The sequence below is a fragment of the Ursus arctos genome, unplaced genomic scaffold (assembly GCF_023065955.2).
Source record: "Ursus arctos isolate Adak ecotype North America unplaced genomic scaffold, UrsArc2.0 scaffold_24, whole genome shotgun sequence".
Classification (NCBI taxonomy): Eukaryota; Metazoa; Chordata; class Mammalia; order Carnivora; family Ursidae; genus Ursus; species Ursus arctos.
This window is the reverse complement of record NW_026622919.1, coordinates 27,039-98,312: the sequence shown is the minus strand read 5'-3', so window position 1 is coordinate 98,312 and position 71,274 is coordinate 27,039. Positions and strand designations below refer to the sequence as shown.

The 71,274-nt window shown below is 49.3% G+C and overlaps 1 pseudogene; it reads left to right on the top strand.

The window, feature by feature from the left end:
* The first annotated feature begins 46,099 nt into the window (after positions 1-46,099).
* On the top strand, positions 46,100-47,030 carry LOC113250199 (histo-blood group ABO system transferase 2-like; annotated as a pseudogene).
* Positions 47,031-71,274: the final 24,244 nt, after the last annotated feature.

Below are 71,274 nucleotides of genomic sequence, written 5' to 3'. Positions count from 1 at the left end.
GCAGTTCTGGCAAGGGAAGGAGCAGGAGCTGGGTCTGGGGCAGGAACCAGAGCACAGGCAGGGACAGGGAAAGGGGCAGCAGTTCTGTCAGGGGAAGGGGCAGGAGCTGGGGAAGGAGTAGGGTCTGGGGCAGGAACAGGAGCACAGGCAGGGACAGGGGAAGGGTCAGTGGCTCTGGCAGGGGCAGGGTAAGGGGCAGCAGTTCTGGCAGGGGAAGGGGCAGGAGCTGGGGCAGGAGCTGGGTCTGGGGCAGGAGCTGGGTCCTGGGCAGGAGCCAGAGTACAGGCAGGGGCAGGGAAAGGGGCAGCAGTTCTGGCAGGGTAAGGGGCAGGAGCTGGGGCAGGAGCTGGGTCTGGGGCAGGATCAGGAGCACAGGCAGGGGCAGGGAAAGGGGCAGCAGTTCTGGCAGGGGAAGGGGCAGGAGTTGGGGCAGGAGCAGGGTCTGGGGCAGGATCAGGAGCACAGGCAGGGGCAGGGAAAGGGGCAGCAGTTCTGGCAGGGGAAGGAGCAGGAGCTGGGGCAGGAGCAGGGTCTGGGGCAGGAACCTGAGCACAGGCAGGGGAAGGGGCAGGAGCTGGGTCTGGGGCAGGAGCTGGGTCCGGGGCAGGAACCTGAGCACAGGCAGGGGCAGGGGAAGGGTCAGCGGCTCTGGCAGGGGCAGGGGAAGGGGCAGCAGTTCTGGCAGGGGAAGGGGCAGGAGGTGGGGCAGGATCTGGGTCCAAGGCAGGAACAGCAGCACAGGCAGGGGCAGGGGAAGGGTCAGGGTCTCTGGCAGGGGCAGGGGAAGGGGCAGCAGTTCTGGCAGGGGAGGGGGCAAGAGTTGGGGCATGAGCTTGTTCTGGGGCAGTAATGGCAGCACAGGCAGGGGCAGGGGAAGGGGCAGCTGCTCTGGCAGGGGTAGAGGAAGGGGCAGGAGCAGGGGCAAGAGCTGGAGGGTAGGAACAGGAGCACAGGCAGGGGCAAGGGCAGTGGCTCTGGCAGGGGCACGGGCAGGGGCAAGAACAGGAGCACAGAGAGGGGCAGGTGTGGGGGCAGGAGCAGTGCCGGGCTCAGGGGCAGGCTCTCCGTCAGCAGGGTCTCCAGCAGGCTCTTCCTGCACAGCTTCAGGCTCTCCGTGGGCAGGTGCCAGGTCACCCGCTGGCTCCTGGTCTCCTGCTGAAGTTGCTGCAGGCACCACCCCTCCCTCTGGAGCTTCCCATAAACTTGGAGCTGGCTCTAGTTCCTCAGATGGTGGAGCAGCTGTGAGAGGAGAAAAGCTCACCCATGTGCCTGCCTCTCGTGGCCTTTGCAGAGACAGAACCCAGCCCAGGGGCGCCCAGAGAAGCTGCAGCCAGGAAGGAACCCTGACCAGGACGTGTCCCCGACTGCAGTCCACCCACTGGGTGCTCTGAGCCCGGTCCTTGCTCCTGGACCCACACCAGCCTCTGGGGGCTCCTCCCCATGGGGCCAGCACTGACCCATCCCCACACACCACACACACCCAGCCCCAGCCTTCTCACCCTCGGGCTCGGCCTCCGTGGGCTCTGGCTCCTGGATCACACTCACTGAGTGAACGACTACTGGGGACAGTGGCCTGGGCGGAGTCAGAACCCTTCCCAGGTGATCCCCTGTCCCTGCTCCTGGAGAGGAGGGCGTGTCCACCAGCTTCCTCTCAGTGTCATCCGTGGCCTTCTGCAAAGACAGGGACCGGTAGCCGGCCCAGAGGCATCACAGCCCTGCCCGGCTGTCTTCACTGTCCTCCTGCCCAGGCCCCCTGGTGCTCCCAGATCAGACACAGACCTGTGCGTGCACAGCCCTGCACCTGGGATGCAGTGACCCATCCCTGCAGGGCTCGGGATAAACCTTGGGCAGAAGGGCGTAGCCCCCACACACCCTGTCCCACCCAGCCAGGCTTGACCTGGGGTGTGAACATGACCTGCCCACTGGACATTGACCCCTCATCAGCCTGCTCCTGCTCGGAGTGGCCCCACCCTACAAGACCCCTCTTACACACACACACACACACACACACACACACACACACACACACACACACAGGGAGGGGACCTGGGGCTGCACAGTCGGATCAGAGTGTGTGGGGCTGGGCTGGCCGGCTCTGGGCCTCATGGTGTCACCTTTCGGTCCTTCCTGCCAAATGGCCAGAGGCGTCGGGGAGCCCTGACGCGACATCCCCAGCGAGGGGAAGTGTTTGCAGGGCGCGCTTTCCTCAGCCTGCAGCCTCCAGACTTGGGGATGCAACACGCAAACATGTTCTTCGTTCGAGGATCTCCAACGAAATGAGCTGGGCAGGGGGCTGGCTCTGGAATGTGGGTGCCTGGTTACCCGGGTTCCAAATTCTGTTGGGGTCCGTTGTCAGGGAAGTGAGGTCACCACTGCCTGGGGCTCCCTTGCCCGACTTCCTTCTCCTACAAGAGCCCCCAAGGGCCCCCCTCCCCCAGCTGCTCTATGCTCACCCTCCCCCCCATGGCCCATCCATACAGTGACACCCACACAGCCCACCCACAGCCCCCAGGGGGCCTGGGTGCAGCCAGTGTCCCTGCTGTGACGACACAGAGCTGGTTTCAGACCGGGCTTCTGCTCGTGACCAGGGCCGTGACCCTGGACAGACCCTGTGCCTCTCAGGGCCTCCCCAGGCTCCCCATCTGCACAGTGGGGTGTTCTGGCTTCTACTTCTAGGGACACCATCAGGGGTAGGACCTCTACATACATTCCGTATCTGCTATCACAGGAGGCTGGGGCACACACTTGGCAATGCAAGGATGAGCCAGGGGCTGGGTGGGGCATGGAACACAGCTCAGAGGGGCTGGGTCTGCTCTGGGGTCCAGGCAAAGCCACCCCTTTGTCCCAGGCCCCGTGGGAAGGTTGCAATGAATGGGTTCTGACCTTGTCCTCTCACGACACAGACTTCCAGGGGCTCCCATTAGATTTAGGCTCAGGTCCCTGGGCCTTGTCTGTGCCCATGTGCGGGGCAGTCTCCACAGTGGTTCCCAGGCATTCCCGAATCCTGGTCACACATCCCTGGGGAGTCCCCTCCCCTCCAGGGTGGATGGCCTCTGTGACTGCGCTCTAAGGAACAGAATGGAGCAAAATGATGGGATCCCATTTCCAAGCTGATGGAGGAAAGTCTGTGACTTCTCCTGGTTCCCTCTCTCCTGTGTTCAGTCTCTGTCTCTGTCTCTGAGTGTCTCACAGGAGCAGGATCTGCGGGCTCCGGGGACGATGTGAGAAACCTCAGAAGTCTCCCTTGTCCCTGTTTCCCTTTCCTGTCCTGGTGCTCAGTTCCTTCCTCAGGCCTCCTCACCATGCCCAGAGCACTGAGTCTGGAACCTCTTCCAAATGGGAACCCTGAGGCTGCACCTAGGAGGGTCCTGACCTTGGTCCCCCGACCAGTGGTCAGTGCTCTGCCACATTCTGCATACCCAGGTCCTCAGCCCCCCAAGCCCCCAGGCTGCCCTCTGCTCAGAAGAACCTCGAGGGAGTACAAAGCATTTTCCCAGGACTGGGAGCACAGTGGGTCAGGGACGGAGATCCAAGGCCAGCAGGCTCTTCTACAAGCCTGTGGGATCCTGGGGACAGCCTGTCTCTACAGCCCAATTGACCATAGAGTAAGCTGAGCCCCCTCTGCACTAGGGGGGGTGTCTCTTCCTACTTTCAGGTGCCCAGGGAGGTGATGGACACTGGACCCTGACCCTGTCCTCTCCCAGTGCCCTGGCAACCCCCCTGGGCCCCTTGGGGACCCCCTGACCATCAGCCTCGTGTGTCTCCCCTCCCCATGCTATGGATCTGGGGTATTGCCAGGAGTCCTGATGCCCCTGCCCCCATGGCCCAGCTCTCTCTGACCTCTTTCTTCTTTTTGTCACCACCTCGCTCCCAGGGTGTCCTCCCCTTCTGACCCCCAGCTGGGCAGTCAGAGTGTGTGTGTGTGTGTGTGTGTGTGTGTGTGTGTGTGTGTGCACATGCCTCTACCTGCCTGGGGATGCCCAAGGTCATGTCCCTGCATGGGATGGGGTGGGGAGCTATCCCCGAGGATCTGAGGGGCTCTCACCCCCAAAGCAAACCTCATGGGAGGGTTAAGGCTGGCCTAGGACTGAAGAGAAGCCCTGCTCCTTGGACTCTGCACCCCTCATTTGTCCTGGGCCAGTCCCTGACTCTCTGGACCCCAGGTTCCCAACTGTCCCTGAGGGTTGGACATGGAAATGCTTGAATGTGGCCGCTCCTCTGGGGTAGGTGGAGGACAGGTGTACCAGGCACACAGGCCTCTCCACTGAGAGGGTCAGGTGTGCACAGGGGACCTGCACACAGCACGTGTATCATGACCCCGCCCTGTGACGGACGTGCACGAGACCCATGGCTCCACACCTGACTGGTCCCCCATGTTCCCTCACCACTGCCGAGTGCCCTGTGGCCCCAGAGTCCGCTGAGCCCCAGAACCATGCCCACCCTGGGCAGCAAGCTTCAGGGTGCAAGGCCAGGTGGGTTGGACATCTGGGGACACAAAGGTCACTGAATAGCCCCCCACCCAGCTGGCCTGGAATGCAGACTCCCTCCCAGGGTCTAGCTAAGTGCATGGCTGGGCCAGGGGACCTGAAGGCAGCAATGGAGGCTGACTCAGGGCAGGGAAAAGATCAGTCCGCCCCTTCTCCTCTCCTCATTTTGCCTAGTCTCCCTGGCAGGACCTAGAACGAGGTCTAGCCTGCCCCTGGTGGCAGCCCTGGCTAGAGTCAGAGGGGTGGTAAGGAGGCCAGGTAGGAGGGGCCCACCACCAGGATGCCTGAGCGTGAGGGTGTTGTTACTATAATGAGGGACCCCGTGGGCATTCAGGGATTTCAGCCCTTTTTAGACATGAGCAGCATCCCCAGAACTGAGCCCCTGCCCCATCCTGTCCCCCCACGAGGCCCTGCATCCTCCCCAGCCCAGTCCTTGACTGCAGCCAGTCCTCCCTCCAGCTCCAGGAAATCCAGCTGCTCAGGGGCTGCAAAATTAAGCTGGATACTGAGCAGCCCTATGGGGACTGGTTCCGGGTCTCAGAGCCCCACAGTGAGGAGAGGTGAGGCCAGGCAGGTGTGGGGAGAGGACAGAGTGGACTCTCCCTGGGAACCATGGCTCCCTGGTCAGCAGAGACTCTGTTGCATGCTGGCCCCTAGGGCACCCAGATTCCAGCTCCCGGGCAGGCTCTGGGAGGGAGACCAGAGTGTGGCTCCTGCTAGCTCAGACGTGTCACTCTGTCCTGTAGCTACCGCCTGTCCCGCCAGCTGGACTCCCCCTCCTAGTCGACCAGCAACACCTTCAGAGCCAAGAAGAACAGGCCGTCATCAAACTCAGGGACCAGTGAGTGGCTGGGCAGGCAGGGGAGGGCTCACTCTGGGTTCAGGGAGTCTCTGGGTGGGCTAGCGGGGGCTTGGGAGGGCTGGCCTCCAGCTTCTCTGCTGAGCAGCCCTGTGACTGGAGCCATTTGCCTCCCCTTTCTGGGCCTCGCTCTCCTCCTGTGTGCAATGGGGTGATGCTGAATGATCATTCCCATGGCAGGAGCATGTGGGGTGCTGGTGATTGACCTACGCTGGGCACAGAGCCTGGATTGCAGACCACTGTGGGGGATGGTGAGCAGGGTCACCAGTGAGCACCCCTCCCTCCAAAAGCAATCTAGCCCCTCCATGCAGCCGCCAGGCCCCTGGCTGGGAGCCCAGGAGCAGTGGCAGACCACACTTCTGACACGAGGTCCATGGGTGGCTGTTCTTTAGGAGTGGGGACGCAGTGGGGAGCCCTGGGAGCACGAGGACAGCCCCTCCCTCTGAGGGAAGGAGAGCAAGGAAGACTTTCCCTGGGGTCCCCCAAGGCCACGTAGGAGGGGAGGAGGCTGTCCCCATGCCCAGACAGCCCTTCCCCAGCACCCACTTACCTAGTGGGGAGGGGAAGGCGTCCTTGCTGCACACAGTAAATCTGGACTTGAAGAGTACATGGAAATTCTGCTTCGGTTAGAACCTGAGCGTTGGGGTTTGGTTCTTTCACTTGCTGGGCTGACGAGACACATACGCTCTCCAGGACTCCTCGAATGAAGAGCTCTTGCAGGATCCCGGGCGTCCTGGACCTGGGGAGGGGAGAGGGACATGTTTTCCCAAAGACAGGATGGTTTCGGGTCGTGATCCTGGGCCAGGGCCAGAGACAGCCCCTCACTGCTCCCGACTCTAAGGCTGAGGGGACCTTTCTCAGGCACAACGATGCCCACTGAACGCGGGGACTTCAGAAAGGACAACACACCTGGACCAGGTCCTGCCCAAGTACAGTGGCTGCCTCCCCCAGCTCTGGAGGAAAAGGGACATCCTCTGCTTCTGTGGGCGGGGGTCCTCTGTCCCACTAGCAGGCACTGGACGGTTTCTAGTCTGCCTCTGAAAATGCACCAGCACTGAGTGGGCCAATCACTGTCCACACACGAACATGGACAATGTGCTAAGGAAATGCCGGAGGTGATCCTGTGTGTATGGCCTGTGGGCTGGAGGCTTCAGTGCCCTCCAGGGGCTGCGGGCCTCCTTTCCTTGGATGGGAATCCTCCTGGAGTCTTGTCTCTGCCCTCAGGACTCCCTTCCTGCTGGTTTCAGGACCAAGGGAGAGACTGTGGTGTGGCTGAGAAGGCTCCCCCCCGCCCCCCGGCCTCCTTCCTTCCACACACATCACTGCTCCCCAAGAAGCAGGGGCTGCTGCTCCCGCCTGCCCCACACACGGCTGGTGTAAGGCACACATTCCCTCCAAGGTCCAGCCGCTCTGGCTCCATCACATACAGGGTGCCCACGGCTGCCTGGCTGGGCCAGGAGTCCAGGAGAGCTCTCCTTTCCTGGGATCAGGGTTCCTATTCCTGGCCAGAGAAAGACGCCCCATCTGTCCTCTGCTGGGGAAGGTGAATTCCTGGGCCGGGTGGCCCTCAGGTTCCTGAGGACATGGCGGTCCCCACAGGTCCCCTGGAGAGAAGGGTTTTGGGCACCCCTGTCTGGGAGAACAGTGAGCAGTACCCATCCCAGGCCGCAGGTGCACCCATCACCTAGCATGCTTGTCCTCGGACTCACCCCCAGGAACTCTGGCTTGGTTTTTCAGTTGTATTTTCAGGAGTGTTCAGCACAGCAGTGGTGGAGATAGCAGGGAACGGAACAACACTAATGCCCAAGGAGATGGATGGTGGCTCAGTCGGTTAAGCCACTGACTCTTGATTTTGACTCTGGATGTGGTGTCATGGTCCTGGGATTGAGCCCCACATAGGGTCTGTGTTCAGTGCAGCGTGGGCTCAGGATTCTCCTTCCACCGCCTGCCTGTCCTGTCATTCTCGTGTCATGCGCTCTCTCTCTCTAAAATAAATAAACAAAATCTTTATAAAAACCGAGGAGGGCACGTGCTGTGATGAACACTGGGTATTATACATAACTAACGAATCATTGAACACTACATCAAAAACTATGTGCTATACACTAGCTAACTGCACATAATAAAATATAAAAATAGAATCATACAGAATGTACTTTTAAAAAATTGTAAGAAATCGTAACATTAATTTTGCCATTTTAAACATTTTCAGTATAAAGTTCAGTAATGTTAAGTATATTTACACTGCTGTGAACATACCTCCAGAACGTTCCATCTTGCAAATCTGAAATCCTGTACTCATTCTTATTTTTTTATATTTTATTTAAATTCAATTAGCCGACATCATTAGTTTTTGATGTAGTGCTCAATGACTCATTAGTTGTGTGCTCATCGGATCAGCATCTTTATTTTTCTAATTAAATTTTAGTTAACATACAGTGCAATATTGGTTTCTGGAGTACAATTCTGTGATTCATCACTGAATACAACACCCAGGGCTTATCACAGTAAGTGCCCTCCTTAATCCCCATCACCCATCTAGCCCCTCCCCCACCCCCTCTCTCCAGGGACCCTCAGTTTGTCCTCTATCATGAAGATTCTCTTATGGTTTGTTTCCTTCTCTGCTTTTTTTCTTCTCCCTATTCCCACATGTTCATCTATTTTCTTTCTTAAATTCCACATATGAGTGGGATCATATGGTATTTGTCTTTTTCTGACGGGCCTTTGTCTGCACCCATTAAATCACAGCTTCCCCCTTTTCCCCCTTCCCTGAATCTCCTGGTTACTACCGGTCTAGCTTCTATTTCTGGAAATATGGCTACTTTGGAGACTCCCAGCTGTGGATTCCTACAGTATTTGTCTTTTTGTGAGGGCTTATTTCACGGAGTATCGTGTCCTCAAGGTTCATGCATGTTGTAGCAGGTGTCAGGATTTCCTTCCTCGGTAAGACTCAATGATATTTCATTGATGGATAGACCACATTTGGTTTATCCATTTATCCATTGGTGGACATTTGAGTTGCTTCTACCATTTGGCCGTTTGTCTATTGTGAAGAGTGCTGCTGTGACATGGGTGTGCAAATATCTCTTCCAGAACCTGCTTTCTGATTCTTTTGAATATATACCCAGAGGTGGGATTGCTGGATCATACTGTACCTGCATTTTTAGTTTTTGAGATGCTTCGATACTGTTTTCCATAGTGGTACACCATTTTACAATCACACCAGCGGTGCACAAAAGTTCCACTTTCTCCACATCTTTGCCAACATTTGGAGTTTTCTGTTTCTGGTTGTCTTTTTTTTTCCAGTAGCCGTCAGAATGAATGTAGATGATATCTCTGTGGTTTGGTTTAGTCTTCTCTGCTTATTAATCATATTGAGCATATTTTCTTATGCTTGTCAATTAGATATGTCAATTCAAGTCCTTTGCCCATTTTTAAATCAAGTCATTTGATTGTTTTGTTATTATGCTGTACAAGTTCTTTATTCTGGATATTAACTCATCATCAGATATATGATTTGCAAATATTTTTTCCCATTCTGTAGGTTGTCTTTTCACCTGTTGTGTCCTGTGATTCACAATAGTTTTTTTACTTTGATGTAGTCCTATTTGCCTTTTATTGTTGTTGTTGCTGTGTTTTTGGTGTCCTAAGAAATCATTGTCCTATACAGTCTCATGAAGCTTTTCCCCTATGTTTTCTTATGGGAGATGGACAGTTTTAGGACATTCATTGAGGTCTTTGATCCATTTTTTAGTCATTTCTGTAAGAGGTGAAATGGAAGGGTCCATCTTTGTTCTTTTACATGGGGATATCCAGTTTCCCAACACAGTTTTTTTACATTTAAATTTATTTAAATCCATCTACTTAACATAAATAATGTATTATTATTTTCAGAGGTAGAGTTCAGTGATTCATCAGATGTGTATAACACCCAGTGCTCATTACATCACGTGCCCTCCTTAATGCCCATCACCCATTACTTCATCTACCTCCCTTCAGCAACTTTCAGTTTGTTTCCTATGATTAAGAGTCTCTTATGGTTTGTCTCCATCTCTGATTTTGTCTTGTTTTCTTTTTCCCTCCCTTCCTCAATGATCCTCTGTTTTGTTTCTTAAATTCCATATATGAGTGAAATCATATGATAATTGTCTTCCTCTGATTGACTTATTTCACTTGGCATAATCCCCTCCAGTTCTAACCATGTCGATGCAAATGGTAGTATTCATCCTTTCTTATGGCTGAGTAATATTCCATTGTATAGATGAACCACATCTTCTTTATCCATTCATCTGTTGAAGGACATCTCGGCCCCTTCTACAGTTTGGCTATTGTGGACTTTGCTGCTATGAACACTGGGGTGCATGTGCCCCTTCTTTTCACTACATCTGTATCTTTGGGATAAATACCTGATAGTGCAATTGCTGGGTCATAGGGTAGCTCTATTTTTAACTTCTCGAGTAACCTCCGCACTGTTTTCCAGAGTGGCTATACCAGCTTGCATTCCTACCTTGCGTACCAGTGTAGGAGGAGGGTTCCTGTTTCTCCACATCCTCTCCAACATTTGCTCTTCCCTGTCTTGTTTATTTTGGCCATTCTAACTGGTGCAAGGTGGTATCTCATGTGGTTGTGATTTGTATTTCCCTGACGGCTAGTGATGTTGAACATTTTTTAATGTGTCTGTTAGCCATTTGTATGTCTTCTTTGGAGAAGTGTCTGTGTGTGTCTTCTGTCCAATTTTTTTTTTCTTTACAGATTTATTTATTTGAGAGAGAGAGAGAGAGAGAAGGGGCAGAGGGAGGGGAGAGAATCCTCAAGAAGACTCCTCGCTTGATTGTGGAGGCTGTCACAGGGTGGGGGTCAATCTCAGGAACCTGAGATCATGACCTCAGTGGAAATCAAGAGTTGGGCACCTGACCGACTGAGCCACCCAGGCACCCCACGAATAGATTTTTAAGTAATCTCTACACCCACATGGGGCTGGAAAACCTTGGGATTAAGAGTCACAGGCTCTACTGACTGAGCCAGCTGAGCGCTCTTAGGAAGCATGAATTAAGATGGATAGATCGGGCATGGAGCTCTGCTATGAGTTTGTCACTGGCACGATATAAGACACCTTTAGTATTTTATTGCTTTGTGCTCAAGGGTTTCTCTCTCAGGACTTAGGCATTCTGGGACAACTTGGGGCATGCGGAAATTAATACTGCCATCCTGCTGTCCTGCACTATGCTGTAACTGAATCCAGAACATCCCAGCATGGGCCATGGTATCTTCCTTCTAATTTTGTAGTGTGCCTGTAACAAAAATATATACACGACAGAGAAGACATGAAGACCTATCATAGGTTTGTGTTGATTTGATTACAAGAGGATTCACCCAAACCCCTATTTTGGTGTCTTTTTTGTTTGAGGCCACCAAGCTTTTCCACTCTAAGCATTATATCTTAATAAAAGTCAGGAGGGATGAGAGGCTGAGGCTGGCCTGTTTGACAATGGCATGGATTATTTTTTAACACCTTTCTCCTCTTTTAGACAAAATTATTTTCCACAGTAATTGTGAAATGAAACGATTCCATTTCATGCCTACTCTTACTAAACAAAAATAGTACCACTTGGAATCTGCCCTCCTTTTCACTGTTTTAAATTTTAAACACAAATAAATAGTCCAAGTAGACAGAGGTAAAATAACTCAATTTACATCTTTTGTCTTTACATCCTCAGTGCTGTCATTGCTTTCTTTGAATCTCCTGTTTAGATGCAGAGATAAGTAGTTTGCCCATGAAGGGGACTTATAATTGGAAAGGGGCACACTTGGCTGAGTCAGGAGTTGAGGGGCCTGCTGTATTACTGGAATTTCCAGAATTGAAATTATCTGTAGAATATGATGTTTCTTAAAAACAAGTTATAAAAAATGCTAATTTGCTAATATCTATGTTGAAAGCCAATGGTAACCATAGCATTTGTTTAGATTTAGAACTTAGACCAACAAAATATTTTTTCTGGAAAGGAATATTTTATCACTGATGTTTAGAGTTGCTGGTTGAGTGATTAATAAAGAGAAGTTGGCTTTTGGTTGATCACTTTTTAATTTAATTTAATTTAATAATTTAATTTAATTTAATTATTTGTTTTTGATGTAGTGTTCAATGGTTCATTAGTTGAGTATAACACCCAGTGCTCATCTCAAGATGTGCCCTCCTTAATACCCATCACCCCCATCTCCCCACCCCCTCCCTTCTGTAATCCTCAGTTTGTTTCCCAGAATCCAGAGTCTCTCATGGTTTGTATCCTTCTTCTGTCCCTTTCTTGACTGGATTATTTGTTCTTTGGGTGTTGAGTTTGATAAGTTCTTTATAGATCTTGGATACTAGCCCTTTGTCTGTTTTGTCATTTGCAAATATCTTCTCCCATTCCATGGGTTCCCTCTTAGTTTTGTTGACTGTTTCCTTTACCAAGCAGAAGCTTTTTATCTTGATGAAGTCCCAAGAGTTCATTTTTGCTTTTGTATCCCTTGCCTTAAGAGACGTGTGTTGCAAGAAGTTGCTGCAACTGATGTCGAAGAGGTTACTGCCTGTGCTCTCTAGGATTTTGATGGATTCCTGTCTCACATTTAGATCTTTCGTCCATTTTGAGTTTATCTTTGCATATGGTGTAAGAGAATGGTCCAGTTTCATTCTTCTGCATGTGGCTGCCCAATTTTCCCAGCACCATTTATTGAAGAGACTGTCTTTCTTCCTTTGGATATTCTTTCCTGCTTTGTCAAAGATTAGTTTGACCATAGAGTTAAGGGTCCATTTCTGGCTTCTTTATTCTGTTCCATTGATCTATGTGTCTGTTTTTGTGCTAGTACCGTACTGTCTTGATACTCACAGCTTTGTAATGTAGCTTGAAGTCAGGCATTGTGATGCCTCCAGCTTTGGTTTTCTTTTTCAACATTCCCCTGTAGATTCAGGGTCTTTTCTGATTCCATACAAATCTTAGGATTGGTTGTTCCAGCTCTGTGAAAAATGGTGATGGAATTTTGATAGGGATTGCACTGAATGTGTAGATTGCTCTGGGCAGCATAGACATTTTAACTATGTTTATTCTTCCAATCTATGAGCGTGGAGTGTTTTTCCATCTCTTTGTGTCTTCCTCAACTTCTTTCATAAGTGTTCTGTAGTTTCTAGAGTACAGATCCTTTACCTCTTTGGCTAGGTTTATTCCTAGTTATCTTATGATTTTTGTTGTTATTGTAAACAGAATTGATTCCCTAATTACTCTTTCTTCAGTCTCATTGTTAGTGTATAGAAATGCAACTGATTTCTGTGCATTGATTTTGTATCCCGCCACATTACTGAATTCCTGTATGAGTTCTAGCAATTTTGGGGTGGAGTCCTTTGGGTTTTCTGCATAAAGTATCATGTCATCTGTGAAGAGAGAGACTTTGACTTCTTCTTTGCCAATTCGAATGCCTTTTATTTCTTCTTGTTGTCTGATTGCTGAGGCTAGGACTTTTAGTACAATGTTGAACAATAGTCGTGAGAGTGGGCACCCCTGTCATGTTCCTGACCTTATGGGAAAAGCTCTCAGTTTTTCCCCATTGAGAATGACATTTGCTGTGGGCTTTTCAGAGATGGATTTTATGATGTTGAGTGTGTTCTCTCTAACCCTATACTTTGAAGAGTTTTAATCAAGAAAGGATGCTGCATTTTGTCAAATGCTTTTCTGCATTAATTGAGAGGATCATATGGTTCTTTTCTTTTATTAATGTGCTCTATCACATTGACTGATTTGTGAATGTTTGAATCACCCTTGCACCCCAGGAATAAATCCCACCTGGTCATAGTGAATAATTCTTTTAATGTATTATTGGATCCTATTGGCTAGGATCTTGTTGAGAATTTTGGCATCCATTTCATCAAGGATATTGGTCTGTAATTTTTCTTTTTGATGGGATCTTTGCCTGGTTTTGGGATAAAGGTAATGCTGCCTCATAGACCAAGTTTGGAAGTTTTCCTTCTGTTTCTATTTTTTGAAACAGCTTCAGGAGAATAGGTATTAATTCTTCTGTAAATGTTTGGTAGAATTCCCCTGGGAAGCTATCTGTGCCTGGACTCTTTTTGGGGCGGGGGGAGGTTTTTGGTTACTGCTTCAAATTTCCTTGCTGGTTATTGGTCTGTTAAGATTTTCTTTCTTTCTTTTTTTTTTTTTTTAAGATTTTGTTTTTTTATTCGACAGAGATAGAGATAGCCAGCGAGAGAGGGAACACAAGCAGGGGGAGTGGGAGAGGAAGAAGCAGGCTCATAGCGGAGGATCCTGATGTGGGACTTGATCCCATAACGCCGGGATCATGCCCTGAGCCGAAGGCAGACGCTTAACCGCTGTGCCACCCAGGCGCCCCTGGTCTGTTAAGATTTTCTATCTCTTCCTGTTTCAGTCTTGTTAGTTTTTAAGTTTCCAGGAATGCACCCGTTTCTTCCAGATTGCCTAATTTGTTGGCATATAGTTGCTAATAATATATATATATTTTAAAGATTTTATTTATTTGGCAGAGAGAGAGACAGCCAGCGAGAGAGGGAACACAAGCAGGGGGAGTGGGAGAGGAAGAAGCAGGCTTCCAGTGGAGGAGCCCGATGTGGGGCTCGATCCCAGAATGCTGGGATCACGCCCTGAACCGAAGGCAGATGCTGAAGGACTGAGCCACCCAGGCGCCCCGCTAATAATATATTCTAACAATTGTCTGTATTTCCTTGGTATTGTTTGTGATCGCTCCCCTTTCATTCATGATTTTATTAATTTGGGTCCTTTCCCTTTCTTTTGGATAAGTCAGGCCAGAGGTTTATCGATCATATTAATTCTTTCAAAGAACCAGCTTCTAGTTTTGTTGATCTGTTCCACTGTTCTGGTTTATATTTCATTGATTTCTATTCTAATCTTTATTATTTCTCTTCTCCTGCTGGGTTTAGGCTGTATTTGCTGTTCTTTCTCCAGGTCCTTTAGGTATATGGTTAGCTTGTGTATTTGGGATTTTTCTAATTTTTTGAGAAAGGCTTGTATTGCTATATACTTCCCTCTTAGGACCGCCTTTGCTGTATCCCATAGGTTTTGAACTGATGTGTTTTCATCCTCTTTAGTTTGCATGAATTGTTTAAGTTCTTCTTTAATTTCCTGGTTGCCCCATTCATTCTTTAGCAGGATGCTCTTTAACTTCCAAGTGCTTGAGTTTCTTCCAAATTTCTTCTTGTATTTGAGTTCCAGTTTCAAAGCATTGTGGTCTGAAATTATGCAGAGAATAATCTCAATCTTTTGGTGATGGTTGAGACCTGATTTGTGACCCAGTATCTGATCTATTCTGGAGAAAGTTCCATGTGCATTCGAGAAGAATGAGTATTCTGTTGATTTAGGATGGAATGTTCTGTATATATCTGTGAAGTCCATCTGGTCCAGTGCGTCAAAGCCCTTGTTTCTTTGTTGATCTTCTGTGTAGATGATCTGTTCAGCTGTGAGAGGGGTGTTGAAGTCTCCTACTACCAGTGTATGGTTATCAATATGTTTCCTTACTTTGGTATTAATTGGTTTATACAATTGGCTGCTCCCACATCCAGGGCATAGATATTTACCGCTTTGTTAGATCATCTTGTTGGATAGACCCTTTATGTATGATATAGTGTCCATCTTCATTCCTTACTACAGTCTTTGGTTTAAAATCTAATTTGTCTGATACGAGGATTATTACTCCAGCTTTCTTTTGAGGTCCATTAGCATGATAAATTGTTCTTCACCCCCTCACTTTCAATTAGAAGTGTCTTTAGGTCTAAAATGAGTCTGTTGTACACAGCATATGTATGGGTCTTGCTTTTTTATCCAATCTGATACCCTGTGTCTTTTGGTTTAAGCATTTAGCCCATTTACATTCAGAGTAACTATCAAAAGATATTAATTTAGTGCCATTGTATTGCCTGTAAAGTCCTTGTTTCTGTAGATTGTCTCTGTTACTTTCTGGTTTATATTGCTCTCAGGGTCTCTCTTCACTTACAGAATCCCCTTTAAGATTCCTTACAGGTCTTGCTTGGTGGTCACATAATCTTTCAGTTTCTGTTTGTCCTGGAGGCTCTTTATCTCTCCTTCCATTCTGAATGACAGCCTTGCTGGATACACTATTCTTGGCTGCATGTTCTTCTCATTTAGTACCCTGAATATACCTTGCCAGCCCTCTCTTGCCTGCTGGGTTTCTGTGGATAGGTCTGATGTTATTCTGATGTTCCTCCCTCCACACATAAGGATCCTCCTCTCCCTAGCTGCTCTCAGGACAGCTTCTTTGGCTGTAAGATTTGCAAGCTTCACTATTATATGTTGGGGTGTTGATCTATTGTTATTGATTTTGGGAGGGGTCCTCTGTGGCTCTTTGACTTGAATGCTTGTTTCCTTCCCCAGATCAGGGAAATTCTCAGCTATGATTTGCTCAAATATACCTTCTAGTTCTCTTTCTCTCCACCCTCTCTCGGATCCCAGCAATTCTGACATTGGTTTGTTTCAAGGGATCATTAAATTCTTGTAGCCTTTTTTCATGGGGTATGAGTTGCCGTTCTCTCTTTTCCTCAACTTCCTTCCTTTCCATCAGTCTGTCCTCTAGATCACTTACTCTCTCTTTTGCCTCATTGACACTAGCTCGTAGAGCATCCAATTTAGAATGCATCTCATTCATAGCATTTTTAAGTTCAGCCTGATTAGATCTCATTTCCACCCTTAAAGATTCTGTATTGTCATTTATGCTCTTTTCAAGCTTAGCTATTAACTTTATAATTGCTATCCTGAATGCTTTCTCTGACATCTTATATCCATATCCATTAGCTCTGTGGCAGAGAACATTGCCTCTGGCTCTTTCCTTTGTTGTGAATTCTTCCTTTTTGTCATTCTGCCCAGGGAAGTATAGGTGAGCAAAAGAACAGAGTCCAAAATATCATCCACAACCCAAGCAGAATGTACCCTAGAAAAAATCTGAATTGGTCGGAAGCCACCATAGAAAAGCAAACAGCCAAAGTGAAAGAAAACTATAAAAAAAAGGTGGAGGAGGAGAGACTATAATCTCACTGGGTGGACAAAGCAGGGTGATCCACTTGTTCCTGATTGAATTTTGGTCTCTGTGTTAGAAGACACTACATCCCAAAATTGCAAAGAAAGCAAGATACATAGAGTGAAAAAAGAACTAGAATGAAGCATATATCTATAAAATGTAGATGCGATATAATAAAAGTTAAAAATGGACTTAAAAACATAAGTTGGCAAAATAAGAATATAGTTGAAATGGGGAAAAGGTAAAAAAGAAGAAGAAGAAATGGAAAATTTTAGACTGAAGGATAAATGAGTTTTGAGGAAGCACCTGGAGCTCAGTATAATATTTTCCCCTGGTGCTGGAGTTTTACAGTGTGGTGGAATCCATAAGCTCGTCTTTCACCTGTTCATCCAGTCCACCTTCTGGGGGAGGGGCCTGCTGTGCTGCTTTTCAGGTGTCTTTGCCTGGGCAGAGTTGCCCCACCCTTGTCAGGGGGATGGGCTCAAGGTGAGCTGGTCGTCTTTGTGGCTTTTGTTCCCTGGAAGATTTCCACCATTTTCTGAGGGTCAGAGCAAAAATGGCTGTGCCCGATCTCTGGCCCAGAGCCACAAGATCATGATCCCCCTCTTCAATAAACCCTCCAGGTGAAAGGGTCTCCACTTCTATGTGCACCAAAGTTTGCAGACTCCCGTGGTTTGTGTCCACTGCAATCTTCCCCGGGGGAGTCCCAGAGACCATCACTGCACTTTGTGTCTTTGGGACTGTGAGCAGTTGTGGGCTCTTGTGTGCACCCAGCTCCACAGCCTTTTTGCCCCTCCCAGAGGACGGTAAACAGCCCACAAGTTCCAGTCCTTTACAGGGTGGTCAGGCAGAGAGTGGTTGCCATACTAGCCCATCTCCTGGTTTATGGTGACCAGAGCTGAGAGTCCCTTCTGGGCTCACTGACCACAACCAGCTTCTTTGCTCCACTTCTTGGGCACTGTATTGGTTCAGGCATCCCTATTCTTTCTGTATCTCCTGGGATCCTGAGACCACAATGACCCACATAGAATTCTGCCCTTTTCATCCCCTGAGCCCCTTTCAGAAAGGGATATTTCTCACCAGAGAAGATTTCTAAGAGTTCTGATTTGCGCTCTGTTGTTATATCATTTAATGGTAGCCAGCTTATGGAGACTCCCTCCCGCTTCTGTTTATCTTCCAATATCTCCCCACAGATTCATGCCTCTGCACATCCTACCTTGCAAAAAAACCCAGTTGTTTTTCTGGTTGTAGAGATCCAGACATATTTTCTTATATCTCAGGGTGATTTTGTGGGTATTCAGTATGATTTGATAGATATCAAGCTAAATTCAAGTGACCAGATGAAACGAGGTCCCCTACTCTTCTGCCATCTTGCCTCCTTCTCTACTGTTATGTTTAGAGTCCCTTTTACCATGTGAGGTCACAGTCACTGAATTTGGGTGTTAGGATGTGCACACTTTGGGAGACCATTATTCTGCTTCCGCATGTCTAATTTTATTTATTTATACCTTCTCTCACAGCTGTGCCCTGAGAGACATGCAGAAAGAGAAGAGGTCATCTATTTGGGCTACCAGGTTCTGAGAATCCAAACGAGAGACCACCTGACCTGTGTTGCTGGTATAAGAGCCCCACTATTAGTCATCTCCCTTCTATTCCTTTCCAGACCTTGTATTCTAAATGCCCTTATCTGATTTGTCTTTTCTTGTTTAAAGTCCGTCAGGCTACAGATGGTCCTGTCTGTGCAGCCACAAATGGAGACAGCCCCTACCGACTTCTACCGAGGACTTTTGGACAGATCTCTGGGGATGAAACCCTGACTATGATTCTTCAACAACGCCCCCGACCAGCAGGAGCAGTTAGACTAGTCATGGCCCCCTTTCCCTACCAGCAGTTAGGGTCACTTCTTCAGAGGGGGGAAAGTTAGGAGTTAGTTGGACAGTTAGGTAGTCAGGGTCAGGGTCCCCAACAAGAAAATATGGAGTCAGGACAGTTAAAATAAAATAGCACTGATATCCTGTTCTGCAGCTTAGACAGGACAACACGGACATTCTGCTCTGCAGCCTTTGCAGGAATGACTTCTGCAAAACGTCCTAAAATAAGACAATTAACCACAAAAGCATTTGTCAATATCATGGACAAGGGGCAGTTAAGATCTAAGCCCCCAGATGTTAGGGGAAAAAAAAAAGACCATCAGCAAGTGGACATGAACCTACTAGGGAGACAGATATGTGACCAAAGCCCTGATTGGCACAACTCAGCACACCCTGCTTAAGAAAGTTCCACAAAAAGAGCTTATAAAAACCCCTAAACGTAGAAACTCCGGGTGCAACCCACTTGGGTCCCCTCCCTCTCTGGGAGCTTTGTATTCTTGCTCAATAAACTTTGCTTTGATGCCTACCACCCTTCGTCTGGTCTACCTCTTCATTCTTGGAAGCAGCATGACCAAGAACCCTGGCACTGAGGGGACACAAATCCTGTAACACGACGATGGAGAACATTCAACACCATGAAGGGATCTGTAGACTTATCAGAGATTGCAGGTTTAAATATGGACTAGACAATCATTTGGCAGTGCTGTTATTTCACTCAACAAGCTTTCACTGAGGACCTGAGCTGGACTGTCTTCTAAGACTATGTAAAACCAATGTACTGGGTTTTTTCTAGTCATAGACACATAAATGACAGTGACGTGATGTATAATACGATATTCATTAGACATATTCATAACTGTGTGCGACCAAGAGAATCTAAATAAATGTATTTCTTGAGAAAAAATAACAGAATAATAAAAAAGTGAAGGGTCAATATATTGACACCCTTGTTAAGGAACCTGGATAGAACCTCAGATGGCCTCTATCCAACTCCATATCTTTCTCTTCCCTTCAATGGTGACTTTGTTATAATCTGTGTTTTGATATCATTTTTAGTTGTGACTGTAATTTTTGACTGTAACTCTAGCCTTATCACCCATATGTGAGTTCATAAACAATTGTTTGTTTGACCTGTGTTTGAGCTTATGTAGGTAGATCTAGTCCTTTGTAACTTGCATCATTTCATCAGCACTTCTGTGTGAGAAATATTGTTTCAGTGTAAGGCGGCAGCAGGGCGCGTGGCATGGATGCAAAGTGTTAATAGCAGCTCATTCCCTCTCTCTTCGGGACACCCAGAGTCCAGTGTCTTTGCCAGTTCTCCCTGTAACTCTCAGGATGGAATCTAACTGGTATGGGAATAACTGAGAAAATTCAAATGGAAGAAGGTGTGTAGCAGGAAGTAGGTGATCTCTTCAGGCTAAATATGATAAATGAAGCCGGAACTTACCAATCTATGAGAAACGGCTAGAACCACCCAACGACTTCCTTCCATTTTTCGGTAGTGATGATTTTAACTATCCTGGTAAGGACAAAACCATTTGGAGCTTAAATGCAAAGGCTAGTTGACTTTAAGTAAACCATGTATGTTTTATTAAAAAGAGATAATTTTTGAAATTGTTTGAGCATATCATTAAAACCTATGGATATAACCTGAGGAGTGTTTTAGAGGATTTGAGATTTTTGTCACCACATTAGAAGTTCGGTAGAATTTGGTCGTCCTCCTCTATATTCATGCTAAAGATGAGAATGTGCCTAATTATTAGCTCTGTGATCCCATAGCAGTTGGTTATGAATGAAATTAAATTAAGAATTCATTAGGTCAACTGGGTGGTGTAGTTGGTTAAGTATCCCACTCCTGGTTTCACCTCAGGTCATGATCTCAGGGTCATGAGATGGAGCCCTGCTTAGGTCTGGGTGCTCAGTGCAGAGTCAGCTTGAGACTCTCCCTCCCTCTTCCTGCCCCTCCTGCTTGTGCTCTCTCTCTTCTCTCTAAAATAAATAAATCTTTTTTAGAAATAAGAATTTATTCACATATTTACATTTAAAATTAAGGAACTGATTGCACTCTTATCTATATGTAAATATTTGGGCACTTGTGAGGACAAAATCTTAAGTGTTTTTAAAACCTCTGGGTCGTTCACAGAAGAGACTAAGGTAGCTGGGGACTTGTAGGCAGCTAGTTGTCCACTGTCCACAATATGAAAAGATAAAAGAGACAGATGAGGTCTCCTCTGGCATTGTCCTTGATCCTCATCCTCCCTGAGGATGGCCATCTCTGGACAGCTCAGTGGCAGGGACTCATTCACAGTGCGGGGCATCTGTTCCCCAGAGATGTCAGCCAGGGAAATGGATTTGGTTTTCTGTGCCAGCCCAGCCACAGCTGAGTGTCGCAGCACCCTCTCGTGGGCTCATAAGGGGCTCACTGTCACCAGGCAGGTCATTGTGGGAAACCACTGTGAGAGTTTGCAATTGCCTTCATCTCCAACCTCCTAGAGGCAAAGTGCAGATCTCTGGAACCATGTGAAGTCATGTGAAGTCATCCGAGAAAGTGTCCTTTTGCTTAAGAAAAACATGGGCGGGGCTCCTGGTTGGCTCAGCCAGTAAGCGTCTGCCTTCGGCTCAGGTCATGATCCCAGGGTTCTGGGATCAAGCCCGGGCTCCCTGCTCAGCAGGAAAGGAGGTAAGGAAATAGCTTAGAACCCACAGAGAATGTGAATAAAGGGGAGTGAAATGGAACTCGGTCTGTGTGTTGCTTTAGGAATTGGGAAGTTAGTTTCTTCTCAATTGTGATTGTTCTTGAAACAGAAAAGCTGTATTGGTTTTTTTTAACCTTTATTTTTTATTTTTTTTCTAATAATAGTTTTTTATTATGTTATGTTAGTCACCATACAGTATATCCTTAGTTTTTGATGTAGTGTTCCGTGATTCATTATTTGCATATAACACCCAGTGCTCCGTGCAATATGTGCCCTCCTTAATACCCATCACTGGCCCATCCCAATCCCCCACACCCCTCCCCTCTGAACCCCCAGTTTGTTTCCCAGAGTCCATAGTCTCTCGTGGTTCATTCCCCCTTTTGTTTAGGGTCCATTGTCTAAAGGGACAGACAGTGGAAGTTCACCAAATATAGAACGAAATTTAATTGTTCATTATAGATGCCGCCAAGTAGTTCCCAGACATTTCATTCTACTGTAGTAATTCATTATACCTGTGCAGGTGCACGTGGAAGACAATTGATGCATGCATAGTGGTAATAAAACACGCCCCTCAGTAGTAGAATAATAGAGGATGCATATGTGTAAAATTATTCGACTACAGCTTCCATGCTTTCCCTTTCGTTCCTTATTATATATGAAATTGGACAATTTTTGTTCTCTAGGCTTAAAACTCCTTGTCAGTATTTAGAGTTTTTCAATGCTGATTTTCTCCTATATGAGTTACCAAAAACCTAAAATATGTATGAACTTTAAAAAACGATATATTGAAAATTACAACAGGGAAGTTCCATTTTGTGAATATTGTGTCAATGGATCTCTATTTTGACATTAGTGTTCATTAGAAATGATGACATTTCATGTGAGTATAAATATCAATGTAAAAAAGAAAAGGTAGGAAGATCCTTGAATGTTTAAGTAATTGGTGAAATGACGGGTGTGTGTGTGTATGTGTGTGTGTGTGTGTGTGTGTGTGTGTGTGTAATTGATTTTCAGTGAATGGTTCACGTTCTTGTAGGGCCTCCGAGAAAGCCCAGGTGAACCTTTCAATGAGTTGGTATCTGTTTTCAGAACATGGGAATCTGTTAGTCCAATAGTCAATCAGGCAAGCTTTGAGGTCTTGAAGATTTTCAGTCCTCAGCGATGGTGTTGCAGACCCTTGTGAGCAAACCCTACGGTATGCTCAGAGCCCTCATTAGCAGGTACCAACGTGTGACGATTTCAGACAGCATTTCCCAAAGAAGTACCTCTTGAGTCTCTGTCCTTGTCAGTTCCCTACACTTCCTTACACTAGTTATGTGATCAGTGTGTTTCAGGATAATCCCCACATGTGATTTTTGCTATTTCCTACTAGTCCTGTTTCTCATCTTCTTCTTTTATGGTAGGGGTTGGGAAGCAACCTGTGTGGTGTAGGAAGGGGTGTGGCAGTTGTCTGCCTTCAGAGGACCGAATGATGCCTAGAAATTGTATTGTAGTTTGAGGTCAATTGTCCATCCTCTGAGTGTCAGGAATTCCATCACTTTACTTTGATGCTAGTCTGTTCTTCAAGCTGTCCTCAGAAATAAGGACGTCATCCATCTAGGGAATACTGGTTTGTGTGTATGTTTTCATTTTAGGAAAGGCCTTGCTGTGCCTGAAAATAATACTGTAGAGCACCCTTTCCTGTTCTTATTGGCCATCAGTCAATCTTTTGTGAAGTATTCGTTTATAAATAGAGTGCGTTTTATGGTTGATGAGTAGGAATTCTTTATTGACAAGTCTTTGTCAGTGTGTGTTGCAAATCTTTACTTCCCAGTCTGCAGTTCACCTTTTCATTTTCTTAGTGGTCATAAGATAAGGAGAAATGTCCCATTTTTATGAAGTCCCACTGAATTCTTTTACATGGTCAGTGCACCCTGTGTCCTACCCCAAGATTGAAATGGTCTACATTTTCTTCCAGAAACTGTCTAATGTGAAGCTATAATCCATCTCAAATTTCTAAATTCCATTTTAATTCTAATAGGGTATTTATAGACTATTTTGGATTTTCTATGTACACCATCCTATTATCTGTGAATAGTCACAATCATCCCCTCAATTCTTATACTTTCTGTTTCTTTTGCCTTATAACACTGGGTAGATTTTCCAATGCAATGTTGAATAGAGCAGCATTGTTTGAAGATTTTAATATACCTTTCTCAATATCTGACAGAAAAAGCAGACAAAACATTGGTAACAAATGTGACCTAATTGACCTATATGGAACACTACCTAGTAAGTGCAGAATACAGTATTTTCAAGTGGTCATAGCATATTTACCCAAATGATGATATGTTGGGCCATGAATAAAGTCTACAAATTTTAAACACTGACATTAACTAGATTCTATTCTTAGAGCACAGGGGAATTGAGCCACAGTCATAATGAAAAGAAAACCAGGAAGTCCCTCCATGTTTAAAATTTAAATGTAACTTTGCTACATATCCTAAAGGTCAGAGAGGGAATCTCAATGGAAATTCTCAACCTTTTCTACATCAGGACTCATGGACAATGCCACTTTATTTGTGAAGAGCATTATAATAACCTAGACAGGAGTTGAGCTTTAAGTCAGAGTTCTGCCTGCCCCAGCCACACCTGGCAGCCATGGCCTGTGGTCCCCCTCAGCTGTCCTTTCTGGTGGCCCTGAGCTAAGGGGGTCAACATGGCTATATGGAAATGGGAAGCTCCCCACTCCTAGTGATGATGGTGCTCCCTCCCCAGCTGCCCTTTCTGGTGGCTCTGAGCTAAGGGGGTCAACATGGCCATATGGAAATTAGAAGCTCCCCACTCTTAGTGATGACGTTGCTATCGTATCGTCCTCACCAGTCCAACAACATGATTTCTGAGTGAAATATGACACAAGAGCGACTTCTTGGCCTTCCTTCAGGTTTGAAAATCATCTGGTGAGTCATCTATTAGAAATATGGATTCAACATGTGTTCTTTCTTCTGGAAAAGTAATAGACCCAATAGCAATTATGGCTTCCTGAGCACCTGTTCTTGAGAGACATCATACTGGCTCTTTGTAGCATTCTCCCTCTTCTCAACTAGGATGTAGATATTAGAGGCACATTTTCAGATGGTTAGACAGGGACTCAGGCAATACGAGTCACAGAGGATTTTAGTGTCAGAAACCTAAGTGGGATCCCCAAATTGACTCCAAATCCCTTGTTCTTCCATACAGGGTACTATTTCCCTCTGGTCTTCTCGATCTGGAAACCTATCAAGTATCAGGATTTTCTTGTCGTGTGGCCAACTGGAATGAATTCAGCTTGCCTTTTAACCTCTGCCCATCATGATCATGAAGAGAATTATCTCAGTGGAGGACCTCTAGGAATAGAGACCCCTAGGAATAGAGACAGTGTAATATTTTTCTGGTATTAAAGTTACTGAAACGAACTATCTTTTTTTAGTTGATTCAGGCTCTGGTATGTTCAGAGTGTGCTCTAAGACAGGTCTGAAATAGTTTTAAAAACACTCAGCTCAGCCTCTTCTACAAAGTGAGCCAATGCTTATAAACATGGCTAAAATATTCCCTTACCTACGATGACTTCCCAGCCATCGTAGTGTTTATATGGTATGACTGTGACTTACATTAGTCAACATTTGCAGAGAAAGAACTTAGTGCATCCAGGGGGCACTTCATGTTGAAATTAGTTTGTGACAACGAGCTACTGTGTTTTATTCTGCAGTCCAAGGGAATCGTGCCAGACATCTCTAAGGTGTCTAGCAGTTCTACAATTCTGATTTTAAGTGGTCTGTGTGCTTCAGAGATTTGGGCAGGAGAAGGGCAGGAGTCCAGAGACTGTGAACACTTCTGTTACCTGTGCTGACCATGGAGCAGGCAGCCTTCTGTGGGCATCATTTTGATTTCTTGGTACTCTTGTGAAAGGTGCTTTTGTCTCAAATTCCTCCATTTAGGAGTAATTATAATGATAAAAGTAATTTTTATCTTATATCATCTGTGGGCCCTGATCCTGGGCTCCCAGGGAAGCTATCCTTTAACATTTTACCCAGTTCAAAATGACTGGACAAAACCTCAAAGGATGGACCCTATTTCTGCCCCAAGCTCATGTTGTACATCTGCTTCGAGAAGAAAACAATAACGAAAAATGCCAACATAAAGATGAGAAAAAATAAAGAACCTCTGTGGCTCCCATAAGATTAAAGTCATACTGACTTGCACATTCTGAAAACATAAGAACAAGTCTGTAACTTTCTGGAATCTTCTTCCTCATCGTGGTGTGTAACTCTGTACGTAAAATAAAGCAGAACAAATATGTAACCCTGCCCCAAATGTTCCTTCCCCGGAGCAATCCCTTTGTGAAGATTGTGTCTCCCAGGCAGCTGTCCTGACTTGGGTTTGAATAAAACTCTCTTCCTTTCGCTCTAAACTGTTTATTTAGTTCATTTAGTGTCGACAATAACAATACGCTTTCTTTTTAAGTGAAAAATATATGTTCCTGGTTCACAACAGCAACAGCACAGAAGGGCGGCTGTTCTCCATCCTGGATGCTTTCCTGCAGAAGCAAGCATGTGTATATAGATTCCAGCACAAATGGGCTCATCCTAGAAGGATGTGTTGAAGGTCTGAGAAGCACTGTCCACTCCATGGGTGAGACCAGAAGGTGAAGCTCTTCCCAGTTAGAGCATTACTTTTTAGGTCTTAAAGTTGCCTTGGAAATGCATGAAATCATTGCATTTCCTAAAGCCCAAGCCTTGGAGGTTCTGAGAGCAGCTGACCTTGCCTGGAACCAGGCACACGCCAGCAGGGAGGGCTGGTGCAGAAAGGGAAGGGGCAGGGCTCTGAGGGTGGTCTGCAGCTAGAGGGGTCCCCGGAAGGGGCCAGGTGTGTGTGTGGGGCCCGGCCCACGACCCCACCCATGCCGGGTGTTGGGGCAGGGAGGCGCCTCCTGGACCCCCTGCACTCGCAGGGTTGTGGGGCGGGAGGGCGGGTTGCCCAGCATCCAAGGGGCTCAGGGCACCACCTTCCCCAACCAGTCACTGCGTGGGGGTGGAGCTACGTCTCTGTGGGCGGTCCCAGAGTTGCAGCGGGTTGCAGACCTGGGGCAGAAGAAGGAACGCTGGGAGAGAGTTGTCCTGCGGAGTTCCTGGCTGGGTGAGTGCGGGATGTGTGCCGCGGTGGGGGTCCGGGGGGAGGGTGAGCCCCGGGTGGGAGGCGGGGTTCTGGAAGGGCGCGTGGAGAGGGTTCATCGCGGGTGAGTTTTCTTTTTCCCTTTGAAGTCTCCTCTGCCTGATGTCTGTCAACTGGCCGTATTCCCCAGACCCGTGAACTCCAGGGCGCCCGCTCACCTGAGCTTTTGTGGGATGGGTTGCAGAATTTCAGGGTTTCCCGTGTTCCCCAGGAAGAGTGAAGGTAAGGACCGCACACAGTCCCCATCTTCAGTGGAGTGTCCCCTGGTTCCCTGACACAGTGCAGGTGATGGACCTTGAGCAGTACCCCGAGTTCAGCAGGGTGTTCCCTGTTCCCCCAGGCACGGGTGTGGTAGTAACAAGCCCCAGAGCAGTCCCCCAACTTCAGCATTGTGCCCCGTGTCCCCTGGGGTTGGTGCTAATGGGGTGTCCGGATCCTGCAGGAGGGTCCTCCAGGTTCCTGCTGCCCCAGGCACAGGTGTGGTGATAATAAGCCCCAGAACGGTCCCCCAGCTTCAGCATTGTCCCCAGGGGTTGGGGGTAATGAGCTGTCAGTATTGTGCAGGAGGGTCCTCCAGGTTCCTGCTGCCCCAGGCACAGGTGTGGCGGTAACAAGCCCCAGCTCCATCCCCCAGCCTCAACATCCCCCAGCCTCAACCCCGTGCCCCGGAGTTGGTGGTATTTGGCTGTTAGAATCATGCTGGAAGGTCCTCCAGGTGGGGGCCTGGAGGCGGGCGTAAAGCAGACCCCCCTCTGGTTGTATTTGGAACAGATGAGTTGAGGGTTTGGAAGAGTAATTCTGCTTTCCAGAAAAGGCAAGGTCATTGGTCTATTTAGAATGAAGATAATTACTAGTAAAAAACAAATATGTGTTGCCCCTTCGCCCAGAAACCGAAGCAGGTGTGCAGGCTATAGGTTAGAGGTGTCTTCTTCTCCCCAGCTGACAGCAGTTCTCTACTCTGGCTCCACGAGACCCGAGGTTTTGAACGTCAGCATCTGAGTCAGTGAGGCAGCTTGTCACAGGACGCCAGTGTTCAGAGAAAGCACAGGTACGTTTGGCGAAATGTCCTATCTATGTCAGACTGGAGGTAAAACCTCTCATTTTCCCAAAACCTCCTGGGCTTTTCTCTTTTCTCTAGCTGAGCCACGAAGTAAAACTTAAGTAGCTGTCAGCATTCTGGATTTGGTGCAAGAGTTACTTAGTTTCCCTGCAGGTAGAACTTTGCAGGGATCACAATTTCTCTGTCCATTTATTGCTTACAAATGTATTTTGACCATCTGTTTGCTAGGAAATCCTCTTTTATTAGAAAGGGAAGTTGAGATTCACTCTGTAATGTCTGATTTGTTCCTTCATCTAACAGTGTTATTCACTTGGGCCTAGGATATAGATGCGTGGCCAGCATCTAGAGTTAGGTGGCTTTTTGTCATCAGATACAGACTTGGATGATGTCTTGTCATTTGTCAAAGGTGATGTTTCATCATTGGTTAGTCTTTTCATCAAAAGAGTTACAATTAGGGTCGAGGGAAAATTCTAAATTATTCAAGGCAGCCTTTTACTGTTTAAAAGTTGAGCTTGACTTTCTAGTTTTACTGAATGTATCATCTAGATATTTTGAGGAGCTGTTTTCTCTGTAGTTTCTTTGGTGGTGGAGTCAGAAGGAGAGTCTGGGAATTCTTTTGGATAGAGGCATGCTGGTGGCTTCAAGGGGCTTGGTGTCAGGAGCCCTGGGGTGAATTCTGCAACTGCTTGCCTGACCCTGGGTGCATCTCACAGAGGTTTTGTTTCCTCTTATGAAATTGCTCGCAGATAATGTTCTGCTTAAAGGGGAACCCTCCCATCCTGTTGGTGGGAATGCAAACTGGTGCAGCCACTCTGGAAAACAGTTTGGGGTTCCTCAAAAAGTTAGACGTTGAACAACCATATGATCCAGCAATTGCTCTCCTAGGTATTTACCCAAAGGATACAAAAATGCAGATTCGAAGGGGGTACATGCACCGTGATGTTTATAGCAGCAACGTCCACAATAGTCAAACTATGGAGAGAATCCCAAAGTCCATGCACTGATGAATGGATAAAGCAGATGTGGGATACATATATATATATATATGTATATAATGGAATATGACCCAGCTTCCAAAAGAATGAAATCTTACCATTTGCAAGGATGTGGATGGATCTAGAGTGTATTGAGCTAAGCAAAATCAGTGAGGAAAGACAAATATCCTATGCTCTCACTCATGTGGAATTTCAGAACGAAAACAGATGAGCAGAGTTGAGGGGTGTTGAGAGAGGCAAACAAGGAAACAGACTCAACCTTAGAGAACAAACCAAGGGTTGCTGCAGGGCAGGGGCGTGGGGGGAAGGGTTAAATGGGTGAGGGGTATTAAGGAGGGCACTTGTGATGAGCACCGGGTACTGTATGCAGGTGAGGAATCACTAAATCCTACCCCTGAAGCGAATATTCCATGGCATGTGAACTAACTGGAATTTAAGTAAAAGAAGAGAAAGTGTTCTGCTTCATGAAGAGTGAGGTAAAAATGTAGTGATTTTGGCTGTACTATTCTGTAGATGATAGTTGTAAAACACCCTGTTGTAGGATACGCTCGTTTCTTATCGCAGAAGGAGTCCTCGGAAAGCTGCGATGAAAGATCCAGATCTCAGCGCACGTTCATGCTCCACTGATATGCACCAGTTTGCACAGGTAGGAAGGAAGGTGGAGAGAAAGGCAACAGAAGGGGAAAGTAGGTGTGAACCTTTCATTAGTTAGCTTTGTAGCTTTCGCATGAAAGCCTTGAGCCAGTGTGATTTTAGAAGAAGAGGGGGAATCCGGGAGCTTTGCAGGAGCCGGGGGAGTTCCAGGTCTGGGTAAAGCTGACAGGGGTCCCGGAGGAGAGCTGAATGCATTCTGCAGCACAGTGTGGGCAGGCAGGGCTCCAGGGGTGGCTGTGGGTCTCCTGTGTGAGAGCTGTGACAGGTGAGGGCTGTGTGCAAGTTCCTGGCTGAGGACAAGTGAGGCACAGGTGGAGAGCTGGCAGAGCACCTTCTTCTGGGCCACCAGCCTCACCCAACACACACAGCCTCATCTTCTGTCCCTGTCACTCCAATTCAGACTTCTCAGAAGGTGAGTGAGAACACATTAAGAGCATTCTAAACAGAAGGGAAAGCATGTGCAAAGGCTCTGGAGCAGGAGAATTCCAGGTATGTCCAGGAGCAGCAAGAAGGCCCTGTGGCCACAGGAGACAGCTTAGGACATGACCTCAGGGAGGTGACAGAGGGTGACAGAAAGCCATTCCAGGGCTGTAACCCCATGAGACCCTGTTTCACTGGGCCATCCTGGCTACAGCATTGAGAACAGATGACAGAGGGTTGAGGATGGCAAGGCAGGTCAATGATGAAGCTTTTCCAGGAACTCAGCCAAGAGATGGGCTCCAGTGTGGACCAGACAGGTGGCCTTGGATGGAGTGGTTAGACCTATTCTGGGTACATTTTGAAGATGGAGCTCACAGGATTTGCCAGTGGGTTAGATATTGGGAATGGGAGAAAGGAGGAATTGGGGTGACTCCCAGCTGTTATGCGTTGTCCTGAGCGAAGGGAAGAAGGTTTCTGGGGGTAGGAGGTAGTCCGTGTTCCCCATGCTGAAGAAGGGGCCTTTCCTGGTGGATCTGCTGAGGTTTGTGTCTGGGAGAACCTTTCACATCTCCTCCCTCAGCAATGCTCAAGTACAAGTATCCCCCACTTTTTAAACGTTCACAGTAAGACACTTGGCTTTCTTGAAAGATCTACGTTATTACCCGGCTTCAGTAAGAGGAAGAGACCTGAAGAGGATTTCCCTCTTATGAAAAAAGTCGAACAGTGAGAATCGTGTTCAGCATCTGTTTTGGGGAGAAGCACGACAGAGGCAGCGTGCACCTCAACCAGCTCCTTCCGCTGGGAACCGCTCTCCGCATCCAGCCACCAGCACTTTGAATTGTGTCTGTGAGCCTCTGCTGTGCTTTATCTCCATTTATTTTCGTCATCTGTTAGGAAGTTGTATCCCGAGGCCCTAAGAAAAGCCAAAGAGAAGGAAATTTGGAGTCTGAGCACGCTCTCTAATTTTTCTGTGTAAATTAATGGTAGTTCCTTCTTTACACCATTTCTGCTGTGGAAGGTTTCCCAGGAGCACTGTACTTTCAAAGAGCAGGGAAACCTATACCTCATCCTGCGGGGTTAGTTTTAGTCTCCATGCTGGACAGAACATTTCATGACTGTCGGATTTTATCACTCAAACATTGAGACTTTGACCACCTTCACCTGTTTCTACCACCCCATCCCCGAATCTGGCACCCACCCATCTGTTCTCAGTATCTATGCGTTCAGTATTTGTTTATTCCACGTGGAATGTACATGAGAGCATCTGGTATTTGTCTTTCTGTGTCTGAGTTACTTGGCATAAGGCCCCCAAGGTCTGTGTTTGTATGTCTGGTTATTGTGAATAATGCTGCAGTGAACGTGGGAGTGCATCTGTCTTTTTGAGGCAGTGTTTTTGTGTTCTCCAAATACTCAGTAGAGCCATTCCTGGGTTATGTGGTAGTTGCATTTATTTTTTCAGGAACCTCCATACCGTTTGTCACAGTGGCTGCACCAATTTCCATTCCCACCAACAGTGCACAGGGTCCCGTCGTCTGCCTCTGGGACGATTGCCGTTGCAACAGTTGTGAGGTGATGGCTGATTGTGGTTTTGACTTATGTCTCCCTGACGATGATTAGTGATGTTGAACAACTTTTTCTGTCTGTTGGCACCTGTGTGCCATCTTTGGAAAGTATCTATTCACATATTCTCCCCATTTTTTATACAGTTTTTTTTTGTTTTGATTTGTATGAGTGTTGTGTGTATCTTGGATATTAGCCTCTTCTCACACATATGATTCGCAGATATATTTTTCTTATTGGGTCAGTGGCCTTTTAAGTTTTTGATGGTTTCTTTTGCCGTGTGGAAGATTTCAGTTTGATGTTGTTCCACTTGTTTATTTTTGCTTTTGTTGCTTTGCATTTGGTGTCCGATCTGAAGACTCTTTGCCCAAACCAATGTCGAGAAAGTTAGTACCCGTGTTTTCTTGGAGGTTTATGGATTCAGGTCTTATGTTCAAATCATTCATCCATTAAAAATTTTGTGTGTGGTGTAAGAAAGTGGCCCAGTTATATTCTTCTGCATTTAGTGTCCAGTTTGCCTGTTACCGCTCACTGAAGAGACAGTCCTTTCCCCATGGCATATCTTCTGCTGCTGTGTCGTAAGTTAGGATCATCTATGTGTGGGTAAGTTCCTGAGCTTTCTGTTCTGTTCCACTGACCTGGTGCCTGTGTTTCTGCCAGTACCATCCTGTTTTGATGACAACAGCTTTGTAATCTAGCTTGAAATCCAGGAGTGTGTTGACTGCAGCTTTCTTTCTCCAGGTTGCTTTGGGTATTTGGGGTCTTTTGTGATTCCATATGAGTTTTAGGACTGTCTTCTATTTCCTCGAATAATGCCACTGGAATTCAAATAGGGATTTCATCACATCTGTCGATTGTTTTGGGTACGATGGACATGTTCACATAATTAACTCTTCCAGTTAAGGAGCATGGCGTATGCTTCCATTTGTTTGTGTTGCCTTCCAAATCTTTGACCCATACATCCTGCCCCCCTCGACACACATATTTTTCATTTCTTTTCTGCCATGTGTTGAGTGTACTATGTCTTTCTCCTTCTTGGTTACTTTTATTCCTAGATTTTTTTTGGATGCAATTGTAAATGGCATTGCTTTTTAAATTTCTCTTTGCGAAAGTGTGTCATCAGTATACAGAAATGCAAGAAGTTGGGTCATCTGGGTGGCTCCGTCGGTGAAGCGTCTGCCTTCAGCTCAGGTCATGATCCCAGAGTCCTGGGATCCCTGCTTAGTGAGGGTCTGTTTCTCCCTCTGTTTGACACTCCCCCTGCTCATGCTTTTTCTTTCCCTGTCAAATAAATAAATAAAATCTGAAAAAATAAATGCAACAGGTCTCTGTATGTTGACTTTATATCCTCCAGCTTTACTGAATGTGTTTATTCTAACAGTTTTTTGTGGAATCTTTAGGGATTTCATGTCATTTGCAAATTTTGACAGTTTTCCTGTATGGATTTCATATCTTCCTCTTTTTTTAAAATTATGTTAGTCACCCTACAGTACTTCATTAGTTTTTGATGTAGTGTTCCATGATTCATTGCTTGCATATAACACCTAGTGCTCATTATGACATGTGCCCTCCTTAATACCCATCACCAAGATAACCCATTCCCCTACCCCCTCCCTTTCTGCAACCTTCAGTTTGTTTCCCGGCGTCAATAGTCTCTCATGGTTCATCTCCCCATCTCATTCCCCTCCTTCACTTTTCCCTTCCTTCTCCTAATGTCCTCCATGCTATTCCTTCCGTTCCACATAGGAGTGAAACGATATGATAATTGTCTTTCTCTGCTTCACTTAATTTCACTTAGCATAATCCCCTCCTTGTCCATCCATGTTGGTGCAAATGGTGGGTATTCATCCTTTCTGATGGCTGAGTAATATTCCATTGTATAGATGAACCACATCTTCTTTGTCCATTCATCTGCTGAAGGACATCTTGGCTCCTTCCACAGTTTGGCTATTATGGACATTGCTGCTATGAACAGTGGGATACAGGAGCCCCTTCTTTTCATTACTCTGTGTCTATGGGGTAAATACCCAGTAGTGCAATTGGTAGGTCGTAGGGTAGCTCTGTGTTTAACGTCTTGAGGAACCTCCATACTGTTTTCAAAAGTGGCTGTACCAGCTTGCATTCTCACCAATAGTGTAAGAGGGTTCCCCTTTCTCCACATCCTCTCCAACATTTTTTATTTCCTGTCTTGTTAATTTTAACCATTCTAACTGGTGTAAGGTGGTATCTCATTGTAGTTTTGATTTGTATTTTCCTGATGGCAAGTGATGTGGAGCATTTTTTCATGTGTCTGTTGGCCATTTGTATGTCTTCTCTGGAGAAGTATCTCTTTGTGTCTTCTGCCCATTTCTTGGGTGTCGAGTTTGAGAAGTTCTTTATAGATCTTGGATACCAGCCCTTTTTATCTGTAATATCATTTGCAAATATCTTCTTCAATTCCATAGGTTGCCTTTTAGTTTTGTTGATTGTTTGATTTGCCGTGCAGAAGCTTTTTATCTTGATGAAGTGTCAATAGTTCATTTTTGCTTTTATTTCCTTTGCCTTTAGAGACGTGTCTTGCAAGAAGTTGTTGTGTCCAAGGTCGAAGAGTTTGCTGCTTGTGTTCTTTTGATTTTGATGTGAGACGGGAATCCATTATCTTTCTTTCCTGATTTTGAGTCCTCTGTCTTTCTTGGTGAGTCTAGCTAAGTTTGTCAGTTTTGTTTTTCTTTCCAAAAAAGGCAGCTCTTATTTTCATTGATTTTTTGGTCTTCTTTGTCCCCATTGGATTTATTTATGCATTCCTTTTTGTTATTTCCTTATTTCTACTAATTTGGGGCTTTGCTTGTTGTTGTTTTTTTTTTTTTTCTACTTCTTTACTACATAAAATCAGGTTGTTTATTGGAGAGCATTCTCATGGATTGACGAAGACCTGAATTTCTATGAACGTCCCCCTTAGAGCTACTTTTGCTGCATCCCATAAGTTTTTGTAGGTTCTCTTTTTTGTTTGTGTCAAGGTACTTCTAAAATTTCTTTTGATTTCTTCTTTGACTGTTGGTTGTTCAGTAGCATGTTGTTAAATGTCCACATATTTTTTTAAAGATTTTATTTATTTATTTGACAGAGAGTGAGACAGCGAGAGAGGGAACGCAAGCAGGGGGGTGGGAGAGGGAGAAGCAGGGTCCCCACTGAGCAAGGAGCCTGATGCAGAGCTCGATCCCAGGGCCCTGGGATCACGACCTGAGCTGAAGGCAGATGCTTAATGACTGAGCCACCCAGGCGCCCCAATCTCCACATACTTTTGACTGTCCCATTTTCTTCTTATTTTTTTAATGTTTTTTTTTTTATGTTAGTCACCATACAGTAAATCCCTGGTTTTTGACGTAAAGTTCGACGATTCATTAGTTGCGTATAACACCCAGTGCACCATGCAATACGTGCCCTCCTTACTACCCATCATGTCCCATTTTCTTCTTGAGACTGTTTTCTTGTTTCATATCATTGTGGTTGGACAAGATTTGAACCAGAAGGTGAAGGGAGCATTCAGATTAAAGGTTTGTTTCCTGGGGGTTTTTCTGAGGGCAGACCGTGAGTTCTGTGGGGACAGAGGAAGGTTTTGTGAGATGGGAGGGGGGGGTCAGCCCTTGTTAGAATTACTGACTACTACCATGCAGACTGTGTGCTACCGTTCACACCGTAGTCCTGATGGACTTTACTTCATTAGAAATATTTTCTACGAGGTGCAGGGGTAGCCTTCTCTAAAAGAAAGGTGCCATGTGGGTTCGTGGCATGACCACACATCAGCAACCAGGATGGATGGTATTGTGGGGGTCAGAACCAGGCTTTCTGTGGGAAGTGACAGAAATAGGGCATGGTGAGCTTCATGACCATAGGTGAGGTCCCGAGTGACCCACTGGGTGTTGGGGTCTGTGGATCTGTCTCATCAGGTGCTGTGGAATTCAGGGACACCCTCCTGTCTGCGGAGTTGTGTGGAGACAGGTAGACATCAGTCTCTGGCCAGGCACGAGGGTCGCACTGGACCGCCACCAGAGGGGCAGCGTGCAGGGGAGCCACTGCTTGGTTTCCACGAAAGCTGACCAGGGTCTGTGACCATGATTCCTAGCAGCTGCAAGGGGATAGGAGGCCGGGGTGGTGCACACTTCCTAAGGTTGTGGTCAGGACTGGTCTGGAGCCCACTGAAGTCAGCCACACCTGGCTCAGAAGGCACCGTCAGTGTAGCTGTGGGCACTGCTCCCATGGCACTTTCGGGCCGGCTCCATGCTGCCACCTCCTGCTTTTCATCATCATCTTCAAGGTCATGTGCCTCTGCTCTTGCCCCATGGCCTCCGGGATATTGCCCGTCCTCCATTGGGCCCTCGTCCCTGGTGCCCTGTGCAGTCTGATGCCAGGGTAGCCTTCTCGAGACCCACCTCTGGCCCTGTCAGTCCCCTGATGGAACACTTCCATGGATCCCCCATGAGGTGAGGACGATGCCCTGCCCTGGAAGGGGGCTGCAGGTCCCCAATCAGGAGATCCACGTCTCCCTTTTCAGCATGGCCTGCCCTCCCCTCAGTCTTCCTCAGGGAAGCTCTCCCCACTTCCTGAGATGACAGCTCTGAACTTAAAAATGAATGTTATTTTACATATCTCTATGCCTTGGTTCATCCATGGCATGTCTTTCAAACCTGTTAGTGGGTTTTTTTTTTAGCAGTTCTGAAGGGCTGTCTGCTCAAGGAGGGGATGATCTGGGTGGGGCAGCTTTCCCTCTCATCTCCCTCAGCATGTCTCTGAGCCCTGGGGCCAGCTGTCCCACTGAGGATTGAGGGACCTGAGCCAGTCAACCCTGAGCATAGGCTGTGTCAGCTGTGTAGACTGATGTGTGCCAGAGCGGTGGGCAGCTGGAATGGGCCAGGGGCAGGCAGTGTCTCCTTCTCATTCCTTCCCTCCCTCCCTCACTTCCTTCCTCCCTCCCAGAGGTAGCTCAGAGCAGCCTCCAAGCCCTGCATCTCCAGATCCCTTGACCTGTGCCTCCTGTGTTCACCTGGTGACCTTGGAGTTTCACATGGATTCTTCCTCCTGTACCCTCTCCCGTAGCAGTTCCTGGATCAGGGGAGGGGTCGTACACTCGTCTGTTATTGGTCTTCTTCCTGTCCCATCCAAGCCCACCCACCTTTGCATCTTCTGTGTATGTGCTTGGAATCAAGACCATCCACAGGGAACCTATTAGCCAAATGGATCCAGGTAATGACCATTGAAGTAGAGATCCAGGATCCATAATAAACCTGCTCTGAAACCTGTCCCACAGTCTGTGACTATCTCACACTAAAACAGAAACAATAATAGCTTCCTGGACTGTGAAGTGACATGTGTCTCTACTTCCAATGTTGAATGCATAGGTGCTGAGCCTGGACGGAAAAGGACCATGGCTCCCGTGGGCTGGGATCCACAGGTAGAGTGCAAGAACTCAGTGAAATCTGAATTCGAGGCATAGAGTGAATAATTATTGTAGAGTGAATCCTCCCAAGTAGGGCTTATGCACATTGCACAGGAAAAGCTTTTTCAAAGAGGTTCCTGAAAGAAAAATTTTTTAAAAAAATTTATTTAAATTCTAGTAGAGCTAACATACAGTGTTACATTCGTTTCAGGTGTCCAATAGAGTGATTCAGTAATTCTATATATTACTCAGTGGTCATCAAGAAAAGTGTCCCCTTAATCCGCTTCATCTATTTCACTCATCCCTCTATCCACCTCAGCACGAGAATCAGCACGAGGAAGAGGCCCTGGATGGCTAATTGGTCTGCTTGTTTTTTCCTTATTTTAGGGTCTATTTTGTTAATGTGCATTTTTATTAGGAAATCACCCATTTCCTCTAGGTTTTCAGTCTGATGTAAGAGGTTTCTCTTATTTAACCTTTAAATTTGTCATAAATTGTCACAATTAATGAACAAATGTTGATACGTTATTATTTACTGAAGTCCATACTTATCCAGGTTCCCTCTGTTCTACCTTTTCTGGTTCCAGGATCCCGTGAGGGCACCCCGTGACATGTGGTCATCATGTCTCTTTAGGCTCTGCTTGGCTGTGACTTGTCTTGTTTTGATGACCTGGATGGTGCTGAGAAGGACAGGTCAGGCATTTTGTACATAGACCTGTACATAGACGGGATTTACTTGTTTTTCTCATGGTTAGACGGGGGCTGTGGTTTTCAGGGAAGCGGATCACAGAGGTAAAGTGCTCTGTCATCACTGTACAGGAAGGAACACTTGTCACTGTCTGTGTTAACCTTGGTCACCTGAGGCTGTGTTGGTCGGGCTTCCCCACCATGAAGTTACTTTCCCAGGTGCCTATGGTGTGTCCTCGTGAGTAGGAAGACACTGTGCGGAGCCCACACACTTTAGGAGAGGGGAGTCAGCTGCACCTCCTTGATGGGTAGCTGAGGGTCTGTCTATATTTATTATTTGGAATTCTGTTAGAAGAGGTCTATTCAACCCCAATTGTAAAAACCTGTGTAATCTGTTAATAAAAAATACAACTGAGCAATTTAAAAGATCACATTGCCTTACTGAACAATTCATGAATTGGGCAGCATCCCATCTAGCAAATAGAAAGGACCTCCTTTGAGCTGCACGGAAGGAAAGGCTTTTAAAAGCAGACAGGGAATTGAAAAAAGGAAATCGTTAGCAAACAATGCATTGTTTAAGGCAGGGTTGCCCTCCTAAGGGGAACAGAAGGGGCCATTCAGTACATATTCCTGGTTGACTGGTTAAAGTTTACTTGGAGGTGGGGGTGTGTGAAACTGCAGTTGGGTTAGGCGGTAAGACCTCGTTTGCTGACCCGGGTCTCTTAATGTTAAGTGACTCCATTTGGGGCCTGTGGTTTCTTTTTAACAAATCATTTATTTTTTACCAGTGTTTTCCATTGTCTCCTGTTTTCTGTGGACATCATTCCATCTTTGTGGGGTTTTCTGTGGTACTTCTTTACTTTCTGATACTTCAAGATTATCCTGGCTCCTATATTTACAGTCTCAGTCCTACTATTAGCAATATCTTAGAAGAGCTCTGGCTCCTTTTATTAGAGAATGGTATTAAAGTCTTGCCTGTGGGAACTGAATGTGCTCAGCAGACAACGGAAGGCAATATATGCATGTATTCCAACCAATGTAAACACACCTAATTAAAGATGTCCATGTGGTACTGTGTGTATCCGTACTGAGCCGAAGAGGAGTTCATGCCGATGTCTCCAACCTGGTTGTATTGTGATATTCTTCCTTGGCTGATCTGTAGCTTTCTACTCCAACAGTGACAAACTGGCTCTCACCACCTGCCATGTATTTAATTCACTGCCCCATTCCAGATTACAGATGGGGAGTTTTCAGATCGGTTAGCTACCACCCTGATGGGGAAGAGCTTTTTCCTTTAGTCTACAGATTCCACTTGTTTCCAAAGTTTACTTAGGTCAGCATCTTCTGCCATACAACCTGCAGTGGGTGTTTTTTCATACATTTCCAGTACAGTTAGATTCTTTGTCATTTTCTGTATCCCACTGAAGGGGCAGAAGAAATTTTGCTCATTTCAAGGTTCTTTCAGATGGATTGGGAATTATACATTGACATGAAACAGATTAACAGGAGGGAAAAACCCACAAAGTTTAATCATGTACACATGATTAAATGACCAAGGCAGGCAGGTTTTATACTTTGTGGACAAAGAGAAAATAAATCTGTGAGAAATTCACAGAAGAAGGAAAACAACCTTGGGAGCTTCAATTAGTAAGGAATTCTAAACAGAATTCAGGCTGGGGTAGTAAGTTAGTCAAAAGTAACAAGGGTTGTTTATGCAGCCTTCTGGGCTCTAAACTTCCCATTTCTGGTGATTAGGAAGTCTTTTCACCTCCTGGTACAGGGAGATCTTCATGTGCAGATAGATTTCCTGCTTCGGGGGACAGAGGAGGGTTTGAGCATCCCTCTTACATAGGCTGTCTCTTAAGTAACTTTTATTTAAAATATATATGTCAAAGTGGCAGATTTGGGGCAGCCTGCCCTTGGTCCCTACACCACCCTGCGACACTCCCACATCCTAAGTAACTTTATTTCAGTAGCTTTTGATTTACTCTTGGGGATGTAAACATGTTTGTTTGTGTTTTTTAAAGATTTTATTTTTAAGTAATCTCCACACCCAAATGGGGCTCGAACTCACAACCCCAAGATCAATAGTTGCATGCTCCACCGACTGCGCCAGCCAGGTGCCCCAAAATGTTTGGGTTTTGACAAATGAATAATGGCAGGTACAAATCATTAAAATATGATGGAATTCACCCCTTGATCATTTTATCACCTCTAGTTTTGCCTTTTCCAGAATCTCCTACAAATGGGGTCACTCAGTGTGTAACTTTTTCAGACTGGATTCTTTGACTTAGAAAAATACGTGTAAAGTTCATCCATGTCATTGTGTGGGGGTGATGGTTCATTTATTTTTATTGCTGAATAGATTAACAGGAGAAAAACAAGTCAAAGTTTAATATCATTCAAATGTCCTGTATTCATGGGAGACACCCAGGAAAACGGAGTAACCCCTTGAAGTGACCCAGCCCTCACTCTAAATGCCATCTTCAACTAAAGACCAAAAGATTTTAGGTGGTGGGAAGGCCAGTTAAGGGATGTTATCAGGTGAGCACAGTAAGTGAGGGAATGGTTGTTACACAGATTTAAGTCTGTGCTTTTTCTTTCAGTAAGAGTTTCTTGAGATTTAGTCATTCTGTTCCTGATACAGAGGGAGACAGGCCTACCAATGGAGCTTTCCTTTATCAGCGTACCTTTCACTCACCAAACAGCAACTTCTACCCAGTTGTCAGAGATTCTCCCATGTGTGCTGTTTCTTAAAATTAATCCACCCAAATAACCCTTGTGCCAAAGAGGCACATGTTGCCTGGCATATTCTGCTTCCTTCACACGGATGCACTCAGTGTGCTTATGGATTCATTACCGGAAGGACATCCTGGCTTCGTTAAGTTTGTAACCACCATGAATAGAGCTGCTGTGCATAACTGCATGTTTTTGTTTGGAAATAGCTTTTCACAGCAGTGGTCTAAATACTAGAAGTACACTTGTTGGACCTTAACGTGAGACTTATTTAGGTTTGGAGAAAATGGCCAAACTGTCTTCTGAAGGGACAGTTGCTGCCATTCCTCGCCTTCCAGCAGTTGGTATTCTTGTTTCTGGAGTTCAGCATTTGGAATAGGTGTGCAGTGCTGTCTCACTGTCGTTTACAGTTGTTCTTTCCTAATGATGACGTTGAGCATATTTTTGTATGCTTATTCTGTGTCTGCATATCTTCTTTGTCCAGGCATTTTCAGACCCTTACCCATTATCAGTTCGGATGTTTGTTTCCTTACTGTTCAGTTCTGATAGTTTTTTGTATATTTTGAATACAGATCTTTTACCGGATATATATTTTGCAAATATTTTCTCCCAGTTTGTGGCTTGTCTTTTAGTTTCTGAGCAAGGTCTTTCACAGAGCAGAAGTTCTAATTTTAGGAAGTTCATGTTATCAGTTTTTTTTCTTTTGTGGATTGGCGTTTGGTGTTGTGTTAAAACTCATCACCAAACCCAAGGTCATGTAGATATTCTTTTATGTTTTCTTTTTGACAGTTTTACATTTTAAATTTATCTACAATGTTGAATGAATTTTGGTGTAAGTTGTAATGCTTGTGCCTGCATTTCACTTAATTCTGTATGGTTTCTAATTAATTGTTTCTATTTCTGGAGATGTCAGGGGTAATTGGACTCCATTTCAGTTTGAATTTTCAAAATATAATGGATTCAGCTGGACTCCAGAAGGGACAGGTGCCTCCACTGAACTGAGCGCACCCCACCCTGCACCGCCCCCACCGCCCGCAGGGGGCGCCCGAGTCCCGCTCCGTGACTCCCGCTGGGCATGCGCTTTCCGGGAGCTGAGGGGCGTTCCAAGTCCTCAGGACCGTCTGTGGTGACGCCCAGGCCCTGGGAGGACGTGGGGCCTCATCCACGGTCAGGAGCCCGGCCTCCCCACGACCTGCTGTGGAGGATGTGGGTCTGTGTCCACATTGACAGGAGCCCGGCCTCCTCAGGATCCGCTATGGAGACTTCGGGAGGACGTATTTCCGCGTCCACACCGAAAGGACCCGCAGTGGAGGACGTGGGTGCGCGTCCACACCGACAGGAGCTTGGCCTCCTCAGGATCCGCTGTGGAGACTTCGGGAGGACATGGGGCCGCGTCCACGCGGACAGGACCTGCAGTGGAGGACGTGTTTCCGCGTCCACATCGAAAGGACCCGCAGTGGAGGACATGGAGCGGTGTCCACACCCACAGAACCCGAGTCTCCTCAGCACCCACCGCGGGAGGAGAAGGTGAGGAGAAGCCGCCTGAGCCGGGACTGCTGAGGGGTCCGTGCTCACAGGACCCCGCGGAGGAGGGGCGCGCTGTGTAGACGGTGGGGTTTCCGTGGTTTGTGTGCGGTGCCGTGGGGTCCCTGGCGGGGCTGCGCGCGGGGCTGTGGGGTCTCCCCTCTCTGGGCCCGGATCCGCTGGGCTGGTCCGCGGGTCCGTGTTTACGCGCACACGGATCCGGTTCTGGGGGCTCCGCAGGCAGTCTGCAGTTAGGGAGCCTCTGGCCGCCTGGTGCTCCTGCTCCACCGGCCTCGGCCCCGCAGGGTCCTCCCCGCGTCCACACCCGGTCCGGGCTGTCGGTTCGGTGTCTGGAGGTTCGGTAGCGACGGCGCGCGCTCTGCAGACAGACGGCTGTGGGGAGAGCAGGTGTTCTCACGGCGTCGGTTCTTCCCGAGCGCAGAGTGTCTTCCTGTCTCCGAGTGTCTCCCTCGACGTCTGTCGTGTCTCCCGGGTGTCCGTCTGTCGTCGGTGTCTCAGGGGTGTCCGAGGGCAGGGCTGTCCGTCTCCCTGACCTCTGTCATCGGTGTCTCTGGGTGTCCGAGGACAGGGCTGTCCACCTCCCTCGACGTCCGTCATCGGTGTCTCCCGGGTGTCGGAAGGCAGGGCTGTCTTTCTCCTTCAACGTCTGTCGTCGGTGTCTCAGGGGTGTCCATCTGTCGTCGGTATCTCACGGGTGTCCGTGACAGGGCTGTCCATCTCCCTCGACGTCTGTCGTTGGTGTCTCATGGGTGTCCGAAGATAGGCTGTCCGTCTCCCTCCATGTCTGTCGTCGGTGTCTCAGGGGTGTCCGAAGACAGGGTTGTCCGTCTCCCTCGACGTCTGTCATCGGTGTCTCACGGGTGTCCGAGAGCAGGGCTGTCCATCTCCCTCGACGTCTGTCGTCGGTGTCTCACGGGTGTCCGAGGACAGGGCTGACCGTCTCCCTCGACGTCTGTCGTCGGTGTCTCACAGGTGTCCAAGGACAGGGCTGACCGTCTCCCTCGACGTCTGTCGTCGGTGTCTCACGGGTGTCCGAGGACAGGGCTGTCCGTCTCCCTCGACGTCTGTCGTCGGTGTCTCACAGGTGTCCGAGGACAGCGCTGACCGTCTCCCTCGACGTCTGTCGTCGGTGTCTCACGGGTGTCCGAGGACAGCGCTGACCGTCTCCCTCGACGTCTGTCGTCGGTGTCTCACGGGTGTCCGAGGACAGCGCTGACCGTCTCCCTCGACGTCTGTCGTCGGTGTCTCACGGGTGTCCGAGGACAGGGCTGACCGTCTCCCTCGACGTCTGTCGTCGGTGTCTCACGGGTGTCCGAGGACAGGGCTGACCGTCTCCCTCGACGTCTGTCGTCGGTGTCTCACGGGTGTCCGAGGACAGGGCTGACCGTCTCCCTCGACGTCTGTTGTTGGTGTCTCATGGGTGTTGGAGAGCGGGGTTGTCCATCTCACTCGACGTCTGTCGTTGGTGTCTAACGGGTGTCCGAGGACAGGGCTGTCCGAGAGCAGGGCTGTTCCCTGTTCAGTACTTCATGGAGGAGGAGGAGGAAGTTCGGTGGGTTGTTCTGGAGAAAAGCGAGGTTCGGGGTGATGTTAGGTTCTCACCCACTGTGCTGCAGGCGTGGTGACTTCTTGGAGGAGGTAAAACCCGCGTCTTCCCCTTTGGGGCCTGTGACTCATGAGTCTCTGCTGTGGAGCTTCAATGTGGGGTCTGTAATTGACAGTTGTTCGTGTAATTGACACTGAGCGGTTGGCTCCCCCGCCCAGCGACCCTTCTGGCGACCCTAGTCCACTTGACTGAGCCTTCCCTTCACGCATTTTCACAGTTCTAACCAGTTTTTGGTGGAGCGTTGTGGAAAATTCGAATTCCAGATCCCGCTGCTTCTCTTGCACCCGAGACACAGGGGCCCCCGATGTCATCCTCGCATGAGTCTCTTGCTAACCTGTGGCTTCCTACACTGGTGAGTGGTCTCTCCGCAGTGGGCGAACCGGGTCTGGGAGGACTTGGCCTCCATCAGGAAGCTTGATGTGGGCTCTGCTCCTGTGACCTGGTGCTGACCTGGTTGTTTGTAAGAGTACTTGACTCTGCGGTGATTTCAAGGTGCAGTGAACCTGTCACAGCAGCACAAATATGCTTTATCTCCACACTCGGACTCCCCAGCTGTCGTTTCTTTACCACATTTGCCACTTCACACGGGATACTTCAGTGCGTTTTACCCCGAACAGGGACACCATCCTGCGGAACCACCACATAGCCCTGAACGAGGAAATCATCGCAGTTTCCCTATTATAATCCAGACCACAGGTCCACTTGAACTGTTGCCACCTGCCCTGCTGTCTGAAATGTCCTGCTCCATTCGGATCCAGTTTTCTTCTTCTGCAACTGCTCCCGAGACTTTCCCGTATTTGCACAACCCTGATGGATTTAAGGAGCACAGATGGCTCCAATCTGGGTGGCCTTTCTGGAGGCTTATGTCGCTTGGGCTGTTTTCAGTGTCCGTCCATGTGGTGACATGCATCAGTCCTTAATTTTTTCACTGTGACTAAACATAGTAACATTTACCACTTAAAACATTTCAGGGTCACAGTTCTCTGGCCTTAGGTGAGTTCACATGGTTGTACATCATTCTCTAGAACTTTTTCTTTCTCCCTGAGGGAGACTGTATGTATGAAACACTAACTCCCCATTCCCCTTTCCTCTCAGCCCTGCAGCCACGTTCAACTTTCTGTCTCTAGATACCTCATACAGGTGGAATCACACAGTATCTACCCTTCTGTGAAAGCCAGCATCCTGTCCTTGTTCCTGATTTCGGAGTAGAGCTGTCAATCTTCAGACTTGAGCATGGTGTTTGCTATAGATTTATTGAAAAAAAAATTACCCCTTATTCCTGTTTTCATGAGTGTTTATATCAGCAACAGACTTTGGATTTTGGTTAGAACCTTTTCTGCATCAATTAATATGACCACATGTTTTTATTTAAAAATTTATTGTGGAGTATAACATTGCTTGGTTTCACTATATTGAACAATCTTTGAGATGTTTGTGAAGAGACACTTATGATGTACAATATATTTAAGAGCTCTTGGTTTTGCAATTTTTCTGATCAGGCTTCTTACATCTATCTTAAGACGGGTGTAGGGATGTATTTGCTGATTTTGTGATGATTTCATTGGGGTTGGTATTAGTGGTTAGGATTGGTGTTACGGGTTGTTAGGGTTATGGTTGGGTTAGGGTTAGGGGTCTCCCTGTCCTCTTCTGCACAGAGCCCATTCTCCTCCAGTAACCAGAGTGATCTTTTCGACACATTACATTTGGGCCTCTCTGTGGTCTGCTCCCCTCCTGCCCATCCTCTGCAGCCTCACCCCTCCCACCACGGCCTGCCCCTCTGTGGGCCACCCAGGGGTATGATTGTCCCACATGTGCCTCAGGCCTGAGTCCAAGACTTTGCATTCACTGTGCCCTCTGCCAGGAGCACTCTTCTCTCCCCCTGCTTCATGTTTGGCTTGTTTCCCCATTGGCTGGGCCCCGAATTGCCCCCTGAGGACCTGACTCATGTCTGCTGGTTGAATGTGCCTGTCCGCTATTTAAATGTAGTGCCCGCCTTCCCGATGTGAGCAATTTGCTAACCTGCCCGTGATGGGGCAGGTGTAAGGACGTAGCCTTAGTGTCTGCATAAAAAATCAGTCTCAGAGGGCTCACCAAACTTGCTTGATGATGGGGGAGCTGCTGTCCCTATGGTGGGGAGCAGATAGTCCCCTCAAAGGGGGACCAGTCATGTGAGGTGGTTGGACAAGACTCCCAACTTCTTGTCTGGGGAGATGTAGACCTGGACCTGGAAGCTTACACCCTTGGATTCAAGGCTGGGGCCTAAGCAAGCTCCTTCTTCTTCCAGAGGTCCTCTTTCCCCTTCCCTGACCATGGGCTGGACCTGATTCCTGACCTGGGGGAGTTCGAGGGTGACCCCTCCTAGGAATACCAGGGGTTTACTGAGGACCTTGTCAGCAGGATGCCCAGTAGCCTTGAAGGGAGGACCTTACAGAGGTGGAGACAGCTCTGTGGGGGCCGGTGACATCCCACTCAAAACAAAATGGGGCTGGTGGCCGGCCCTGCTGGTTCTACTGTAGGGCATGGAAACAAGGGCTGTGCCCCAAGGTGCTCCGCTCCTGGCAGGTGGGGACAGGACCTGGGGGTTTGCCCGGGAGCTCAGCACAGGGGGCGTGTTCCTGGCTCCAGCATGCTGGAGTCCATGTGTGGCTGCATGGGCTTCCAACCTCTTAAGCCTTAGGCACCCCTTTGTAAGATGGGGTGCTGACGGCCCCCATCTCTGGGAGCAGAAGGTAGGGAGGCCCCATGGGCAGACTCACTCAGGAGAGGCCAGGAGAGTGGCTGTTGCTTAAAGCAGCCCAGGGCCTGACCCCTTGAAGAAGGTACACAGGTCTATGGCCCTCAGTTTCAGGGTCCTGCTGCCAGCCTCTGGCAGTGACCCTCCTCTCACCCTGTCCCTGTAGCTATGTGGTCTTCCTGGAGCTGGTCCTGCAGACGGCAAAGAAGCACTTCATGGTGGGACACAGGGTCACCTACTAGGTCTTCACTGACCAGCTGGCTGCTGTGCCTGTGTGCCCCTCTGTGAGGGCCGGAGGGCGGTGGTCCTTATGGTGGACACAGCGTCACCTAGTACATCTTCACTGACCTGCTGGCTGCTGTGCCTGTGTGCCCCTCTGTGAGGGCCGGAGGGCGGTGGTCCTTATGGTGGACACAGGGTCACCTAGTACGTCTTCACTGACCAGCTGGCTGCTGTGCCTTGTGCCCCTCTGTGAGGGCCGGAGGGCGGTGGTCCTCATGGTGGACACAGCGTCACCTAGTACATCTTCAGCGATCAGCCAGCTGCCGTACCCTTGTGCCCCTCCGTGAGGGCCGGTGGGTGGTGCTCCTCAATGTCCGCGGTGCCTCATGGCGGACACAGCGTCACCTAGTACATCTTCAGCGATCAGCCAGCTGCCATACTCTTGTGCCCCTCCGTGAGGGCCAGTGGGTGGTGCTCCTCAAGGTCCGCGGTGCCTCATGGCGGACACAGCGTCACCTAGTACGTCTTCACCAACCACCAGTTGCTGGGCCTGTGTGCCTCTCTGGGAAGGCCAGAGGGTGGTGGTCCTTGAGGTCTGCGGTGCCCTGCTCTGGCAGGATGTGTCCATGCAGCACATGGCGATGATCAGCCGCTTCTGTGAGCAGCGCTTCCTCTGTGAGGTGGATGACCTGGTGTGCGCGGATGTGGACATGAAGTTCCGCGTCATGTGGGTGTGGAGATCCTGTCCCCCCCTTTGTCACTTTGTACCCCAGTTTCTACTGGGTGGCCAATGAGAACTTCAGCTATGCGCGCCGGCCGCAGTCCCAGGCCCACAACCCCAGGCACCAGGGCAACTTTTACTATATGGGGGCCTTTTTGGGGGGGTCAGTGGTGGAGGTTCACTGACTGACATTGGCCTGTCACCAGGCAATGGGGGTCGACCTGGCCAATGGGATGGAGGCCATGTGGCCTGACAAGAGCCACCTGAACCACAAGCCCACTAAGCCCCGGAGGCCACGTGGGACCTGAGGCTGCTGGGCTGTCCTCCCCCCACCCCGGTCCTGAAGATGCTGAGATTCGGGCAGTCCCCAAGAATCACCAGGACATCCAGAACACACGAGGGGCTCGCCCTGTCTCTGTCAGGGTGGCCTCTCTGAGCAGAGCCATAAGAGCAGATTCCTTCTTCTGTCCCCTCAACTGTGGAGTCCAGCACTGCCCGCTCGGGCATGTCCAGGGCCCCTAGCTGCCCCCATGCACAGGAGGCCTGCCTGGGGCACAAGTTCCTTTCTTTGTGGTCAGTGCATTTCGATCATTTCTGGGTCATTTGCAGCTGCGAACGGCTCCAGTTTTATGTCGAATGTTTTTCTGTGTCAATGCTGAGCAACCATCTTTAAAAAGAACAATTGAGGGGCGCCTGGGTGGCACAGCGGTTAAGCGTCTGCCTTCGGCTCAGGGCGTGATCCTGGCGTTGCGGGATCGAGCCCCACATCAGGCTCTTCCGCTATGAGCCTGCTTCTTCCTCTCCCACTCCCCCTGCTTGTGTTCCCTCTCTCGCTGGCTGTCTCTCTCTGTCGAATAAATAAATAAAATCTTTAAAAAACAAAAACAAAAACAAAAAAAAAACAATTGAGGGAAAAGGTTTTCTCCCTGGTTCTAAACAGACATCGCCTGGTGGGCTGGGAGCGGCCCTGCAGCAGCCTTGGAGCCAGAACGGGCCCTGGCTGGGTCTTCCTCCCAGTCCCTGCACCTCGCGGCAGCCATGGGCCTTCAGGGTCAGGGGTGCGCCGAGCCACCTCTCAGACCCCCAGTCCCCTGACCACCAGAGGCTGTGACCGCTAGCACGGCCTCCAGGAGCATGGAGCCCTCTGGGTTATTTCTGGTTCCTGCCTTGGTTTTAAATGGCTATTTCTGTGCTGGTGTTTGAGATGTGGGCACTGGCTCTGTCTGGATGCATGTCCTGTTGGGATCCCTCAGTGCCCACTGGAGGGTTTGCACCTGTGGACTCTCTCTGGAACATCTGCCTGCACTTCATCTTAGCAAGCATTCACTGAGTGCCTACTGTGAGCTCGGTCACCAACAAGGGGCAGAGCGTGAGAGCGAGAACCAAGATACAGGGTCCCTGCTCCAGGGCCCTCCTGGGACTCGCGATGGCCCCGTCCTCCTGACTCACTACTTTCCTATTGTGGTGTAGTGGACATACGACTGATACTGTTAAGCACTTTTCAGGGTACAATTCAGTGGCAATACGTACATTCACTGCTCTGCACCTGCCACCTCCATCCATCGCCACAACTTCATTGTCATCCCAAACTGAACCTCTGCCCACGAGACCCTAACCCCCATTCCCCCTCCCCAGCCCCAGCACCCAGCGGCTCCTTCCACCTCTGTGAATTGGAGTGCTCTCCGTCCCTCACGAGTGGGGTCCTCCAGTATCTGTCCTTTAGGGACTGGCTTATTTCACGTAACACAGTGGCCTAAGGTCTGTCCCCATGAGCCTGGACCTGACCCACTTTTCCCCCAAAGGAGTGGCTCAGCCCTCTCCTGTCTAAGCTAAGCCTCCTCTGCTCCCCTCTGCTCCCCTCATCTTCTTTCTCAGCCTGAAGATAATACCAACCAATCTGCAGCTTTGAAGACCTGTTCAGTCCAGATGCCGGACACACCCCCCCAGGGCCTTGGGCCTCACCTACCCCATCTGTCCATGTCAGGTGCCTGCAACCCCCACCAGCCGGCCACCTGCACCTTCCACAGGTGTCCCCATCTCAGAAGAGGGAAACACCAAGTCCAGACCCTTGGAGACCTCGGTGACTTCTTGCTTACCACCAACTGTAGTGAGGTGGCTACTGGAGGGCATTCAATGTCCTAAACATTTAAAGGCATATGTGAGTCTCTGCTGCCCAGGGCAACGGGTAACAGTTGGGGCAAACAGAAACCAAGCAGATTCACTGGAAGAAAGGCTGAGTGATGAGGAGTGTTAGGGAATAGGGCCTGGAAGCTCTGACTGTCCCCACCTGACGTTCAGATGCTCCCCAGTTCCTCCTGTGCCTCTGGTGTCTTCCTGGAACCCTGACCTGGCTGTTTTCAGACAGCTCGCCCAGTGGTACCCTCACTTTATGGGGGGGGAGGTTTGCTGAAATCCGCAGTGTGTCCTGCTGCCCCACCTGGATCACATCGTCTGGGCCATCTGAGGACCCAAGACTGTGGGTCTGTGGCCTGGAGGGATTCTGAGCAGAGCTGGTGGGATGGGAGGGCTGCAAGGCACAGAGTTTCCAGAAAGCTACAAAGCTACCTTCCTACAGTTTTTGAATCAAAGCCTTGAGACCTTTAAAATGCCAGCAGTGTTAACAGCATGGGCCAGAAAAGCAAATGTCCCTGTGCACCCAACACCACCTAAACTATTGGCCATTTCTTGTCCCTTGAGCTGAGTACAAAGGATTGGGAGTGGGGGCTTGAGGGAGGGGTCTTGGGCCAGACTTTGTGTTTCGGGGACAAAGGCCATCCAATCTCATGCTGGGCGTGAGGCAGGGGCCTGTATGGAGACCCCAGCTGCAGCCACTGCTGTCTGCTGATGCCCCCTCAGCCCTCCCCAGTGCACCTGCTGCTGAGGGAGCACCTGCCCCCTCCTCCCTGGGGAGGGTTCTCTCCTGCACCAGCGGTGCCTCCCTTCTGCAAGTCACTGCCAGCCTGCAGCCTGAGAGTGTGGACACCCTGAGTTCCTCTAGCTGCTGGGGGAGCGCCTGCCCCCTCCTCCCTGTGGAGGGCTCTCTCTTGTACCAGCGGTGCCTCCCCCCTGCAAGTCACTGCCAGCCTGCAGCCTGGGAGTGTGGATACCCTGATGGCCTCCAGTCCTGGGGACAGAGCCAGTGCATGTGGGACCTGGTCTCCCAGCAGGCCTGAGCACCCAGGCCGCCACGGTGCTCGCTCTCCTTCTGCAGGCTCACTATGCCATGCCCTCCCTCAGGCCCCCTGGGCCCAAGTCCTCCTCTGCTTGGGAACCACCCTCGGCCCATTCTCTACATGCTGGGACTGGGAGTGGGTCATCTGGACCTTCTAGACTCACGCTTCGGTGCCCATCACATGGGCACAGTCCGGCCTCACAGACTGCTCAGAGGAGACTCAGCGCAAGAAGATGCAGCCCGCTGCAAGGGGAGATGCCAAGTGACCCAGAGTGAGCACACAGGCCTTGCACAAAGCACAGGATGCAGGCACCTAGCCATGGGTCACGGGAAATCCCGGTGAGGGCGGCCCTGGTGGGGAGGCCACAGAAGGGTTCCAGAAGAGGCAGGCGACAAGGAAGACAACAGGACAGAGCTTCCCAAGGAGGTCGATGGAAGAATCAGAGGATTGCAGAGGCCTTGGGAAGACTTGGAGGCTCTGGAGATGTTGGCTGAATCGCTGTCATTTGGTCAGAAAAGGTGTGTCACAAACCCCCATCAACACTGGATGATTTACTCTTCGTTGGTTCTAGGAATCAGTGCGTACCTGCCATGAGAACTCACATTGCGTTAAGTCTAGGATATACCTACTTTTCAGGACTAGATTTTTCTAGAGGAAGTGCTAAGCATGGGTCTTTCCATTCTTTGTGCAACTGGTCTCTGTTTTCAGGAGCAGATTCCTGGTGCTCATCACCCCTGCTCACCCTGAGGTGACCCCTGTCACCTCCCACAGTGGACATGACGGTATGGGTTGGGGGGTGCTCACTGATGAAGCCCCAGTGCTCAGTACACAGCAGGGCCCCCAGATCCTCTGCTGAATGAGGGAGGGCCTGAGGGAGGATGGAAGGGGAGAGAGCAGGCTATGCACCAACGCTAATGCCCAAGGAGATGGATAATTTTACTTAAAACAAATAATAAACAGTATACAGAACATGAAAAGATAAAGTAACAGTCAATATGTACCAGAGAGAAAGAACATAGGGGGAGGGGATGAAACACTCTGGCGGGATGTCGGGTTCGGGTGAAGGAACTAAGGGTAATTGTACAAGGAGCTCTCCCTGCAGGGCTGTGGGCTCTGGATGTGGCTCTGGGAGCCCTGCAAGAGCAGGAGTAGGGACAGGGGTTGGGATAGGGGCAGGGACAGGAGCAGGGACAGGTGCAAGAACAGGGACAGGGGCAGGAGCAAGGGGAGGGACAGGGTCAGCAGCAGTGGCAGGTGCAGGATCCAAGGCAGGAGCTGGGTGAGGGGCAAGAACAGGAGCACAGGCAGGGGCAGGGGGAAGGGGCAGCAGTTCTGTTAGGGGCGGGGGCAGGATCTGGGGCAGGAGCTGGGTCTGGGGCAGGAACAGGAGCACAGGCAGGGGCAGGGGAAGGGGCAGCAGTTCTGGGAGGGGAGGGGGCAGGGTCTGGGGCAGGAGCTGGGTCTGGGGCAGGAGCCAGAGCACAGGCAGGGGCAGCAGTTCTGGCAGGGGAAAGGGCAGGAGCTGGGTCCAGGGCAGGAACCAGAGCACAGGCAGGGGCAGGGGAAGGGGCAGGAGCTGGGCCAGGAGCTGGGTCTGGGGCAGGAGCTGGGTCCAGGGCAGGAACCAGAGTACAGGAAGGGGCAGAAAAGGGGCAGCAGTTCTGGCAGGGGAAGGGGCAGGAGTAGGGGCAGGAGCTGAGTCTGGGGCAGGAACAGGAGCACAGGCAGGGACAGGGGAAGGGTCAGTGGCTCTGGCAGGGGCAGAGGAAGGGGTAGCAGTTCTGGCAGGGGAAGGGGCAGGAGTTGGGGCAGGAGCTGGGTCCAGGGCAGGAACCAGAGCACAGGCAGGGGCAGGGAAAGGGGCAGGAGCTGGGCCAGGAGCTGGGTCTGGGGCAGGAGCTGGGTACAGGGCAGGAACCAGAGCACAGGCAGGGGCAGGGAAAGGGTCAGCGGCTCGGGCAGGGGAAGGGGCAGCAGTTTTGGCAGGGGAAGGGGCAGGAGTTGGGGCAAGAGCTGGGTCTGGGGCAGGAACAGGAGCACAGGCAGGGACAGGGGAAGGGTCAGTGGCTCTGGCAGGGGCAGGGGAAGGGGCAGCAGTTCTGGCAGGGGAAGGGGCAGGAGTTGGGGCAGGAGCAGGGTCTGGGGCAGGAGCAGGAGCACAGTCAGGGACAGGGGAAGGGGCAGGAGTTGGGGAAGGAGCAGGGTCTGGGGCAGGAACAGGAGCACAGGCAGGGGCAGGGGAAGGGTCACAGGCTCTGGCAGGGGAAGGGGAAGGAGCAGCAGTTCTGGCAAGGGAAGGAGCAGGAGCTGGGTCTGGGGCAAGAACCGGAGCACAGGCAGGGACAGGGAAAGGGGCAGCAGTTCTGTCAGGGGAAGGGGCAGGAGTTGAGGAAGGAGTAGGGTCTGAGGCAGGAACAGGAGCACAGGCAGGGACAGGGGAAGGGTCACTGGCTCTGGCAGGGGCAGGGGAAGGGGCAGCAGTTCTGGCAGGGGAAGGAGCAGGAGCTGGGGCAGGAGCTGGGTCCAGGGCAGGAACCAGAGCACATTCAGGGGCAGGGAAAGGGGCAGCAGTTCTGGCAGGGGAAGGGGCAGGAGCTGGGGCAGGAGCTGGGTCTGGGGCAGGAGCTGGGTCCTGGGCAGGAACTGGAGCACAGGCAGGGGCAGGGAAAGGGGCAGCAGTTCTGGCAGGGGAAGGGGCAGGAGTTGGGGCAGGAGCAGGGTCTGGGGCAGGATCAGGAGCACAGGCAGGGGCAGGGTAAGGGGCAGCAGTTCTGGCAGGGGAAGGAGCAGGAGTTGGGGCAGGAGCAGGGTCTGGGGCAGGATCAGGAGCACAGGCAGGGGCAGGGAAAGGGGCAGCAGTTCTGGCAGGGGAAGGAGCAGGAGCTGGGGCAGGAGCAGGGTCTGGGGCAGGAACCTGAGCACAGGCAGGGGCAGGGGAAGGGTCAGCGGCTCTGGCAGGGGCAGGGGTAGGGGCAGCAGTTCTGGCAAGGGAAGGGGCAGGAGCTGGGTCTGGGGCAGGAACTGGAGCACAGGCAGGGGCAGGGGAAGGGTCAGCGGCTCTGGCAGGGGAAGTTGCAGGAGTTGGGGCAGGAGCTGGGTCTGGGGCAGGAACCTGAGCACAGGCAGGGGCAGGGGAAGGGTCAGCGGCTCTGGCAGGGGCAGGGGAAGGGGCAGCAGTTCTGGCAGGGGAAGGGGCAGGAGGTGGGGCAGGATCTGGGTCCAGGGCAGGAAGAGCAGCACAGGCAGGGGCAGGGGAAGGGTCAGGGTCTCTGGCAGGGGCAGGGGAAGGGGCAGCAGTTCTGGCAGGGGAGGGGGCAAGAGTTGGGGCATGAGCTTGTTCTGGGGCAGTAATGGCAGCACAGGCAGGGGAAGGGGCAGCTGCTCTGGCAGGGGTAGAGGAAGGGGCAAGAGCAGGGGCAAGAGCTGGAGGGTAGGAACAGGAGCACAGGCAGGGGCAAAAGCAGTGGCTCTGGCAGGCGCAGTGACAGTAGCTGGGTCTGGGGCAGGAACAGGAGCACAGGCAGAGCAAGGGGCAGGGGAAAGAGTTTCATCCTTTGCAGGATCAGGAGCACAGGCAGGGGCAGGGGCAGGGGCAGGATTTGGGGCAGGGGCAAGAAAAGGAGCGCGGATAGGGGCAGGTGTGGGGGCAGGAGCAGTGCCGGGCTCAGGGGCAGGCTCTCCGTGGGCAGGTTCTCCAGCAGGCTCTTCCTGCACAGCTTCAGGCTCTCCGTGGGCAGGTGCCAGGTAACCCGCTGGCTCCTGGTCTCCTGCTGAAGTCGCTGCAGGCACCACCCCTCCCTCTGGAGCTGCCCATGAACTTGGAGCCGGCTCTAGTTCCTCAGATGGTGGAGCAGCTGTGAGAGGAGAAAAGCTCACCCACGTGCCTGCCTCTCGTGGCCTTTGCAGAGACAGAACCCAGCCCAGGGGCTCCCAGAGAAGCTGCAGCCAGGAAGGAACCCTGACCAGGACGTATCCCCGACTGCAGTCCACCCACTGGGTGCTCTGAGCCCGGTCCTTGCTCCTGGACCCACACCAGCCTCTGGGGGCTCCTCCCTGTGGGGCCAGCACTGACCCATCCCCACACACCACACACACCCAGCCCCAGACTTCTCACCCTCGGGCTCGGCCTCCGTGGGCTCTGGCTCCTGGATCACACTCACTGAGTGAATGACTACTGGGGACAGTGGCCTGGGCGGAGTCAGAACCCTTCCCAGGTGATCCCCTGTCCCTGCTCCTGGAGAGGAGGGCGTGTCCACCAGCTTCCTCTCAGTGTCATCCGTGGCCTTCTGCAAAGACAGGGACCGGTAGCCGGCCCAGAGGCATCACAGCCCTGCCCGGCTGTCTTCACTGTCCTCCTGCCCAGGCCCCCTGGTGCTCCCAGATCAGACACAGACCTGTGCGTGCACAGCCCTGCACCTGGGATGCAGTGACCCATCCCTGCAGGGCTCGGGATAAACCTTGGGCAGAAGGGCGTAGCCCCCGCACACCCTGTCCCACCCAGCCAGGCTTGACCTGGGGTGTGAACATGACCTGCCCACTGGACATTGACCCCTCATCAGCCTGCTCCTGCTTGGAGTGGCCCCACCCTACAAGACCCCTCTTACACACACACACACACACACACACACACAGGGAGGGGACCTGGGGCTGTACAGTCAGATCAGAGTGTGTGGGGCTGGGCTGGCCGGCTCTGGGCCTCATGGTGTCACCTTTTGGTCCTTCCTGCCAAATGGCCAGAGGCGTCGGGGAGCCCTGACGCGACATCCCCAGCGAGGGGAAGTGTTTGCAGGGCGCGCTTTCCTCAGCCTGCAGCCTCCGGACTTGGGGATGCAACACGCAAACATGTTCTTCGTTCGAGGATCTCCAACGAAATGAGCTGGGCAGGGGGCTGGCTCTGGAATGTGGGTGCCTGGTTACCCGGGTTCCAAATTCTGTTGGGGTCCGTTGTCAGGGAAGTGAGGTCACCACTGCCTGGGGCTCCCTTGCCCGACTTCCTTCTCCTACAAGAGCCCCCAAGGGCCCCCCTCCCCCAGCTGCTCTATGCTCACCCTCCCCCCCATGGCCCATCCATACAGTGACACCTACACCGCCCACCCACAGCCCCCAGGGGGCCTGGGTGCAGCCAGTGTCCCCGCTGTGAGGACGCAGAGCTGGTTTCAGACCAGGCTTCTGCTCGTGACCAGGGCCGTGACCCTGGACAGACCCTGTGCCTCTCAGGGCCTCCCCAGGCTCCCCATCTGCACAGTGGGGTGTTCTGGCTTCTACTTCTAGGGACACCATCAGGGGTAGGACCTCTACATACATTCCGTACCTGCTATCACAGGAGGCTGGGGCACACACTTGGCAATGCAAGGATGAGCCAGGGGCTGGGCGGGGCATGGAACACAGCTCAGAGGGGCTGGGTCTGCTCTGGGGTCCAGGAAAGCCACCCCTTTGTCCCAGGCCCCGTGGGAAGGTTGCAATGAACTGATTCCAACCTTATCCCTTGGCGACACAGACTTCCAGGGGCTCCCATTAAGTTGAGGCTCAGGTCCCCAGGCCTCGTCTGTGCCCATGTGCGGGGCAGTCTCCACAGTGGTTCCCGGGCATTCCCGAATTTTGGTCACACATCCCTGGGGAGTCCCGTCCCCTCTGTGACTGCACTCTAAGAGAATGGAGCAAAAGGATGGGATGTCATTTCCAAGCTGATGGAGGAAAGTCTGTGACTTCTCCTGGTTTCCTCTCTCCTGTGTTCAGTCTCTGTCTCTGTCTCTGTCTCTGTCTCTGAGTGTCTCACAGGAGCAGGATCTGAGGGCTCCGGGGACGATGTGAGAAACCCTCAGAACTCTCCCTTGTCCCTGTTTCCCTTTCCTGTCCTGGTGGTCAGTTCCTTCCTAAGGCCTCCTCACCATGCCCAGAGCACTGACTCTGGAACCTCTTCCAAATGGGAACCCTGAGGCTGCACCTAGGAGGGTCCTGACCTTGGTCCCCCGACCAGTGGTCAGTGCTCTGCCACGTTCTGCATACCAGGTCCTCAGCCCCCCAAGCCCCCAGGCTGCCCTCTGCTCAGAAGGACCTCGAGGGAGTACAAAGCATTTTCCTAGGACTGGGAGCACAGTGGGTCAGGGACGGAGATCCAAGGCCAGCAGGCTCTTCTACAAGCCTGTGGAATCCTGGAGACACCCATCTCTACAGCCCAACTGACAGTAGAGTAAGCTGAGGCCTTTTGTGCTGTAGCCCCCTCCACACTAGTGGGGGGGTTTCTGTTCCTACTTCAAGGTGCCCAGGGAGGTGATGGACACCGGACCCCAGACCCTGTCCTCTCCCAGTGCCCTGGCAACCTTCCTGGGCCCCTTGGGGACCCCCTGACTATCAGCCTGACGTGTATCCCCTCGCCATGCTGTGGATCTGGGGTATGGCCAGGAGTCCTGATGCCCCTGCCCCCATGGCCCAGCTCTCTCCGACCTCTTTCTTCTTTTTGTCACCCACCTCGCTCCCAGGGTGTCCTCCCCTTCTGACCCCCAGCTGGGCAGTCAGAGTATATGTGTGTGTGTGTGTGTGTGTGTGTGTGTGTGTGTCTGCACACACAGGTACACATGCTTCTACCTGCCTGGGGATGCCCAAGGTCATGTCCCCACATGGGACGGGGTGGGGAGCTATCCCCAAGGATCTGAGGGGCTCTCACCCCCAAAGCAAACCTCATGGGAGGGTTGATGCTGGCCTAGGACTGGAGAGCAGCCCTGCTCCTTGGACTCTGCACCCCTCATTTGTCCTGGGCCAGTCCCTGCCTCTCTGGACCTCAGCTTCCCAACTGTCCCTGAGGGTTGGGCATGGAAATGCTTGAATGTGGCCGCTCTTCTGGGGTAGGTGGAGGACAGGTGCACCAGGCACACAGGCCTCCCCACTGAGAGGGTTAGGTGTTCACAGGGGACCTGCACACAGAATGTGTATCATGACCCAGTCCTGCTGTGGACGTGCCCAAGACCCATGGCTTCACACCTGACTGGTCCCTCATGTTCCCTCACCACTGCCAAGTGCTCTGTGGCCCCAGAGTCCGCTGAGCCCCAGAACAATGCCCATGCTGGGCAGCAAGTCTCAGGGTGCAAGGCCAGGTGGGTTGGATATCTGGGGATGCAAAGGTCACTGAATACCCCCTGCCCCACCCAGCTGGCCTGGAATGCAGACTCCCTCCCAGGGTCTAGCTAAGTGCATGGCTGGGCCAGGGGACCTGGTGGCAGCAATGGAGGCTGACTCCGGGCAGGGAGAAGATTGGTCCATCCCTTCCCCTTCTCTTCTCCTCATTCTGCCTCATCTTCCTGGCAGGACCCGGGACAGAGGTCCAGCCTGCCCCTGGCTGCAGCCCTGGCTAGAGTCAGAGGGACAGGAAGGAGGCCAGGGAGGAGGGGCCCACCACCAGGGTGCCCGAGTGTGAGGGTGTTGTTACTCTAATGAGGGACCCCGTGGGCCTTCAGGGATTTCAGCCCTTTTTAGATATGAGCTGGGGCTCCAGGACTTGGCCCCTGCCCCATCCTACCCCCCCGCCCCCACGAGGCCCTGCATCCTCCCCAGCCCAGTCCTTGACTGCAGCCAGTCCTCCCTCCAGCCCCAGGAAATCCAGCTGCTCCGGAGGCTGCAAAATCATTACAAACTGGAGCCCGAGGAGCCCTATGGGGCCTGGTTCTGGGTCTCGGAGCCCCACAGTGAGGAGAGGTGAGGATGGGCAAGAGCGGGGAAAGGACAGAGTGGACTATCCCTGAAGGCCACGGCTCCCTGGTCAGCAGAGACTCTGTTGCATGCTGGCCCCTAGGGCACCCAGATTCCAGCTCCCGGGCAGGCTCTGGGAGGGAGACCAGAGTGTGGCTCCTGCTAGCTCAGACGTGTCACTCTGTCCTGTAGCTACCGCCTGTCCCGCCAGCTGGACTCCCCTTCCTAGTCGACCAGCAACACCTTCAGAGCCAAGAAGAACAGGCCGTCATCAAACTCAGGGACCAGCGAGTGGCTGGGTAGGCAGGGGAGGGCTCACTCTGGGCTCAGGGAGTCTCTGGGTGGGCTAGTGGGGGCTTGGGAGGGCTGGCCTTCCAGCTTCTCTGCGGAGGAGCCCTTTGGCTGGAGCCATTTGCCTCCCCTCTCTGGGGCCCGCTCTCCTCCTCTGTGCAATGGGGTGATGCTGAATGATTGCTCCCATGGCAGGAACATGTGGGGTGCTGGTGATTGACCTACGCTGGGCACAGAGCCTGGATTGCAGACCACTGTGGGGGATGGTGAGTGGGGTCACCAGTGAGCACCCCTCCCCCCAAAAGCAATCTAGGTGTTCCACGCAGCCGCCAGGCCCCTGGCTGGGACCCAGGAGCAGTGGCAGACCACACTACTGACATGAGGTCCATGGGTGGCTCTTCTTCAGGAGTGGGGGCACAGTGGGGACCCCAGGAGCACGAGGCCAGCCCCTCCCTCTGAGGGAAGGAGAGCAAGGAAGACTTTCCCTGGGGTCCCCCAAGGCCACGTAAGAGGGGAGGAGGCTGTCCCCATGACCAGACAGCCCTTCCCCAGCACCCACTTACCTAGTGGGGAGGGGCAGGCGTCCTTGCTGCGCACAGTGAATCTGGACTTGAGTACATGGAAATTCTGCTTTGGTTAGGACCTGAGCATTGGGGGGGGGGTGGGCTTGGTTCTTTCACTTGCTGGGGTGACGAGACACACATGCTCTCCAGGACTCCTCGAATGAAGAGTTCTTACAGAGTCCTGGGCATCCTGGACCTGGGGAGGGGAGAGGGGCGTGTCCTCCCAAAGGCAGAATGATTTCGGGTCGTGATCCTGGGCCAGGGCCAGAGACAGCCCCTCACTGCTCCCGACTCTAAGGCTGAGGGGGCCTTTCTCAGGCACAATGATGCCCACTGAATGCGGGGACTTCAGAAAGGACACACACCTGGATCAGGTCCTGCCCCGGGACAGTGGCTGCCTTCCCCAGCTCTGGAGGAAAAGGGACATCCTTGGCTTCTTTGGGTGGGAATCCTCCTGGAGTCTCATCTCCGCCCTTGGGGCTCCCTTCCTGCTGGCTTCAGGATGGAGGGAGAGACTGTGGTGTGGCTGGGAAGGCTCTGCCCCTGCCTCCTTCCATCTGCACACATCACTGCTCCCCAGGAAGCATGGGCTGCTGCTCCCGCCTGCCCCACACACGGCTGGTGTAAGGCACACATTCCCTCCAAGGTCCAGCCGCTCTGGCTCCGTCACATACACGGTGCCCACGGCTGCCTGGCTGGGCCACGAGTCCCAGGAGAGCTCTCCTTTCCCAGGATCAGGGTTCCTATTCCTGGTGAGAAAGAAGTACCATCTGTTCTCTGTGGGAGAAGGTGAATTCCTGGGCCGGGTGGCCCTCAGGTGCCTGAGGACATGGTGGCCCCGACAGCTGCCCTGGAGAGAAGGGTGTCGGGCACCCCTGTCTGGGAGAACAGTGGGCAGCACGCATCCCAGGCCGCAGGTGCACCCATCACCTAGCATGCTTGTCCTCGGACTCCCCTCTGGGAACTCTGGTCCAGTGTTTCGGTTGTATTTTCAGGAGTGTTCAGCACAGCAGTGGTGGAGAGAGCAGGGAACGGAACAACACTAATGCCCAAGGAGATGGATGGTGGCTCAGTCGGTTAAGCCACTGACTCTTGATTTCAGCTCTGGATGTGATCTCATGGTTATAGGATCAAGCCCCACACAGGTTCAGTGCAGCGTGGGCTCACGATTCTCCTTCCACCTCCTGCCTCTCTTGTCACTCTCGTGCCATGCGCTCTCTCTCTAAAATAAATAAATAAAATCCTTATTAGAAAATGAAATCTTACAGAATGTACTTTTAAAAAATTGTAAAAAATCATAACATTAATTTTGCCATTAAATTTCTAATTTAAATTTTAGTTAACATACTGTGCAATATTGGTTTCTGGAGTGCAATTCTGTGATTCATCACTTAATAGGACACCCAGTGCTTACACAGCAAGTGCCCTCCTTAATCCCCATCACCCATCTAGCCCCTCCCCCACCCCCTCTCTCCAGGGACCCTCAGTTTGTTCTTTATCATGAAAATTCTCTTATGGTTTGTTTCCTTCTCTCCTTTTTTTTCTTTTCCCTGTTCCCACATGTTCATATATTTTCTTTCTTAAATTCCACATATGAGTGGGATCATATGGTATTTGTCTTTCTCTGACGGGCCTTTGAATGTCTGCACCCATTAAATCACAGCTTCCCCCTTTTCCCCCTTCCCTCAATCTCCTGGTTACTACCAGTCTAGCTTCTATTTCTGGAAATATGGCTACTTTGGAGAGCTCCCAGCTGTGGATTCCTACAGTATTTGTCTTTCTGTGAGGGCTTATTTCACAGAGCCTCGTGTCCTCAAGGTTCATGCATGTTGTAGCAGGTGTCAGGATTTCCTTCCTTGGTAAGACTCAGTGATATTTCATGATGGATAGACCACATTTGGTTTATCCATTTACCCATTGGTGGACATTTGAGTTGCTTCTACCATTTGGCCGTTTGTCTATTGTGAAGAGTGCTGCTGTCACATGGGTGTGCAAATATCTCTTCCAGACTTGCTTTCTAATTCTTTTGGATATATACCCAGAGGTGGGATTGCTGGATCATACTGTACCTGCATTTTTAGTTTTTGAGATGCTTCGATACTGTTTTCCATAGTGGTACACCATCTTACAATCACACCAACAGTGCACAAAAGTTCCAGTTTCTCCACATCTTTGCCAACATTTGGAGTTTTCTGTTTCTGGTTGTCTTTTTTTTTTTTTCAGTACCCATCAGAATGAATGTGAGCTGATATCTCTGTGGTTTTGGTTTAGTCTCCTCTGATTATTAGTCATATGAGTGTATTTTCATATGCTTGTTGGTCATTTGCATACATCTTTGGAGAAGTCAATTCAAGTCCTTTGCCCATTTTAAAATCAAGTCATTTGTTTTGTTATTGTGCTGTATGAGTTCTTTTTTTTTTTTTAAAGATTTTATTTATTTATTTGACAGAGCAAGAGACCGCCAGTGAGAGAGGGAATACAAACAGGGGGAGTGGGAGAGGAAGAGCTGGCTCCCAGCGGAGGAGCTCGATGTGGGGCTCAATCCCAGAATGCCAGGATCACGCCCTGAGCTGAAGGCAGACGCCTAATGACTGAGCCCTCCAGCACCCCATGAGTTCTTTATTTATTCTGGATATTAACTCACCATCAGATATATGATTTGCAAATACTTTCTCCCATTCTGTAGGTTGCCTTTTCACCTGTTGTGTCCTGTGATTCACAACAGTTTTTTACTTTAATGTGTCCTCTTTGCCTTTTATTTTTGTTGTTGCTATGTTTTTGGTGTCCTAAGAAATCATTGTCCTATCCAGTGTCATGAAGCTTTTCCCCTATGTCTTCTTATGGGAGATGGACAGTTTTAGGACTTTCATTATTTAGTTCATTTCTGTAAAAGGTGAAATGGAAGAGTCCATCTTTGTTCTTTGACATGGGAATATCCAGCTTCCCAACACAATTTATTTTGTTAAATTGTATTTTATTTTTTTTATTTGTCAGAGAAAAAGAGAGAGAGAGAGAGCACAGCAGGGGGAGTGGCAGGCAGAGGGAGAAGCAGGCTCCCCGCTGAGCAAGGAGCCTGATGTGGGACTTGATCGCAGGATCCTGGGATCATGACCTGAGGTCAAGGCAGACACTTAACTGTCATTGCTGCTATAAACATTGGGGTGCAGGTGCCCCTTCAGATCACTACGTTTGTTTTTGGGTGGTAAATATCTAGTAGTGCAATTGCTGGGTCATAGGGTAGCTCTAGTTTTAACTTTTTGAGGAACCTCCATACTGTTGTCCAGAGTGGCTTCACCAGCTTGCATTCCCACCAACAGTGTAGGTGGGTTCCTACATCTGTCCCATTCCTGAGGATGTCCCACATCCTCGGCAACATCTATCATTTCCTGACTTGTTCATTTTAGCCATTCTGACTGGTGTGAGGTGGTATCTTATGATTCGTATTTCCCTGATGGCAACTGCTGTGGAAAAATTTTTCATGAGTCTGTTGACTATTTGTATGTCTTCTTTGGGGAAATGTCTATTCATGTCTTCTGCCCATTTCTTGACTGGATTATTTGTTCTTTGGGTGTTGATTTGGTAAGTTCTTTATAGATCTTGGATAGTAGCCCTTTATCTGTTAAGAAATTTGTAAAAATCTCCCGTCCTATAGGTTGTCTGTTGGTTTTGTCGACTATGTCCTTCGCTGAACAAAAGCTTTTTATCTTGATTAAGTCCCAATAATTCATTTTTGCCTTTGTTTCCTTTGCCTCTGGAGACGTGTCTAGCTAGAAGTCGCTGCAGCTGAGGTCAAAAAAGTTGCTGCCTGTGTTCTCCTCTAGGATGTTGATGGATTCCTGTCTCCCATTTAGGTCTTTCATCCATTTTGAGTTTATCTTTGTGGACAGTGTAAGAAAGTGCTCCAGTGCCATTCTTCTGCATGTGGCTCTCCAGTTTTCCCAGCACCATTTGTTGGAGAGACCATCTTTTTTTCTGCTGGATATTCTTTCTGCTTTGTTGAAGATTCGTTGACCATAGACTTGAGGGTCCATTTCTGGGTTCTCTATTCTGTTCCATTGATCAATGTGTCAGTTTTTGTGACAGTACCATGCTGTCTTGATGATGACAGCTTTGTAATAGAGCTTGAAGTCTGGAATTGTGATGCCCCCAGCTTTCCTTTCTTTTTTCAACATTCCTCCGGCTGTTTGGGGTCTTTTCTGGTTCCATACAAATTTTAGGATTGTTTGTTCCAGCTCTGCGAAAAATACTGGTGTTATTTTGATAGGGATTGCATTGAATGTGTAGATTGTTTTGGGTAGCAAAGACATTTTAACATTTTTTTCCCTCCAGTCCATGAGCATGGACTGTTTTTCCATTTCTTTGTGCCTTCCTCAAATGCTTTCATAAGTGATCTATACTTTTCTGAGTATAGATCTTTTACCTCTTTGGTTAGGTTTATTTCTGGGTATCCTATGGCTTTTGGTGCAATTTTAAATGGGATTGATTCCTTGATTTCTCAAGCTACTCCACCTTTCAGTTGACCCAGTGGTAGTTGGGTTGTAGAGTAAGTGGAAGTTCCACATTATCCCTTGTTCCTTAACCTACTGTTGTATTTGCTTTCCTGTGAAGCGGGTGCCGTGATCTGATTTGATAATGATTGGGATACCATAGCAATGAATCCAGATTTCTAATGCTCTGATAATAGTGTTTAAAGCATTTTTTCCTGGCAAGAATAGGAGAACACTATTTTTGACCATGTGTCTATAATGGTACATGGGTATAGTTTATTCTTTGATACAGACAAGTGTTGGTTATATTCAATTTGTATATTTTGGAAGAGTCTGTCGGCTTTGACTTTATGTGGGGTATTCATTAAAGATCTCTTGGCTTTAACTTTGGCAATCATGGCGTTCTCTCTCTCTCAGTGAGTCGTTTGGTAACAGTATACATTTTGCTTCCTCTATGTTCTCTGTTATGCCAGCATGACCTCCTTGGTGATGTGCCCATGCAATGATCATATTGATTGCCATATCTATGTGTTCCGGTTTCATATTCCATTATCCTTCGTATTCATGGATGGTTCCATTTTGAATTGTTTTCCTCTTCTGCCAAAAATCATTGGTTTTTTAAATGATGTTTTTAGGTATTTTGGCCTCACTCATTTTCCTAATGAGGTTCTCTGCCTGGTGTTTAATTTGGTTACTTTAGAGTTATTCTTCTGATGTACAGAAACATGCATGATGAAGATGGAAATGTCAGCCAGGGCTAATTTTTAAAAAAGATTTTATTTATTTGACAGAAAGAGACAGCCAGCGAGAGAGGGAACACAAGCAGGGGGAGTGGGAGAGGAAGAAGCAGGCTCCCAGCTGAGGAGGGAGCCTGATGCGGGGCTCAATCCCAGAACTCTGGGATCATGTCCTGAGCCGAAGGCAGAAGCTTAATGACCGAGCCACCCAGGCGCCCCAGCCAGCGCTAATTTCTGCCATATGTTCTTAACTCCTATGTTCTTATTTTCTACTGGCAGTCATTTTTCTGACCTATTTCCAACCACAGTTTTGTGTCACTAGTTACTGCAATGAGTCTGAGAACAGGTACACCTCATTCTGGTTTTCTTGAACAGATTCATCAATCACCAGTTTTCTAGCTATTTGTTTTGCATGTTGTGCTGACCCTCATTGGATGCGTAGGACTGTCTGTCTGTCCTACTCAGAAAAGTATCATTTCCGTAGTAGGACTTAAGGTCAGGAGTGGTTCTGCTTTGTTCATCTGGAATCTGCTTTTCCCACTCCAGAATAGCCTTTTGGAGTTTTTGTATCATTGATGTCTTTTCTTTTTCTTTTCTTGTCTTTTTCTTTCTTTTCTCCCTTTCCTTCCTTCCTTCCTTCCTTTCTTTCTTTCTTTCTTTCTTTCTTTCTCTATTCTTTCCTTTCCTTTTCTTTTCTCTTTTCTTTTCTTTTCTTCTTTCTTTCTATTGATTTTCAGTGAATGGTCCAGCCTTTTGTAGGGCCTCTGAGAGAGCCCAGGTGAGCCTCCCAATTAGTTGGTATCTGTTCTCAGAACATGGGAATCTCTTAGTCCAGCAGTCAATCAGGTAAACTTTGAGGTCTTGAAGAGTTTCAGTCCTCAGAGACCATGTTGCAAAGTCTTGTGAGTATAGGCATTCTAGGGTATGCTCAGAGCCCTCATTAGCTGGTACCAGTGTGTGACAATTTCAGACAGCATTTTCCAAAGTACCTCTTGAGTCTCCGTCCATGTCAGTTCCCTACACTTCCTTACACTAGTTATGTAATCAGTGTGTTTCAGGATAATCCCCACATGTGATTTTTGCTCTTTCCTACCAGTCCTATCTCTTTCTGATCTTCTTCCTTTATGGTAGGGGTTGGTAAGCAACCTATGTGGCATATGACGTGGTGTGGCAGTTGTCTGCCTTCAGAGGACAAAATTATGCCTAGAAATTGTACTGTAGTTTGAGATCCTGAGCCCTAACTTAGGTCAATTGTCCATCCTCTGAGTGTCAGTAATTCCATCACTTGACTTGGATGCTCGTCTGTTCTCCAAGTTGTCCTCAGAAATAAGGATGTCATCCATCTAGGGAATACTGGTTTGTGTGTATGTTTTTGTTTTAGAAAGGTCCTGGATGTTCCTGAAAATAATACTGTTGAGTACCCTTTCCAGTCTTATTGGCCGTCTTTTGAGAAACATCCATTTTAATTTAATTTAATTTAATTTTTAGCCGAGGTATAGTACATCATTGGCTTTTGATATAATGTTCAGTGATTCATTACTTCAGTATAATACCCACTGTTAGTCATATCATGTGCCCTCTTCAATGCCCATCACCCAGTTACCCCTCCCCCCACCTCCCTTTCCTCACTCTCAGTTTGTTTCCCAGAGTCAAGAGTCTCTATGGTTTGTCTCCCTCTCTGATTTCTTCCCATTCAGTGCCCCCCATACCCCTATTGTCCTCTGCGCTATTCCTTATATTCCACATATGAGTGAAATAATATGATAATTGTCTTTCTCTGATTGACTTATTTCACTTAGAATAATCCCTTTCAGTTCCATTCATGTTGATGCAAATGGTAGGCATTCATCCTTTCTGATGGCTGAGTAATATTCCATTGTGTATATGGACCACATCTTCTTTATCCATTCATCTGTTGAAGGACATCTCAGCTCCTTCCACAGTTTGGCTATTGTGGACATTGGGGTGCAGGTGCCCCTTTGGATCAGTACATTTGTATCTTAGAGATGAATACCTAGTAGTGCAACTGTTGGGTCAAACGTCTTGAGGAGCGTCCATACTGTTTTTAAGAGTGGGTGTACCAGCTTGCATTCCCACCGACAGTGTAAGAGGGTCCCCTTTCTCCACATCCTCTCCAACATTTGAAGTATTCATTTTTAAATAGACTGGCTTTTATGGTTGATGCATAGGAATTCTTTATTGACGAGTCTTTGTCAGTGTGTGTGTTGCAAATCTTTACTTCCCAGTCTATGGCTTGCCTTTTCATTTTCTTAGCGGTCATGAGATAAGGAGAACCGTCACATTTTTATGAAGTCCCACTGAATCTTTTCAAAAGGCTAGTGCAGTCCGTGTCCCACCCCGAGATCAACATTTTCTACACATCTTCCAGAAATGGTCTAACATTAAGCTATGGTCCATCTCAAATTTCTAAATTCCATTTTTAATTCTAATAGTGTATTTATAGACTATTTTGGATTTTCTGTGTACACCATCATATTATCTGTGTATAGTGACAATTATCCCCTCAATTCTTATACCTTTTGTTTCTCTTGCCTTATAACTCTGGGTAGATTCTCCAATGCAATGTTGAACAGAGCAGCATTGTTTGAGGATTTTAATATACCTTTCTCAGTATCTGATAGAAAAAGCAGACAAAACGTTGGTAACAAATGTTGCCTAATTGACATATATGGAACATTACCTAATAAGTGCAGAATACATTCTTTTCTAGTGGTCACAGAATATTACCCAAATAGATGGTATGCTGGGTCACAAATCAAGTCTACAATTTTAAAAGCCTGAAATTAACTAGATTCTATTCTTAGACCACAGGGGAATTAAGCCTGTAGTCGAAAAGAAAACCAGGAAGTCCCTCAATGTTTTAAAAATTAAATGTAACTTTGCTGCATATCCTAAGGGTCAGAGAGGGAATCAGAATGGAAATTCTCCACCTTTCCATGTCAGGGCTCACAGACAATGGCCCTCTATCTGTGAAGAGCCCTCACTATCCTAATCTAGATGGGAGTTCAGCTTCAGAGCTCTGCCTGACCCAGCCACGCTTAGCAGCCTTGGCCTGTGCCTCCGCCCCCAGCTGCCCTTTCTGGTGGCCCTGAGCTAAGGGGGACAACATGGCCATATGGTAATGGGAAACTCCCCACTCCTAGTGATGATGGTGCTGTTGTATTGTCCTCACCACTGCAAAAACATGATTTCTCAGAGAAATATGACACAGAGTAGCTTCTTGACCTTCCTTCAGGTTTGAAAATCATCTTGTGAGTCATCTATTAGAAATATGAATTCGACATGTGTTCTTTCTTCTGGAAAAGCAATAGACCCAATAGTAATTATGGCTTCCTGAGCACCTGTTCTTGAGAGACATCATACTGGCTCTTTGTAGCATTCTCCCTCTTAAACTTCTCAGCTAGGATGTAGATATTATTAGGCCCCTTTTCAGATGGTTAGATGGGGACTCAGACAATATGAGCCACAGAGCATTTTAGTGTCAGAAACCTAAGTGGGATCCCCAAATTGACTCCAAATCCCTTGTTATTCCATACAGCGTACTATTTCCCTCTTATCTCTGGTCTTCTCTATTTGGAAACCTATCAGGTATCAGGATTTTCTTGTCGTGTGGCCAACTGGAACAGATTCAGCTGGTCTTTTAACCTCTGCCCATCATTAACATGAAGATAATTATCTCAGTGGAGGACCTCCGGGTGAGATACTCAAAGATCCCTAGGAATAGAGACAGTATAATATTTTTCTGGTATTAAAGTTACTGAAAGGAACTATTTTTTAGTTGATTCAGGCTCTGGTATGTTCAGAGTGTGCTGTAAGACAGGTTTGAAATAGTATTTAAAAACAGTCATCTCAGCCTCTTCTACAAAGTGAGCCAATGTTTATAAAAATGGCTAAAATATTCCCTTACCTGTGATTATTTACTTCCCAGCCATCGCGGTGTTTATATGGTATGACTGTGACTTACATTAGTCAACATTTGCAGAGAAAGAACTTAGTGCACCCAGGGGGTACTTCATGTTTAAGTTAGTTTGTGACAATGAGCTACTCTGTTTTATTCTGTAGTCCAAGGGAATGGTGCCAGACATCTCTAAGGTGTCCAGCAGTTCTAAAATTCTGATTTTCTTTTCTTTTTTATTTTTTAAAAGATTTTAATTATTTATTTGACAGAGAGAGAGAGAGAGAGAGAGACAGCCAGTGAGAGAGGGAACATAGGCAGGGGGAGTGGGAGAGGAAGAAGCAGGCTCTTAGCAGAGGAGCCTGATGTGGGGCTTGATCCCAAGGTGCTGGGATCATGCCTTGAGCCAAAGGCAGACGCTTAACGACTGAGCCACCCAGGCGCCCCCTAAAATTCTGATTTTAAATGATCTGTGTGCTTCAGAGATTTGGGCAGGAGAAGGGCAGGAGTCCAGAGACTGTGAACACTTCTGTTACCTGTGCTGACCATGGAGCAGGTAGCCTTCTGTAGGCATCATTTTGATTTCTTGGTACTCTTGTGAAAGGTGCTTTTGTCTCAAATTCCTCCATTTAGTAGTAATTATAATGATAAGAGTAATTTTTATCTTATATCATCTGTGGGCCCTGATCCTGGGCTCTCAGGGAAGCTGTCCTTTAACATTTTACCCGGCTCAAAATGACTGGGTAAAACCTCAAAGCATGGGCCCTATTTCTGCCCCAAGCACATGTTGGACATCTGCTTCGAGAAGAAAAAAATAACCAAAAATGCCAACAGAAAGATAAGAAAAAATAAAGAACCTCTCTGGCTCCCTTAAGATTAAAGTCATACTGACTTGCACATACTGAAAACATAAGAACAAGTCTGTCACTTTCTGGAATCTTCTTCCTCATCATGATGTGTAACTCTGTATGTAAAACAAAGCAGAACAAATATGTAACCCTGCCCCAAATGTTCCTTCCCCGGAGCAATCCCTTCTTTGTGAAGATTGTGTCTCTCAGGCAGCTGTCCTGACTTGGGTTTGAATAAAACTCTCTTCCTTTCTCTCTAAAATGTTTATTTAGTTCATTTAGCGTTAACAATAACAATGCGCTTTCTTTTTAAGTGAAAAATAAATGTTCCTGGTTCACAACAGCAACAGCACAGAAGGGCGGCTGTTCTCCATCCTGGACGCTTCCCTGCAGAACCAAGCATGTGTATATAGATTCCAGCACAAATGGGCTCATCCTAGAAGGATGCGTTGAAGGTCTGAGAAGCACTGTCCACTCCATGGGTGAGACCAGAAGGTGAAGCTCTTCCCAATTAGAGCGTTACTTTTGGAGTCTTAAAGTTGCTTTGGAAATGCACGAAATCATTGCATTTCCTAAAGCCCAAGCCTTGGAGGGTCTGAGAGCAGCTGACCTTGCCTGGAACCAGGCACACCCCAGCAGGGAGGGCTGGTGCAGAAAGGGAAGGGGCAGGGCTCTGAGGGTCTTCTGCAGCTAGAGGGGGGGTCCCCGGAAGGGGCCAGGTGTGTGAGTGGGGCCCAGCCCACGACCCCACTCATGCCTGCGCTGGGTGTTGGGGCAGAGAGGCGCCTCCTGGACCCCCTGCACTGGCAGGGTTGCGGGGCGCGAGGGCGGGTTGCCCGGCATCCAAGGGGCTGGGGCACCACCCTCCCGACCAATCACTGTGTGGGGGTGGAGCTACGTCTCTGTGGGCGGTCCCGGAGTTGCAGCGGGTTGCCGACCTGGGGCAGAAGGGACGCTGGGAGAGAGAGAGTTGCCCTGCGGAGTTCCCCGCTGGTGAGTGAGCGCTGTGCACTGGCATGGGGGTCCGGGGGTAGGGTGCGCCCCGGGTGGGAGGCGGGGTTCTGGAAGGGCGCGTGGAGAGAGTTCATCGTGGGGACTCAGGTGAGTTTTCTTTTTCCGTTTAAAGTCTCTTCTGCCCGATGTCCGTCAACTGGCCGTATTCCCCAGACCCGTGAACTCCAGGGCGCCCGCTCACCTGAGCTTTTGTGGGATGGGTTGCAGAATGTCAGGGTTTCCTGTGTTCCCCGGGAAGAGTGCGGGTAAGGGCCGCACACAGTCCCCATCTTCAGTGGAGTGTCTCCCGGTTCCCTGACACAGTGCAGGTGATGGAGCTTGAGCAGTACCCCGAGTTCAGCAGGGTGTTCCCTGTTCCCCCAGGCATACGTGTGGTGGTAACAAGCCCCAGAGCCGTCCCCCAACTTCAGCATTATGCCCCATGTGCCCCCAGGTTAGTGGTAATTGGCTGTTAGAATCGTGCTGGAAGTTCCTCCAGGTGGGGGCCTGGAGGCGGGTGTAAACCAGTTGCATTGGGAACAGACGGATTGAGGGCTTCTTTAGGAGAGTAAGTCCGCTTTCCAGAAAAGGCAAGGTCATTGTCTATTTAGAATGAAGATAATTGCTGCTAAACAACAAGCATGTGTTGCCCCTTCGCCCAGAAACCAAAGCAGGTGTGCAGGCTTTAGGTCAGAGGTGCCTTCTTCTCCCCAGCTGACAGCACTTCTCTGCTCTGGCTCCACGAGACCCGAGTTCAGCATCTGAGTCAGCGAGGCAGCTTGTCACAGGACGCCAGCGTTCAGAGAAAGCACACGTACGTTTGGTGAAAGGTCCTGTCTCTGTCAGGACTGGAGGTAAAACCTCTCATTTTCCCAAAACCTCCTGGGCTTTTCTCTTTTCTCTAGTTGAGCCTCAAAGTAAAACTTAAGTAGCTGTCAGCATTCTGGATTTGGTGCAAGAGTCACATAGTTTCCCTGCAGGTAGAACTTTGCAGGGGATGACAATTTCTTTGTCCATTTATTGCTTACAAATGTATTTTGAACATCTGTTTCCTAGGAACCCTCTTTTATTAGAAAGGGAAGGTGAGATTCACTCTGTGCCTGTTTGTAACATCTAATTTGTTCCTTCATCTAACAATGTTATTCAGTTGGGCCTAGGATATGGTTGAGTGGCCAGCATCTAGAGTTAGGTGGCTTTTTGTCATCAGATACAGACTTGGATGATGTCTTGTCATTTGTCAAAGGTGATGTTTCATCATTGGTTAGTCTTTTCATTGGAAGAGGTAAAATTAGGGTGGAGGGAAAATTCAAAATTATCCAAAGCGGCCTGTTCCTGTTTAAAAGTTGAGCTTGACTTTCTAGTTTTGCTAAATGTATTATCTCGATATTTTGAGGTGCCATATTCTCTCTGTAGTTTCTTTGGTGGTGGAGTCAGAAGGAGAGTCTGGTAATTCTTTTGGATAGTGGCATGCTGGTGGTTTCAAGGGGCTTGGCGTCAGGAGCCTTGGCATGAATTCTGCAACTGCTTGCCTGACCCTGGGTGCATCTCACAGAGGTTTTGTTTCCTCTTATGAAATTGACGGCAGATAATGTTCTGCTTAAAGGGGAGCCCTCCCATCCTGTTGGTGGGAATGCAAAGTGGTGCAGCCAGTCTGGGAAACAGTGTGGGGGTTCCTCAAAAAGTTAAACATTGAACAACCCCATGATCCAGCAATTGCTCTCCTAGGTATTTACCCAAAGGATACAAAAATGCAGAGTCGAAGGGGGTACATGCACCATGATGTTTATAGCAGCAATGTCCACAGTAGCCAAACTATGGAGAGAATCCCAAAGTCCATGCACTGATGAATGGATAAAGCAGATGTGGGATACATATATATAATGGAATATGACCCAGCTTCAAAAAGAATGAAATCTTACCATTTGCAAGGATGTGGATGGATCTAGAGTGTATTAAGCTAGGCAAAATCAGTGAGGAAAGACACATATCCTATGCTCTCATGCTTTTGGAATTTCAGAAAGAAAACAGATGAACAGAGTTGAGGGTTGATGAGAAAGGCAAACAAGGAAATAGAC